Below are 71674 nucleotides of genomic sequence, written 5' to 3'. Positions count from 1 at the left end.
AATCATTGGGAAAGCTAATGTACAAGTCATGTGCATTGAGCCCAAAGAACATGGTTGGATATTGGTTTTGAAAATGTTTTAAAATGCCATTGGAAAACCTTGATGAAGACTATCTTTTGATAGTAATCATCATTGAATAGTTGAGCACAAACTTGGAAGAAAACACTAAACTTTTTACAATTTTCCAAGTTTGTGTCAATCTTTAAAAATAGAATGTATTTTCCTAGAAAAGTATTTTTCCTTGATAGTATATACCCTAAATAATGTCTACAACAAGTTTCACGATTTTTGGAATTTTGTAGATTTTTCTAGGGGTTTCTGGAATTGACTGAAATGGAATTTCATCTTTTTCAGAGCTTCAATCGATCACCCGATCGATTGAAGGGTCTCAATCGATCGGGCGATCGATTGAGAGCAAGCTTCTCACGAACAGAAGCTTCCTGGATCGATCCACCGATCGATCCAGACCTCCTGAATCGATCAGTGGATCGATTCAAGTAGGTTCAATCGATTGGGACCCAACTCCAATCGATTGGGAATGCTGATTTTCGCTAGTAAAGCCTGATTTCAACATTTTGGATCATCTTTAGTCTAGGTAACCATTCCTAACCCCTCAAAATACATTTGTATACATTTAGGGGGAGTTTTCATGAAGAAAACAAGGATGGTTTGGTTAAGGAAGACTAAGTAGAGGTTTATGTTGAGGTTTGGTTTCAATATTGAACTTTTGGACCTCAAAACTTCTAAATTTGGGTTTCCTAAAAGTTTTAGGGATTCCAAGTCATTGTTGGTGCAATGACAGAAGTTACGTACATGTCTTTAGGGGGAATTACTCTTTAAGGACATGAAAATCTAATTTTCATACACTTTGGAAGGTGGTTAACCTTCTGTCGTGAAAATGCTCAAGGTTGGGCATTTGACTACAATGGAGAGTGGATATCTTCATTGTTCAAGTGGTGCATACTCATGGATGAGCATATGATGATAATAAAGGGTATGAGACCTTCATTTGAATCGTATGTGAACACAACAAGTGGCTCTGACACAACAAGTTGTATTCACACAACAAGTGGAATCGTGTGTGAATACAACAAGTAAATATACCAAGTGGTATATGCTCAAGGATGAGCGTTGAGAATAATGAAGGGTATGGGACCTTCATTATTGTGTTGTGAGCAACGAGTGAAGTTGTAAAAAATGAAGGGTAACTCTTCAGGAGGAGAGTTTGCCCAAAGATTGGGAATGAATTTGAAGTGTGCCAATAGGGGGAGAATGAAGGGTTTAAGTTAGGCCTTCATTATCTAAGAGGGAGTTCGCCCTCTTAAGGGGAGAATGTAGGGTTTAACTTACGTCTTCATTACCTAGTGGTATAAAGAAGGTTGAGGCTATGGGATTAGCCTAACTTAAAGAAGGTATTGTCAAACATCCAAAAGGGGGAGATTGTTAGTGCAATATTCCCCAGGTCAAGGTTGACCATGTTGACTGAGCTTGAATTGAGTCAAGCTCGAGTCTTGATGTTGTGGTTTCGATGTTTGACAATACATGAAGATTGCAGGTGCAATTGTTCATGTGTGAAGGAGAGTCAAGTAAGTCAAGATTGACTGGATACTTGACTGGAAATCCTGGTGAGTGAAGCCAGGTGAAAGACCTAGTGAGTGAAGCTAGGTAGAAGGAAATCCTGGTGAGTGAAGCCAAGTGAAAGACCTAGTAAGTGAAGCTAGGCAGAAGGAAATTCTGGTGAGTGAAGCCAGGTGAAAGATCTAGTGAGTGAAGCTAGGCAGAAGGAAATCCTGGTGAGTGAAGCCAGGTGAAAGACCTAGTGAGTGAAGTTAGGCAGAAGGAAGTCCTGGTGAGTGAAGCCAGGCACGAGGAAATCCAGATGGATCAAGGCTGATTGAACATCTGGTGTTGGAAAGACCAAGTAGGTCAAAAGAATTGATCGGATACTTGGCACGAGGAGGAAAGTCCAAGTAGGTCAAAGGGATTGACCGGATACTTGGCACGAGGAGAAAAGTCTAAGTGGGTTAAAGGGATTGACCGAACACTTGGTGAGGGTGTCCTAGCAGGTCAAGGGTGACCAGATGCTAGGCACGATGAACCAACAGGTCATGGTTGACCAGATGTTGGTTTAGGAGGCTTTAGACTTGATTTTAGGGAGAAATCATGAGCTGGATCAATTGGCTCATGCCCAATCGATCGGCCGATCGATTGGGCGAGTCTTCATGACAAACCTCCTCCCAATCGATAAGTGGATCGATTGGGACAAGTGCGCGATCGCACAGAACAGTGCTGGATCGATCGGTCGATCGATCCAGATCCCCCAATCGATCAGTGGATCGATTAGGAGCTGCGATTTCCCACGATAAGCCCTGGATCGATCAGCCGATCGATCCAGGAAATTTCTGAGAGCACAGAGACGCTCTGGATCGATCGTCCGATCGATCCAAAGCCTCCTCAATCGATTGAGAGCAATCCGATCGATTGGGATCCGACCGTTGGCGTCGTATTTAGCTGCTGGCAAGCTGTTCTCTCGGTAGAACTTCCACGGCTTCTTCTCCAGCGAGCACAGATCTTCACAGAGCTTCTCCACAGAGTTCTCACCTCCAGTTCTTGAAGTTCTTGGAGGTTCTTCCAAGTCAAGAGGCGGATCTACAGCAAGAAGAAGAAATCTAGGGTTAGGGTTTTCTTGTGCTAACTTGTAAGCTTTTAGCTTGTATTTTGTTCCCTTTCCCTTTCTTCTTGTAGTGTGAACTTGTAGGGCTTCTCTGCCTTTGGTAGTTACCATAAAGGAGTATTTTTCATAGTGGAGGGTGCGTGAGTGTGTGGATCCTTGGATTAGTCACCTCTTCTTGAGGTGGATACCAAGTAAATCCTTAGTGTTAGCGTTGTGTTTGTTTTCTTTGTATTTTCCACTGTATATCCTTGAAGAAACAAGTAACGAAGAGCACGACGAGCGCACCGAGCTATTCACCCCCCCCTATAGCTACATAATCGGTCCTAACAAACATCACCTTGTGACTACTAATTGTGACTCTTCACAATATGTGACAATGTGTCATTCTATCCTTGACATCTAGGTTTATCAATGTGAGGCATAGACCGTGTCATCCTCTAATCAATCTAAATCTTGAACTCCAAGTAGACTCACTCAATCAAATAAGCTCAACATCTCATATTGACTCATTTGGGCATGGTCATGCACTTAGTGGTCTCAATCTATCAAGAATAATGATGTCACTCCCGTCATATAGGAGGGATAGATCTCATCTGCATCACTCACATCTCTCCGCATAATTTGTTACATACCCAGTAATCGCCTTTATAGTCCATCTTGTTACGGGTGACGTTTGAAGAAGTCAAAGTATGTAACTCATTATGTAAGGAACCATGGTGACTTCAGGTCCAAGGACTAATAGTCATACTAATAGCCACATGAGAAAGTATATGACACTCATATACGATCCATGATACTTTCTCATGGCGGGTCATTCAGTATACATTCCCCAATGCATACTCATGTGTCAACTTGATATCTCTATATCCATGACTTGTGAGATCAAGTCTTCGAGTTGACCTACATGCTAGTCTCGTCGCATTAACATTGTCCCTGAATGTTAATACTTGACTAGGAATGATTAAGAGTAGTGTTCCCTATATCATCTCACTATCGATTCAACCAATCGATTGATATAGGTAAGAATCTTCTACTCAAGGACGCTATTATACTTACTTATTTGGCACAAATACAAGTAAGCATAATAACCATAAACAAAAGCCTTTATATATACATAAGAATATGATACAACAAGTACATACAACAATCATCAAATGATTGGCTCTAGGACTCTAACTAACAACATCACCAACCTAGATTACTAGGACATAGTTTCATTATATAATCAACAACACACCATATAAATAATATCACTTCCCAACTTATCAGGCCTATTGATTTAACGAACTAAATCTTACCCTTTGATAAATTAAAGAAATAAATATTAAATATGCGTGCTTGTTATTATATCATGATTAAGAGTACGCACTTCCATAATAACAGAGGTTTTATTCTTTTATATAGTCAGTATAAAAAGAAATTACCTCAAATGGTCCTGCTCAATACACTCATAGTGTACTAGTGTAATTTTATAGTCAAGATAAACTAATATCAAATTACACTACAACCACGCCAATGGTTTGTCCCATTCCATCTTGGTTGTGAGCTACTATTGATAATTTATAAGGAACTGATAACACGATCTTCTGTGTCACGCCAAACACCATGTTATCTACAATATAAATTAAATTGACAACTACATTTAACTAAATGCCGACATGACCAATGTGATTCTCATTTCAAAATAAATATTTTATATCAAAAGCTAGGCTTTTAGTATGCATCCCAACAGTGGACTCTTGGATGGGAGCAGGGGTCGACGTCTCCACCCATTCGGCGAACCGCACCCCGAAAGTGGCGGAGCGCGATGAAGGCTCTGTCCGGCGCCTCTTGTGCCTGATCAATGGCTCAGCTGAGGAGGCTGAGCCCGAGGCGCCCTCAACTTCAACAACTAGTTGTCGTTCAGAAGGTTGGGAGCCCCCGGTTGCTCCACCACTCACCAGAGCGAGAGCCTTCTCGCTCTCATTCTGTGGCTCGTCTTGTGAGTTGATCGGCTAAAGGTCGCGGCTCCCTAGTTCTTCGACAGTGGCCACGTTGATCACAACATCTGCGAGCTTCGCCTTGCCGTCCAGATGAGTTCGCAGCATAACTTCGGCTGCAAAAGAAGAAGAGGAATCATTTAGAATTAAAAGAGGGATTGAAAGAAGTGGCATACCTAGGCTGGTCAGTAGCCAGGTGCGGATCGGACTCAAGCCAAAGATATACGGGACACCCTCCAGCAGTAGCTTATGGATGTCGTATTTCTGACCGGCCAACGTTGAGGTTGCGTTAAGGTAGTCTGATCGACTCTTATACTTTTTCAGTGGAGGCTGAGGCGCCACTTTAAGCTGTCAGTGAGTCGGGAAGTCTGGCCGCTCAGGAAGGCGCATAAAAAAGAAATATTCTCTCCAATTCTTATTAGAGGACGACATTTTGTCGAAGAAAACCAAGCTCACTCGGGCATGGAAAAGGAAAGTCCTCGGCTCGGACATTTTTTGATAGTAAAAATAGTGGAAGACCCGGAGAGTAAGGGGAATGTCGTGCAGGCGAAAGAGAACCATCACCCCGCACAACAGCCGAAAGGAGTTCGACACTAGTTGGTGGAGGGATATGCGGAAATATTTACAAATAGCAGGGAAGAAGGGATGGATAAGGAACCGTAGACCGACGGTAAACTGATCGCAAAAGAAGGTTATACAGCCGAGTGGCGGAGAATTTGGCCATCGGAAGAAGATGGGAGAAAGACTTAGTAATCAGGAGGAAACTCGAATGTGGCCGTTAAACTCTCAGCGTCACCTGCGTCGAACCGAGACTCGGTAGAAGTGTATCAGGGCTCTGGGATGACGACGGGAGGCTGCGATGAACTTGCCATTGCAAAACAAGAAAAAAAAAAAGAAGGAATAAAGTGGCAGAATGGTCGCTGGAACACTAAGACGCTGAAAAACTCGAGAACGAGGAAGAACAGACGCCGGAAGACGTGAAACCTAGGGGAGACGAGGAGAAAAGCTTACTAGAAAGGTCATCGGAGGAGCGAAAGAGAAGGATGTCGCCGGAGCACAGGAGCGTGGTCGAAGAACGCAAAGACGAAGTGCTCAAATGCGGCGACACGCACGGGCTTATAAGCCTGGGGGTCGGCCAACCAGAGTCGTCCGATCTAGGTCATGGAAACTCAGGCTAAGATCTGGTCGTTGAATTCGAACCGTCAAATGTCACATCACAGTAGATATCCGCCTGTCACGTTAGGTGTGTGGCGGCAATGGGCAGGACACGTGGTGCATCACCACGGGTTGGCATTTAATGATGGCATGGGAGCGCGCTCAGCCTTAGTATGCAGAGATTTGCACGATTTCCCATAAATCTGAGTGACATAAGCCTAGCTCGCACTCTCCCGAGGCAATCCAAGCAAAGATTTTACAAGTACAAATCTTTGTCGTGCCGATCGGATCGAGGGAGTATACCTATAGTCGAACGACAAGCTTCGACAGGCCGACCGGCAGGGAATCTGCTCAAACAATTGTCCAGTCAGTCGGACTTACAGCCTCCTTTGACTATATTTGAGGGGGAGACTTATGGTGCGGTGATGAAAAAGGGCCCCACCCGGCTGCCATGGTGGAGGTCAAAGTCAAGGCGGTCAACGCATAGATGGCATTGGTCGGTCGGACGAAGTATGCCCCCCGACCGGGGAAAAGGCTTCGACCCGCCGTCGCCTTCGACACGGGGAGCAATCAAACAACCGACGCTCAAGGAAGATAATGTCCAGAAGCAAAAGCTGAGCGATCACCCCGCTCGGCCAGACAATAGAGATTAATGTGCAGGGTTCAACTTCAACCGAGCAGCTACCCCGCTCGGCCTGGCAACAGGCTTCGGCCGAGTGGCTACCCCGCTTGGCTTGGCATCAAGCTTCGGCAATAATAAAGTGAACATTTGGTCGAGCAGACACACACTAAGGAATAGCGAGTTCCTGGCCGACCAGATGAGGCGCCAGGGCGGCGGAATTCCGACCGAGGGGCCAACCCGCTCGGCCTAGCAGCACACTCCTGATAATATCTAGTGATATCCTTTTAGGAGTTGTTGTCGCTGACACCGGGCATGGGCTGCCAGAAGATCGTATGGCGGAAGTTTCCACTGTTACTTCAGAGATATGCTCGGTCTGTTAAAGTACTGTGTCAGGGACACTTTACTGACAAGTCTTTTTAGGGAAAGCTTTGAGAAGTGTGCTCGCTTTAGGAAGCATGCATGTGTGCTATTGAAGTTACATATAAAGGGGGTCCAAGCATCAGCGGAGGTATACAATATTCACTATTTGTGCTACAGTCTTCTAGTTGCTCCACTTCATTTCTCATCGTCGGTGATTGACTTAAGCGTCGAAGGACCAACGCCGAGGACCCCTTCCCTAGCTCGGCACTAATGTAGTCTGTGTTGCAGGTCCGCACGGAGTCTCCCAGGAGGTCAGCGTGAGCGCCACATCCCCAGTCTTCCGTCTCTTCGACTTTCGGACAAGATCAATAGGTAATCCTAGTCTCCTCCAAATGGATAGTTAACTAGCGTATAGTAGTATTACTATCACAAGGTTTAGGAGTAAAATTTCAACTAGTAGCTGGATGTCTGTCCTTCTCTATATATTATTTAACTGCCCAATACTATTAGTCAATCCGTGATTTACCTCTTTAGTGTTGGCCTGAGGATAGATTGACGGAGGCATTGGAACGATCGAATCACATTTGCCACCATAGGTCATCCTACCCTCCTCTAGCCAAAGCTTTAGCATCACCCTCCTCTAGCCAAAGCTTTAGCGCAAACGGTGAGCACATGACATCTCTGGCGTAATGGTCAAGGGTCGATTCTCAGGAACTGACGACCTGGGATTTACCCGACCATGCGTCTGATGCCTGTGTACCTACATGTACCTCTTTCCATATCCGTGAGGTCGGCACTAGGAGGGTCATTAATGTAACGAATCTACATGTTTTTTTAGCATCACCCATAGTTTGTAAAATCACACCCTAGCACGATCTTACAATCTGAAAGCACAAATCAATCCTGGATCGTGCATAATCAATTTTTACGGTAGAATCTAAATAGGATCGAAGTAAAATCGATGAAAACTTTGAATGATCATAACTTTCAAGTTGGGTTAAATCATGGGACTTATAAATTATAATATATCAATTTTATAGTTAGTTACGAGGTTTATCTTTAATCGTCGAATTTTAAATTTAAAAAATATCGTTTAAATTTTTTTTTTAACCTGAAAGATTTTTAGTTTTTTTTATCATATTTTCCACCTCTCTCTCTTACACATTTGCTTCTTGCCTTCTTCTTACATCACCGAGTACTATTTAATTTTTTTTTATAAGTAAAATCAAAATCAAATTCAGTCAAAATTCTAATAATAGTTGCAGTCCGTATTGGCAAACACAACTTTACATGCACTCTTTATTGAAAAAAATCTTTGTTTTCACTCCCTTGTCTAATATACTTATCTAATTGCCCATTATATTTTAAGTATAAAAAGTCTAAAAATGAGTATAATTCTTCTTAAATTCAGTACATTAAACTAGAATCTAATATATTTTCTATTAAATTGAGTACGATTCTTTTTCCACCTCAATTGGATGGAAAATATACTAGATTTTCTTTAAATGATACTCAATTTGATGAAAAATATACTAGATTTTCTTTAAATGATGTTAAATTTAGGAAGAATTATATTAAGTAAGAAAAAAGTTGTGCTCAATTTAATAGAAAATATACTTGATTCTAATTTAAAATGTTGAATTTAATAGAATTATACTTGTTTTTAGACTATTTGTACCTAAAAAATATGAGAGTAAATTTTAATAAAAAATATACTCGATTCTAGCAGTATAAAGTGTCGACTTTAAGAGGAATTATACTTATTTTAGTATACTTTCTATCAAATTGAGCACGATTCTTTTTCCACCTCAATTGGATGGAAAATATACTAGATTTTCTTTAAATTGTACTAATTGGATAGAAAATATACTAGATTTTCTTTAAATGGTGTTAAATCGAGGAGGAATTATATTAAAACATGAAAAAAAATTGTGCTCAATATAATAGAAAATATATTTGATTCTAATGTAAAGTGCTGACTTTAAGAGGAATTATACTCATTTTTAAACCTTTTGTACTTAAAAAATTTGAGGGACAATTAGGTAACAATATTTACATGAGAGAGTTGAAACAAATAAAACTTTACATATAGATAGTAGAAATAAAATTTTTTAGGATTGGGATTGTATATAAATTAAAGTTATGATTGAAAATTTTTCTCTATAATTCAAACTTAAATATTAATTATTCGGTTTCATTGTTTGATTCAGTTTAAATTCAAATATTATATGTACTAAATATTATATATCGATATGCATAAATAGTTATCATATAAATTAAAATCTAAAAACAAAGATTCACTACTTTTTAACCAAAACCAATTTTAAAATTTGAAATTTTCTATTTAATTCAATTGTAAATTTGAGAAAAATTACAAACCACAACTTCAACTTTACCTATAATTCACACCTTAAAAAAAAAACTTTAGAGTTTATCAAAAGATATATGTAGATTTTTGAATTTACTAAAAGACATATACTATTATATTATTTATCAAAGGGCGTAACTTTTTACATTATTTTTTTCTATCCTATCTCCTTGAGAAATTTGACTATTTTTTCTGTCATTTCTCTCTCTCCTTTTTCTCATGCAACCTCTATTCTTTTTTCTCTCCTTTTTTTGTCTTTCCTCTCTTTTGCACGTCGATTCTTCTAAAAAAAATTTAGCACTCCCGAAAAGTCAAAATAAATAATGGATAACATATTAAACTCGACCAAAATAAATAATGGATAACATCAGGCCCAACATGGAAATTTTTGACGATTCTTCCTTATTACATTTTAACATCCTTGAGAAACCAAAATAAATAATGGATAGCATAGTTGAACTCCTTGCAACTCCAGAAATCCACAAGAACTGAAATGATGCAATTTAAGATCTCTAGGTCCATTAGTGGATTTTGATCGAAACCCACTAATGGACTTAGAGAGTTCCGATTGCACTCATTTCAGTTCCTGTGGATTTTTGGAGTTGTAAGGAGTTCAAATATGATATCCATTGTTTATTTCAACTTCTTGAGAGCGATAAAATATAATAAGAAAGAATCATCAAAATTCTCCACGTTGGGTCGGATATAGAATCATATCAGAAAGAATTAGTATATTTTCCATCTAATTGAGCATCATTTAAAGAAAATCTAGTTTATTTTTCATCCAATTAAAGTTAAAAAAGAGTCGTGCTCAATTTGAAATGAGTGTAATTCCTCTTAAATTTAGCATCTTAAATTAGAATCGAGTATATTTTCTATCAAATTGAGTACGATTTTTTTCTCGCTTAATATAATTTCTTCTAAATTCAATATCGAAAATCTAGTATATTTTCTATCCAATTGAGTTAAAAAAAAAGAATCAAACTTAATTTAATAGAAAATATATTAAATTTTAATTTAGTGTATTAAATTTAAGATAAAATTATGTAGGGATGACATGTAAAATTTAAATTATAATTGAGGATTACGTACAAATTTGTCCTTAATTCAACTTGGCTTATGAATTTAAAACTAATACCCCTTCCTAATCTATGCACTCGCATCGCCTGATCGATCCGTCCGTTTTCCACGTGCGGACAAGACTTTTTTATTATTATTATTATTATTATTATTATTATTAAAATTAAAAAAATTGAATGAACACTTGCAGTTAAAAAAATTGGCCCCCCTCCGCTACAAAAACGGGCCCATTATTTATGGATCTGGCAGGCTTTTGCCCCCGCTCTGCCGTTGACGGTGTGAGGGATCGAGCGATTAATCATGCATGATCTAAGTAATTTTAAATCAAAAAAGAAACAAAGATGCATTAACTCCGTGTAGTAGTGCAGTGTCTTTCAAAAGTAGACAGACTAAAAGTTGGCAAACTTATCGTTAACGGTAGTTTGTTAATTTGTCAAACACGGTGCCTGTGAACATGAAACCCCTTAGTTTTCTTTTCTCTGGTGTCTTAGGCATATATCGATCATTAGAGTTAATTTAGTGGTGTCCCCGGGGGTGGCTGGCTGGCTGGCTGGTTGATTGATTCTTCTCTTGCCTGCCTAGCTAGCTAGCTAGCGAGTACCAACCTATGTCCTCTAATTATTCAGTGCATTGATCGCCATATTTCAGGCTTCAGAACCAGGCGGGAAAGTGATGGTGATGGGTTTTAATGGCGGTCAGCCTTCGATTTACTATTTCTTGTACGTTTTTTTGTTTCTTCCCCTTGTTTGATATATTATAATTTGTATTCTACAAACATTACTTTCTCTATATATATATACAATATAATATAATATAATATATTCCCTTCCGCGTACGTCGTCTACCTATTTAATTAAACGACGACGGCTTAATTTAATCGCCGTAGTCGTTAGCAAAGTCCGTATAAAAAGGCTGAGAATACGAGAACATATATATACGAACTGGAGTGAATAATTTGATTCGAGGTCCTGGACTGTGAGAATATTGTTTGAATTTGTGGCCGCAGTGAAATGAGTGCGCGCAGATGCAGGAGGTAGCCGGCCATTATAACACTGCATGCGACTATGCATCTCGACTTCAATCCACACATGGTGTCTGCATAACTGCATTTGGATGTACGTGGTGGTGGTGGTGGTTATTATGAGAATTGAATGAGTACGTCGATCGATCGATAATGACGCGAATGATTACACATCATGAAATCATAACCCTACCATTAGTATCTTATCCCGTGGGATACTCAAATGGTTAGAAGGTGATCTATTTATTATAATGGAGCAAAGATTAAATCTTGAAGGGTACATGTGCAGGTGGAAAAATTTTTCCTACCCTTTAACCACTTGAATCAGTTATTATTTACCTTTCTTTTTTTATAACTTGGGATATAAATTGATCTCATAATTTATCTCCCTTTATATAATTTGGAAAGAGTATATATATATACCTACATAATTGATATGCCAAATAAGCTTGGCCCACAAGATTGGGGTTAAAGTCAAGAAAATTGACTGAGTTGACGATCAAAATTAAGGAAGGATCAATACTTGAACTAGCACAATTGTACAGCTCGGGCGAATAGTTCAACCGATCATACCTCTTGTCTGATCTGATCCCGAAGCCTCCCAGCTCAATGGAGGGTCCGAGCCGCGTCCTCTCGGCTCGATTAGACTCCTTGTCCAAGCAAAGGGCGAGTCCTCATACTCAAAGAGATTGAGTCATCGAAATAGTCAGCATTACTCAACCGACCCAATCTCATCCGAGAACAAGGTTTGACCGGACACTATAGAGGACTCGATTAGTTTGCCATCAAAGCATATTAATGGTCCATCAATCCCAACAGTCTAATATTTCTTTTTGACGTATTGTATAATCGTTGTCAGAGCATCAAGAGAATAATCCCTGTGTAATCTATACGATGGAAGTTTCTACTTTACAAAGCACAGAAGTAGTAGGTTTCATTTGGGAAAGACTACAATATGTTAGATTAGCGGGTCCTATTTTAATAATACATTGATGTTAATGCGGAGAGGACAAATAAAACTATATATAAAGGATTTCCTTCCAAAGACACAAATACATTTCACTATCAGAGCTCACTATTAATCATCTGGATCATTCATCCTTTTCTTGAACTCTCTATTTATTTGACTTGAGTATTGAAATACCTATTTATTGAGACCCTTCTTTGATCGGATTACTAACATTTTCTTCTCTCAGTTATTCTTTTTGACACGCAAGATCAATCCAACATCAGATTTCTTCTTCCCAGAGTCTTCGGATCTTACAGTCAATATCGGATCTTACAGTCAACATCGGAGTCAGTTAATCTACACGTCATCTTTTCCGATTTCTAACCTGATCAATAATAATCACCTACCACCGTTACCTTGCCAATTAATGCCAACCCGGCCCACAAGCATTCCGGCACCAATGCTCGAGAAATTAAATACTAGCTGATAGTATCCCCGTCTTGGAAAGGAGGCTTTTTAAGGCGTACATAAATCTTGAAACGAAGCTTAATATACACATATATAAATCTTGTCACCTATTAAAATGGTGGAACCAACCATGATCAGAAGTACTATCATCCTTAATTATAAGCCAATACCAGACTGCTTTGTTACTTGCATATATACATACATACCCCGTACGACTACTCCCCCTTCCTTGCTTCCTTCCTTCCTTCCTTCCTTCCTCTCTATATATCATGCTATGAGCAGCCGCTGCATGCCCCAAACCATCTCTTTTTACAAGCCAAGCTCAAATTCCCTACCCTAGTTGTCTAGCTGTTGTTAGCCATGGCAACAGCCGAAGAGTGTGCAGAGCCTCTCAAGTACCAGGTACTCGTTAATTCCCCTTCCCCACCTAAACTACTTATTTCTATCTAGAATTAAATCCATTCTCTGCTTCTTTGATTTAATTTGTTGGCGCGGGCGTCTTCCAGACTTGGATTCTCAAGGTCTCCATCCACTGCCAAGGCTGCGAGAAAAAGGTCAAGAAGGTCCTCCAAACCATGGAAGGTAATTATATATATATATAATTAAGACTACTGTAACTATTAATACCTAAATAAATCCCCAACGCAATGTCGTGCTGATTGATTCAGGCGTTTACAAGACGACGGTGGATTCGCAGCAGCACAAGGTGGTGGTGACTGGCAACGTGGAAGCGGAGGCGCTCATCAAGCGCCTCCTCATCAAGCTCGGCAAGCACGCCGAGGTGTGGCCGGAGAAGACCCCGCCCGCCGCCGCCGAAGAGAAAGAGACTGTCGTCGACAAAAAGAACAAGAAGAAGCCCGACGGGCATGCATCTCCGGAGACTGGAAGTGCCACTACTGTCGAGAAGAAAGAAATCGTTTCGCCTGCTAATTCCAAGAAATCTGTCGACGACGGTGAATCCGCCGCCAACAAGTGCGGGAAGGGCGAGTCTTCTCAGCCGAAGGAAAACGAGAACAAGGGAGAGAAGAAGGCGACGGTGGCGGCGGCGTCTTCCGGCGGCGGAGGGGGCAAAAATAAGGCGAAGAAGGCGGAAAAGGACAACAGTAGTACTACCGACCACAACGCTAACAACGGCGTCGGTAAGAGCAAGAGCAAGAGCAAAAGTGAATCCGGAGCTGAAGTTATAGCGCCGGCGCAGCAAGAGTACGATAATAAGAAAGAACTCCCTGATGCCGTACTGGTGGCAGCTCTGCCTTTGTCGTCGGCGTTCGACTACCCGCTACAAATGCCGCCGTCGTACGGGGTGAGCTACAGCTCGATGCAACCGAGCATGAGCTACGGCGGGGCGTACTACGCTGCGTTTCCGGTGCTGCAGAGCGGCTACATGTTCTCTCCGCCGCCGCCTCCGCCGCCGGCGGGTTCGTGTTGTTACTACCCCTGCGAGGATTATTACTCCGGCGCTTGCAACATCATGTAACAGAGCAAGCAAGCTCTCTGTTTTGCTTTTTATGATTCGCTAATTTGTAGTTGAAAGCTTCAAACCTTAATTAATAGTTTAGTTAATTGAGTATTAATAAATTTAGCTAATTATAATTAAGCAAATATTATAGTTGAAGTAGAATACTTTTGTAGTGTTTGGTTAAAATTATACATATTTAGTGGGATTAGGTCGGCCATTGGATTTATATTTTTTTAAATATTAATTTACTGTGTTACCATGGGTAGTAGTGCAGTGAAAGCCAAGATTTGCTAAAGAACTCAGGCAGTGTCCTTGAATGGCCATGGAAGTTCAAAAAAATTCTTTGGAGGAATGAAGACAAACATCAAACTGCTCAAAGGCCTTTAAGTCTCGGGTTAAGCGAGGCTTCAACGACGAGTCTTTTCTGTGTACTAGAGATTTAACAGGTATAGGGCCGTAATTTGTTATGTGACAGTGCTTTGTTTAATTTAATGCCCCAGTTCAATAATCTTGTCCTTGTCGACTCTCTTCTTTGACCGAGGATGGCGATTCAAACCACACATAAAAACAAGCTTATATCGTTAATGATGATTTATTATTAAAAGGGCACCACATAAACTATTAATGATCAATATTTATTTATTTTTTCACTTTTACAAATTTAAACTAAAAAAAACAAATCTTTTGAATCGGACATGCGTTCGCCCAGGTCCTTCAGTGCTGCTTCCTCGCGGAGGATAACTCCAATCGCAACCATCCGGCCGTACACGGCCCATGGGCCCCCAACTACATTGGCCGCGGTCACCGCTACGAAATATTCGCGGAATCATTTATCTTTTCAAGAGGTGTCGTGACTCGCGGTGATGGAATTGCCGCAGTGGGTCAGTAGATCTAGACGGGAGACTGGAATACATGTCACCGTATGATGTCCATATCATACCATCTTTTTTGCTTTTTGCCAGTACTATAACATCTGCATCTTTTTTTTTTTGTTTCGGTAACATTTGAATCAAACAATTTTATTGTGTGATGAAGGATCTAGATGAGATTTTGTTATGTTATTATATGCACACCATCAATCATTACAACAATGACAGTAAGTTGAATTTGGATTAGATTCTGTCCTCTGTTCCTTATTTATTATATTTACATTCATCTCTTTCCTCGTTCCCATAGGACATCCCTATCTCCATATTCATGGAGAAGAGGATCGGCTAGTCATATCTATACAAATATCCTATTGACATGTATTATATATATTTTTTAAAATTTAAATTATTTTTATGAAGTTGTGGATGTTTATTAAATTTTTAAGAAAATAAAAAGAAGAAAAATAAGATTAAAAATAAAAATTAGCAAACTAAGAGCTGTAGGTGAAATGAAAGAAAAACAATCAATGAAATTCAAATGGAAAAGGTATCTTTGAGTTTTGAATTTTATTTGGGATTCGAGATTTTTTTAATATATAAATAAATAGAATGTAAGATAGTTTTTTTAAAATATAATTCTTTTTTTGTTAGGATTTAAAGTTTCATATTTAGGTTAAAGGAAGTGATTTTTTTTTAAAAAATAAAGTATGTATTCATGGATTGCCTATAAATGGATGCACAAGGTAATATTTCTATAGAAAACCCATAAACACGTAGTATTAATTTTTAAAATTCTTTTTAGGATTTAGTATTTACACTAAAGGAAGTGAATTTCTTTTTTTTTTTTAAAAAAAAACTTAACACTAGGTGCTCATGTGATATCATAAATGGATGCACAAGATAACAAAACTCATAGATAGAAATGCCACCTTTTAGTATTTAGGTTAAAGGAAGTGATTTTTTTTTAAAGAAATTAACATCGGGTGCTCACGGGTTGCCCATAGATAAGTGTGCAGAATAACAAAACTATCAATAAGCAACCTGGTGCATCTAGTGTAATTTTGTTATTTTTTTTAGGGTTTAGAGTTTATTATTTAGGTTAAAGGAAATAAATTTTTTTAAAAAAATAACACAAGGTGTTCACGAGTTATCCATGTATGAGTGTGCAGATAGCAAAACTATCTATAGGTAATCTGTGAGTACCTAGTGTAATTTTTTTTTAGGATTTAGTGTTTATTATTTAGGCTAAAGGAAATAAAAATTTTAAAAAATTAATACTAGTTGGTTACCCATAGGTGGGTGTGAAGGATAACAAACTCATATGTAGAAATGTTACCATGCATACCTATGGGCAACCCATAAGCACATAGTGTTAATTTTTTAAAAAATATTTTTAGGGTTTTGGTTTAGGATTTAGTATTTAGGTTAAAAGAAGTGAAAAAATTAACATTAGGTGTTCAAGGATTACCCATAGAGAAATATGTAGGATAACAAAACTCATATATAGAAATGTTACCTTATACATCTATCAATAAACAACTCGTGAGCACTTAGTATTTTTTTTTCAATTTTTTTTAGAGTTTATGGTTTAATTATTTAGGCTAAAGGAAGTGATTTTTTTTTAATGAACATTAGGTGTTTATAGATTGCCCATAAATAGATGGGCAGGATAACAAAACTCATATAGAAATGTTACCATACTCATCCATTATTGGCCAACCCGTGTGCACCTAATGTTATTTTAAATTATTTTTTAGGGGTTAGGGTTTAATATTTAATCTAAATAAAATATTTTTTTTTAAAAGAAATTAACAAATAGGTGCTTACGAATTCCCCACAAATGAGTGTGTAGGATAACAAAACTCATATACATAAATGTTACCCTGCACATCCATCTATGGATAATCTGTTAGCACCCAATCCTATTTTTTTTTTTTTTGGTAAGATTTAAAATTTAAGATTTAGTATTTAGACTAAAGGAAATAATATTTTTTTACAAAAAAAATTTTAGGTGCTCATGGACTACCATAGATGAATACATAGGATAACAAAACTTACATAAAATGTTACCTTACACATTTATCTATGTGCAACCTATGAGTACGAGTATTAACTTTTTGTTTTACTTGTTTTTAGAAATTTGGATTTAATATTTAGATCTAAGGAAGTCATTTTTAAAAAAAAATTAAGAATAAATGCTCAAGAGCAAAGGTGAATAGGTTAAAAACTTAATTCAACCACACAAATAAAGAAGAAAAGCATACCCCGGTGGTCTGTTGGAGGTTGCTGTCGCCGAGCTGCCCAGGAGTCATCGCTTTTATGCGACGCCGAGCGTCCTCCCAAGCTTTTGCAAGGGGGCCCGTCAAGGTGATCTGCTGCTCGGGGACCACTGGCCAATCAGCAGCAGCCATGTATTTCTCTGAGGGGAGGCGCAGAACAGTCTTAATTAAATTCGAGCCGCTCGGCTCGCTCTGAGAGGCATCGGCTTTACCGGTGGACGAGGAGGGAAGCTCACCCAAACGCCTGATACGACGCAGAGTTCTAGAAGGGCCGGATGGCGGCACCTCAGAGCTGGCCCTCGGAGAGCCATGTGGGGTCGGAGTACTCTCGAGGGAAACCGTCCCGGACAACATCGGAGCATCCGCGCCCCGCTCGGGCGGTGGCTCATCAAGTGGAGTGGAGGCAGACGCAGATTCCGGTCGGCGGCGCTTCCGAGTGACTAGCGGAACATCGTCGGCCGAGCGGCCCTCCACCTCGGCTTGGGTAGGAGGTTCTGTGTCGCCCGCTGCCTCCTCGTGGGAGGTAGTAGCTGCTACGGCTTCAGGGGCATTCTGAGTCCCCTCACTTGCTTCGCCGGTCGGATCAGCTAGACCAAGGCCCCGCTCGGCGACCTCTTTGTTCGTCACCGCCTCAATCTGAGCGGCTTTCAATTTGAGCTTCTCAGTCGCCTTGGCGCGCCACATGACTTCAGCTGCAGAAGCAAAAAATAAATCAGTTAGAACAAAACAAACGGGAAGATAAGGGAACTTACTCATACTGCAGGGCAGATCGGCTGTGGTAGAGGACAAGCCAAATATGTGCATTACTCCCGGAAGGAGCAGCTTGTCAATATGATAACGTTGACCAACCAGTCGTTCGGCTGCATGAAGGTAGGCCGCGTCGCCTCTAAATTTGCCGAGCTCCGGCTGCGCTGGCATCGTCGTCTGCCATTTGGTACGAAAAGTTGGCCGCTCGGGAAAACGTATATAGAAAAAGTGCTCCTTCCAATGTTTGTTGGAGCTCGGCATGCCGTCGAAGAGGACGAAACCTATCCTAAATTGAAAAACAAAAGTTCCCCACTCGGCCTGCTTGGGATAGTAGAAGTAGTGGAAAATTTTTGGGTCTAAGGGGATGCCGTTCAGTTTGAACAAAACTATTACTCCGCTCAGCAGCCTGATAGAGTTGGGAACTACCTGGCCGAGCGGAATGCGGAAGTAATTGCAGACTTGCAGGAAAAATTTATGGGGTGGGAAGCATAATCCGGCCAGAAATTGGTCTCGGAAAAAAAGAACTGTGTCGATCGGCGGTTCATGAGGCCGATCGGCCGGTGTGCCTAATACTATTTGGTGGTCGGAAGGAATGTCGTAAGCCCGAGCGAGACGCAACGCGTCCTCCTCGTCAAAACAACTTTCCATGGTCGAGTACCATAGACCTGGAGCACCGCCGGTCGACTGCGAGGTGCTAGTCATGGTCGAAAGACAAGAATGCGGGACAAAAGGGGAAGGTTCAAGCAAGGAATGGGTGGAAACCGACTGAAGGAAACGATTAACAGAAAGAAGAAAACGTTGGAAGCGAGAAAAAGGGTCTTACGAGCAAGGAAGATGGTCTGAAGAAGCTGTAGGGTCGCCGGAAAGCCGAAACGCAGGGTCGCCGGCGAAAAGAGAAGCAGCGGGATGTCTGGAAACGAGGAGGTCGAAATGCGGCGAAGAGCAGGGGTCGAGAGCTTTATATGGGCGGCCACCATCAATTTCCACCGTCCGATTTAGGTCACCGATATCAAGGTCGTCATCCAGCCGTTCATTTCAAACGGCGGCTGCCCATCGGAAGTGACGCCACCGCCATACGCTGACAAACGCACGATCGCCACATGTCAGCAGGATACTGGCCGCATTTAATGAACTCCCCTTACCGTGCGCAGCGCACGTGATGGGTAATAGGGGAGAGCATCGGACATGGATGCCAAGAAAACACAAGGCATGGACAAGATACCGCCAAACGGATGAGCATCCTTACGCCTGGCCGAGCGGCCCAATGCAGCAATCATTGCTCAGTCAGATCGGCAGTCCAGTCAGTCGGACTTCGCCTCCTTCGACTAGACTCGAGGGGAAGGCAAGTGATCCGGTGGTAAGAGCCCGGGACCCCCTAACGAGGGGTCAACGCCACGTGGAGGTCAAAGGGCCAGGTGGTCCGTCGAAGAAGGGTGAGCCGACCGGACGCATGAAAAAAGGGCAGGTCGATCGGCCTGCCCGTAAACGTCTGATAGTGAAAGACGCCCTGACAGGGGTCGGGGTTCCGACGCTCAATGAAATAGTAAATAATGACCGAGCGGAAGGCCTAAGAGAAGGCAGGACATAATGGGTGTGCCGGCCGGCTGGCGCAGGGAATTAAGGCCGTACGGACGACGCTCTTCGCGCCGGCCGGCCGGACGGACGTCCCGGCCGGGCGGTGGGTGAAGGATAGGAACATCTTCTGACAGCCGTCAAGTCCTATGGCTAGGCCATATTCTAAGTCTGACAACAAGGTGTTCTGTTGTCCCATCGAAGACGTGATTGGACTGTAGCAGTATGGTGTCAGGTAAGCTCTCTGACAGGTACATACCGAGGTATGGGCTGTGGACACGTATGCGCCTCGGTGGACGTGCATTAGTTTTTCACCGCTCTATATAAAGAGCATCTTACTTCGCCGGAGGTACGCATTCTACAAGCTTTGGAGTCACTTTTTCCACCACTCGCTTACCTGACTTGAGCGTCGGAGGGTCGCCGCCGGGAACCTCTTCCCGGCCCGACTTCTGTGCAGGTTCGTCGGAGATTCGTGCGACCAGACGGAGGCCTACACCATCGACTAGGAGTGCGCCATGTGCCCAGCGTCCTTTGGTTCGGCGATTCGGACATGATCAGTGCGTTTGGTTCGGGGTTATTCTTGATAACCTTGGTTATCCATCCAAGGTTATCAACAAAAACCTTGTTTGGTTTAGGTATTCGATGATTCCCAAGTAATGTTTCATGCCCGACACGTCAGCAAAAGGGTAATGCAGTCCGGAATCGGAAAACCTCAGAAAACTAAGGTTTTTGTTGATTCCGGGGTTAACGAATTTTTTTTACCAAAAATACCCTCCGATAAGAAAAAAACATGAAAAAAAGAGAAAAAATGTAAAAAAAAATTAAAAAATGTAAAAAAATAAAAAAATGTTTTAAAAATTTAAAAATTTATTTTTTTAAAAAAATAAATAATTTAAAAAAAAAAATAAAAATTTTAAAAATAAAAAATAAAAATTTTAAAAATGTTAACAAATTTTAAAATTTTAAAATTTAAAAAATTTAAAATTTTTTAAAAAAAAATTTAAAAAAAATTATAAAAATTTAAAATTTTTAAAAAATTATAAAAATTTAAAAATGTAAAAATTTTAAAAAAATTTAAAAATTTAAAAAATAAAAATAAAATTTAAAATTAAAATTAAAATTTAAAAAATGTAAAAAAATAAAAAAAATATAAATATAAATAATATAAAAAATATAAAAACATTAAAAAAATAAAAAAACGCATAAAAAAGTAAAAAAATATACAGGAAAAAGAAAAGTAAAAAAATATTAAAAAATAAATAATAATAATAATAATATATAATAATAATAATAATAATAATAATAATAATAATATTATTATTATTATTATGTATAGCTGGTTTTGTAACTTAGGGTAATACGGTAAAATATTAAATTAGGTTATTCATTAAAACTTTCAAACAAACAAATTTTTGTTACATTACTTAAGTTGAACCAAACAATATTTGGTTATGTTTTATTCCCTATAACCTTGGTTATGTGATTACCTGGTAATCACATAACCAAAGTTATACATGATGACTTAAACCAAACGAACTCTTATATATAGAAATATTATCCTGCACATCTATCCACCTTACTACTTAATTTTTTTTTTAGAGTTTAGAATTTAATATTTCAGTTAAAAGAAATGATTGTTTTTTTTAAAAAAATAATCTGCTCTCAGATGGCCCATTTGCAGAATTACAAAATGCTAGATTTTATGAATCCGAAAATAAAAATTTCCTTTGGAGGAAATGGTTGGTCCGAAGCAGATCGGAGTCGCTAAAATTGAATCGTAATAAAGAGGTGGTGGAGTAGAACTAGACTTGGACCAGACGTTGAGACTTGAGAGCGTTTATTTGCCGCCGGACGCTCAAAATTCCTAGGGCTCGTTCCTGATCACTTCTTTTTCGCTCTCGTCTCCGCCGTCTTCCGTCGGATGACCGATCCAACGTCTCTCTCTTCCTCCTCGCTGGCCTCGTCGGCATTGGATTCGCGGCTTCTGTCACCAGAAACTCTCCGTCGGCCACCATCTTTTGTGGATTGAAAGTCGAGGACGGCAGCACGCCTTCAGGTATTCTTTCCTCATGATGAATTATACACTGTTGTCGAGTAACAGGGCGAATCGCCTGTTAGGTCGAATCGCCTGGGAATGGAAAAAGAGGTTGTTCCTCACCTCATAAAGCCGATTAGCCAGGAGGTAGTCCACAGAATTTCTTCGGGGCAAGTGATTTTGGACCTTCGTTCAGCAGTTAAGGAGTTGCTGGAGAATAGCTTAGATGCCGGTGCGACCAGTATTGAGATAAATCTGAAAGAATATGGGAAAGAGTGCTTCAAAGTCGTAGACAATGGCTATGGCATCTCGCCAGAAAATTTTCAGGTACCTTTCGACGATCAGTTGACTTTTGGTTCATCATCACCGGAATGAGCACACCCAAAAATCAAATTGCAAATAATGAATGCCTGTTCACTTGCTACTTATAATTCTTGTTCATGCACCTCCTGTATCATAACACAAGAAAAAAATCTCCTTGCCCATGTTTCTTAGAAATGAGGTCTATGTGCTGATACCAAGTGCGTCTGAGCTTGAATATTGTCCAAGACTTCAAGGTCTTCTGGATTCTTTATGAGGGGTAGGACAAGTGAAATGTTAGATAGCTCACACTAGTGGAGGTGGATCAATATTAAGTAGTGTAAAGAAAGCTAGAATTTTTTTTTTCATTATCAACTTTGGGAAAAAGTAATAGAAAAAAGATTAAGGAAGGAGATCACAGTGACAGAAAATCAATTTGGGTTCATGTCTGGAAGGTCGACAATAGAAGCTATACATCTTTTTAGACAATTAATTGAAAAATATCGGGAGCAAAACAAGATTTACACATGGTATTCATTGACTTAGAAAAAGCTTATGATAGAGTTCCAAGAGAAATTATATGGAAAATTTTAGAAAAGAGAGGTGTTAGCGTAACATATATTGAACTAATTAAGGATATGTATGAGGATGTAACGACTAGAGTAAAGACTTCAGGCGAAGTAACTGAAGTATTTCCAATAAAGATAGGGTTACATCAAGGATCAGCTCTAAGTCCCTTTGTTTTTAGACTAATTATGGACGAACTCACGCACATTCAAGACACAGTACCGTGGTGCATGTTGTTTGCAGATGATATTATTTTGGTAGATGAGACACGTGAAGGAGTAAATGCTAAGCTAGAATCTTGGAGGGAAACACTAAAAGGGAAAGGTTTTAAGCTTCGTAGATTAAAGACAAAATATATGGAATTTAAGTTTAGCAATATTAGAAGTAATGAAACAATTATTAAGATAGGAGAGGACGAGTTGCCCGGAACTGAGAGATTTAAATATTTAAGATCATTTTTACAAAATGATGGAGGGATTGAGAGAGATGTCTTACATAGAATACAAGCAGGATGGGTGAAATGGAGGGGGGCGTCGAGTGTTTTACGTGACCGTAAAGTACCTCTTAAACTTAAAGGTAAGTTCTATAAAACCACAGTTAGACCTGCTATGTTATATGAAGCTGAATGTTGGGCTATGACTCGAGCACATGAGCAGAAGATGAGAATTGCAGAGATGAGGATGTTAAGGTGGATGTGTGGACATACGAAGATGGGCAAAATAAGAAATGAGAGCATTAGAGAGAAAGTCGGAGTTGCATCTATTGAGGAAAAACTCCGAGAGACACGTTTAAGATGGTATGGACATGTACTTAGACGATCAATAAATGCTCCAGTTAGGTGATGTGAAATTATGATAAACATGTATATCAAACGAGGAAGAGGAAGACCAAAAAAGACTTGGTTAGTAACAATAAAACAAGATAAAATTTATTTAAATATAGATGATGATATAATAGGAGATAGAGCTCAATGGCGTAAAAGGATTCATACAGCCGACCTCACTTAGTGGGAAAAGGCTTGATTGTTGTATCAAATTTCTCTTCATTTCATAGTATTTCAGTTTTCTCTAGTTCAGGGCATCCATGTACATTTACTCTATTACTTAGGTTGTTTTGATTTATTACTTAGAAATTGCTGTTTTTTGTTTGTTTCAGGTTGTTGCTCTTAAACATCATACGTCTAAGATATCTATTTTTTCTGATCTTCACTGTTTGACAACTTTTGGCTTCAGAGGAGAAGCACTGAACTCTCTTTGTATGTTAGGAGATTTGACTGTTGAGACAAGAACAAAAAATGAGGCACTTGGTACACATTTGGTATTTGACCATTCTGGTTTTCTGACAAATGAGAAGAAAATTGCCCGACAGGTTGGAACTACTGTGATTGTCGAGAAGTTATTCTCCACCTTGCCAGTGCGATGCAAGGAATTTACTCGGAACATACGGCGAGAATTTGGGAAGCTTGTTTCTTTGCTGAATGTGAGATTTAATTCCTGTTAATTGCACATTATTAGTTTTTTTTATTTGTTTACCATAAATATATCCTTGTCTAGTCTGTATTTTTTTAGTTCTTTCTTTAATATGTGTCAGAGTCCTTTTTTTTTTTCTTTTTCTCAGGCATATGCTCTTATTGCTAAGGGCGTTCGGTTGCTTTGCACAAATACAACTGGTAAAAATACAAAGTCTGTTGTATTGAAAACGTCAGGAAGTAGTTCACTGAAAGATAATATTATTAATGTATTTGGCCTGAGTACCTTCCAGTCCTTAGATTCACTGAATTTCAGCTTATCTGAAGATTGCAAGGTTGAAGGTTTTCTCTCGAAGCCTCAAAATGGCAGCGGTCGCACAACAGCATATAAACACTACTTCTTCGTAAATGGAAGACCTGTTGATATGCCAAAGGTCAGCAAACTTGTTAATGAATTATTCAGATCTTCAAGTTCCAAACAATTTCCTATTGTGATCTTGAATTTTACCATACCAGCAACATCATATGATGTTAATGTCACCCCTGATAAGCGAAAAATTTTCTATTCTGATGAGGGTGCACTTATGCTCTCCCTTAGGGCAGAGATTGAGAAGATATATCTCTCTCATGGGCTCAGTTTTGCTGTTAATAGGATTGAAGAGCTTGAGAATGAAAGATGTGATGCTTCTGGTGAAGAGGGCCCTTTGGCATCATCCAAAGGATTATCTTGTGAACATGGTGATCAGGAACTTTCGGAATGTGATCCTCCAAAAAATGTGCAAGTTAAAGAGTTGAATAAGGAAAGAATTTTTCTTTGTGAAAAAAGGTCTATGCCAAAAGAATTGGACAGTAGGTCACATGAAATAGATGAATCTGTAACTCCTCTTTATCACCCCAAGCAGTTAAATGATTTTCACAAGATAAGCTCCAAAATTGATGCTAAATGGAGAAACTGTGCTAAACTTGCGAGGAATGACAAAACTGCTTGTCTAGGTCTCATTCAGTCATCTCTTACAAATTTTCTTTCTCCAAACAAAAGGAAACATGAGGATAGTTGCAGTGTTTTGTCTGAGACACCTTTATTGAGAAATAGATCCTGCCAGGTCAGGAAATGCAGTTTTGGTAATCAGACTATAATGTCAGAATACTCTGAATCTGATCAGTGTATTGGAGACGGTTCACCTAAAAATAGTGAAAAAGTACTGCTAGAGGACCAATCACCACCTGTTCCTTTTGATAGAGAAAAAATCTCCTTTCCCGGTGAATGTAGGTTTCGTGATGGAGGTTCTATTGAGGTATGCTTTGTTGTTGATTTTTTGAAGTTCGTTACCTTGTTAATTCTACAAAATCAACAAGGCATGTACATATTATGGATATTTGTGGTTGGCTATATATCTTATTCCTCTACTGATTTGTATGTTAAACCATATTCCTAGGAGTATCTAAGTCATTTAGATCCTTCTCAATTTTAAATATGTTTAAGTTTATTTTTTTCTTTAGTTCTTGCCGCTCTAGAGTTTGTGAAATTTGTCACAACTTATTACAAAATGTACTCGATATATTGTTATTACAGCAAGTTTCAGGTTTGCAGGATATGCATACATCTCCTGCTGATGTCACTATGAGTTCTTACAAAGATCTAAAAATGAAGGCAGAAAGTATATCAAGCCCAATTGCAACTGAATCATTTGATGAAAGATATGATACTCGAAAGCCTTGTTCTGATTCAAAAACTTGCTCTGTTATGCAATTCAGTATGGATGATCTTAGAAGAAAGACACAATTTAAGTTCAGAGAGCTGCCACAATGGAAAACATTGCATGGACGAATCAGAAAGACAAGGTAGGTTGAGTTTTAACTCTGCCAGTTACTAGAATTTGATCTCATATTTTGGGTTTATCTAAATATTTTTCTCTAATCGTTCTCCTGTTCAGGTGCTATACTGCTGCAGTGATAAAGAATTCTCAACCAGAAGAGGAGAAGGAGAAAGCACAGTGTATGGAAGCAGCTACCAGCGAGTTGGAAAGATATTTCAAGAAAGAATATTTTGGTCAAATGCAGGTAGTGCATAGTTGCCTTTATCAGCTATTACTTGTTATACTCAGGCATACAATTTACTTCATCAACACATTAAAAAAGTTTAGTCCATCCTTGCTGACTAGCCTCTTCAATGGGTGATGATTAAACCAACAGGAACTATAACAGGGAAATAGATGCCAGATAGTTTTTTGGTGTGTAGATAGAGAAACCATTCAATCTTGGTTTTATAATAATCTTTGCACATATTTGATACCTGTCCATGGTTCAGGTGGTTGGGCAATTCAATCTTGGTTTTATAATTGGAAAGATGGATCAAGACTTGTTTATCATCGATCAGGTTAGCACTTCTTCTCTTAAACTTCCAGGGATTTAAGATCCACCGCAATATCCTTGATCTTGCCTTGCGCTAGAGAAACCATTTCTTTGATGGTCTTGATTCTTAAAAATCTTGACTTTAGTATTTATAACTCTGATCATTAAGATAAATATTTGCACAACAAAATATTCTGAGACACTGACCATTGTTTTTTGATCAGCATGCTGCAGATGAAAAATATAATTTTGAGCAGCTCTCACATTCAACCATCTTGAACTTACAGCCACTACTTATGTAAGATTTTTATATCTCATCTGGTGAACCTGGACTCTTGGTTTCTTTTGGATTTTTTTCTTAGTATGTAGATTTTTGAATGATTCTGATTATTATTTATTAGTATCATGTTTTTGTATTGAATTTGATTTATGTAATAACATTGATCTGTTATACAATTATATTACAGTCATGAATTATAGCAATGTGTTTCTTAGTTTATAACCCTTATTCAGTTCAAATCTTAAGTGCTGTATTGTCTCATACAAAGCTAATAGTAATTGATCTCGTTTTTCTTTTCCTGAAATAATTTCTATTATCTCATTGATTCATTTGTACACATCTAGTTTATAACCCTTATTCAGTTCAAATCTTAAGTGTTGTCTTGTCTCATACTATGTTATCAGTAATTAATTTTGTTTTTTTTCCTGAAATAATTTCTATTATCTCATTGATTCATCTGTACACATCTAGGCCACTTAGGTTGGAGTTATCACCGGAGGAGGAAATTGTAGCTTCTATGCATATGCAAACAATTAGGTATGGATTTTTTTTTAATCTCTTTGTTGGATAAAGAAGTGCATTTGTAACTGATACTTGCTCATAGATTAAAAACTTGAGAAACTATGTTGTGTTATGTTTGGATTCCAAGCCATGTTACTTCTAACTATTTGGAGAAGATTTTGTAAATCTTGTCTCGCCTTTTATTATAATTTATAGTTAGTGATATTCTAATCTTTTAAATGAATTACACTAAATATGTTATTTTTAATCTTTGTCTATTCTTTATATCTTCTACACTGATTGATTCAACTCGTAGTATCAAGCTTGCATTTGATGCAACAATGGAATGGGTGTTGTTGTCTCTTTTCCAAAAAAAAAACAAAGAAATTCAACTTGGAAACTATATATAATATATTAGTCATTTATGTACATATCCATACCATTTTAATCTACTTCTCATATTTTATCACTTACTGAAGCTATGCATAAATGCTCACAAATGTAGTATTTTTGAATTTTTCCAGTTGCCTCACACTTACAGTTTGTCATTCACATTTCTATCACACTATATCTCAGTGTTCTTTCATTGTCGTACAATACACAAAGAACCAAAGCATGACTTATTGTATCATAATTATAAGGTTCTTTTTTTTAAGAGGCCACTCTCCACTGTGATCACCAAAGACTCCTTTAGTTTTTCTCCATATCAACCACCCGTTCTTCCTATGAATGATATCTCTATAATATCTCCTTGTTGAATGAGATATTTATGAGGTAATTTGTATGGCTGATAGAAGTCATGGGTTCTTCATGTAAAAATATATAAATGTGTATGTATAGATAGATACTGCCATAAGGTCATTCCAAATTTCCTACTGTTAAGCCCTTTTTGATAAATTATCTTTAAACACATGAACTTCTGAGGTAAATGATCTCTAGTGGGTGGATTATGGCAAAATATGCAGGTTAGTTGAAGACCTACTGTATTTATGGTTGGTAGGATGCATAATTGAGGTTGACTAAATGTCACATGTTATTTGATTGGATCAGAACTGGTTTTCTTGGATGTTTTTTGCTTTGCAGTTGGACAAATTTTGATTGTGATGATGGATTTCACTTAATGTTGGGAAATAAAGCTTGTTGGCGAGCAATTGATCTTAAATTTTGCTTGCATTTACAATTTCTTAATTTTCTCATCGATAAAAGATTTGTGACAGACATTTTCATTTGTCTTTTGTCAGAAAAAGTGGTTTTCGATTGATAGAGGATATACATGCCCCTCCTGGTCGCCGTTTCATGCTTAAAGCTGTTCCTTTTAGTAAAAGCATAGTCTTTGGTGCTGAAGGTACGTCTGCATTTACCCACAAATGTATGCCTAAAGTTGTGTTCAAATATTTTTTCTTTATTCAAATCATGAATTGATGTCCTACAATGTTTTTTTTTTTACTCAGATGTCAAGGAGCTAATTTCTATTCTTGCTGATAGTCAAGGAGAGTTAGGTGTAAGGTGTTCTTACAAAATGGATACTCCTGATTCCATCTGTCCATCAAGTGTTCGTGCTATGTTGGCTTCAAGGGCTTGCCGAACATCTGTAATGATTGGCGATCCATTGACTAAAACTGAAATGCGGAAGGTAACTGAGCGAACCAATGAAAACAAGTCCATGCATCTCTAGTGCTCCAACAGAAACAAGTTTCCTCTTGAAACTATATTTATCAGGATGATATGCTCTAGCAGATTCTTAAAACAGATAACTTCTGTTAATTGATCTAGTGGATGTCTAAACGTTCTTTCTTGTTTTTTTTAGATTCTGAGGAACTTGGTTGATCTTAATTCACCATGGAATTGTCCACATGGTAGGCCAACTATGCGTCATTTGGTAGACTTGACTGCTATTCATCCAAGGTGTGGATCTTATGTTTGTATAGAAAGATTTTTTTTTTCATAATTATCTTGTCTTCCATTGGTTGTTCAATTTCTACTTTCTAGTTATGCTTGAAATACAATGCACTTACAAGTGAACTGATAGTGTAAACAATTTATTGCTGTTTAACATAAGAATGAATATGATATTTGCACCCGGTAGACCCACTACATGAGTCATCTAGTGCAGTATTGCAGCTTTACGAGCATGTCCTTATTTAGATAGCCACATATTTGAGTCCACTTTAGCAACAGATATTATGGACGGTCATGTCTTTCTCAGGAAAACATGTTCGTGAATCTTGTCACAACCGGTGCAATGTATTGTATGAGATTCTGGTTCTAGATGATAGCTATATCAATGCCATCACTCTAATTGTTATTGATTCAGTGTTTAACCAGCACCAATCATTTGCACTAGCTTTTCATTATTTATGCTCCTTTATGTCACTCTTGTCTGACTCCCTTAAGTTTTATTTACTTGTGCTGCACTGGCAGAAGAACGAGTAAAAGGCTATTGTTGCATACTAACCACACATGGTGAGAATTGCTTCGAGTGCCTTACAGACCATAACTAATTTTTATTTCTTCAGCACTTGCGTGTTCTTTAGGGAAAAGAAGTCAGAAAGACCGCCTATCATATTTTCACTGAAATGATGCAAAATGTTGTATAGGTAGTAGGCACAGATAGTAGTTTTCCAAGTAATAAACTCTTTGTTAATAAAGAAGGTAGCAAGTTATCATGCTTACCCTGTCTGATATTCAATGCATTTCCCATTTTCAGATCCTAGAGTGTCTGTCGTTCGTAGCCCTGCAGAAAACTGGTAATTTATCATTCATGAGCATCCTTTACCCCATATTTTCGTTTGCGTTAGTGTCTGTTTTCACTGTTATCGCTTACTAGTGTTAGATGCCCATTATAGATATATGAGATCGAAACTGGAAACCGAAGATGAAATGGTTACCAGAGTTTGCGAATATGCCCCTCGGCATCTCATCCATTGCATTTTGGCAAGGAAGGCACTGCGTGTAATATCGCCCTTGTTTTTGAGACATCGTGGTTGGCCCTGCCTTTGACAATTTCATATATCCGGCTGTCTCGGGATTTTGGTCTTTTGCCCCAGCACAACATGGCTTAAGCTCCTTCCACAAACATTTATATGAATCTTGAAGATATGTATATGCTTCCTGGCTATGACTTTGTTGCTCTTGCCTTATTATTCTGTATCAATGGTCCTGTTGCAAGTGTCTGTAATATATATGCGTGGAGCAATCATGTATGAGTGGAATTTATCATTCATTTTGATTAAAAAATTAGTTTATATACATAGTACTTCCCCTGATCCGCTCCATATCTGCACTATAGCTAAGGATGTGCTTTTGATTTAAATTATCAAATATAGCTTTAGTTATATGATTATTAAGTAATCATATAATTAAAATTATAGAAATAAAATATAATTTAATATTATTAAGTTTAATCTAGATAATATAATAAAAATTTACTTATTTGAAGGTTTTAATTTATAATCTGATTTAATATTTTATTGTATTATCCTCTTTACTAAACTAATTATACATATTAATTTTCTTTCTTTTTTTAATGTTTTTTTTAAAACTTTACGATTTTCTCCTATTTTTTAGGCTTTTTTTTTTTTTTTTTTAGTTTACGTTTATTTATTTATTTTCCTGTTTTTTATTTTTGTTTTTGAAGTTATTTTTATAATTTACGTTTTTGTTTTTTGTTTTTTTTGTTCGTTTTTCCTTTTTTGAGTTTACGTTTTTTTTTGTTTTTTTAATTCTAAATCGAGATTGACATTTATATCGTATTCGAGTTGATGAAAATATAAGATAAAGTTTGATTTGGCATTTAGAAAATAATGACCAACTTCTTTAATTTATTATAAGTAAAAGAATTGAGATTAAGAATCAAGGCTATACTAATCAAACAGTATCCGCCGTCATGTAATATCAGAGAAAATTGACTACCTAAATTTGTTAATATAATTTCCAAAACCTTAAACACAATTAAATGAAACGTAATAATAATTGGTAGGATGGAAATGCCAAATAACGTAACCACGATTCCCACGTGATCCACACGTTTCCGTTCAGATTCGTGCTCCCGACTCTCACAGGACACGAAACATTGGAGATCACGTCGAAGCAACGTTGACCGTTCGATCCTTCTACGTCTCCTTCGTCTGCCGGCCCAGGAAAAGGGGCCGCTTCTTCCTCGCTCCGTTTACTGCAGTCAAACAAGGAGGACTACAGGACCGAGATCCACACCGAGGCCATCCTGTACGCAGACAGAGAGAAGTAGCGTCTGGCGAAGGAAAGTAAGGATTTTTTTTTTTTTTTCTATAGGTTGCGATTCGTTTGTTTACTTGGAGGTTTTTTTAGTTTTCCCGATATTTTTCCAAATCTATCCGGCGATCTTGCTTGCAATTAGGAAATTATATACTCACAGAGAGGTAGCGTCAGGAGAAGAGCGGTAAGGATTGTTTGCTGTAGATTGCAATTCGTTTGCTTTAATAAAGGCTTTTAGTTTCACCGCTGTTGATCTCGTTCCAGATCTCAGAATCCGGCCTGTTCCGGTATCTTTCCGGCGATCTATCTCGTGAACGCCTCGATGCAGAACGCCAATGGATCTACTGCTGGTTCCAGCTCCGCATCGGGTGAAGCATCTGCTCCCCTGAGGAATTCCAAGCGGCCCAAGTGTAATCCATCATAAAAAAATTGTTCTTTTTTTGGTTCTTCGATTCTTCTTCCTCTTCTCCTCCGCTTCCCCCTAATTGAAGTAACGTTTGTAAAGCCTTTTCGTGCTCATTGGTTTTTCTAGGACCTTTTTGTTTCTTCATCTGCTGAGGTTTTATTTGATTCTTAAATTGATCTTTGTTCCCAAATATTGATCATTATTCATGGAAAGCTAATTATTTCTTTTGCAAATGCAGATTCAAGATTTACACAGCAGGAGCTTCCAGCATGCAAACCTATTCTCACACCAAGATGGGTAAAGATTTAATCTTTTCCCTTGTAGATATTAAAGTTGATGCTAACATCAAAATGCAGGCAGAGGCAGACATATTTTACTATTGTCACATCATGTTTTTTAGGTTATCTCCGTGTTTACTCTCATTGGCATCATCTTTGTCCCAATCGGCCTTGCAGCACTAGCGGCTTCCAACAAGGTAAGGTATTGTAAATTCCTTTTATATCAGAATACCGGTTCCATGGATTTGGAAGTATCAATGTCGTAATGGAAATTTTGTCTATGCTCGATCAGGTTGTCGAGATCGTGTATCGTTATGATGATGATTGTGTTCCACCAAACATGGTTAACATGAAGGTTGCATACATTCAGAATGATACGATAGACAAAACTTGCACTAAAACTCTTAAGGTATGGACCAATCCCTTTATTAGATTATAGATTCAAGATACAAATAATCAACAGCGAGGATTTATCTTAACTTATATACTACATATTGTCATTACAGGTGCCAAAGCACATGAGTCAACCTATTTATGTGTATTATCAACTGGACAACTTCTACCAGAACCATAGGAGGTAAGCACCCAGATACCCTCTAAATATAAAGATGCCATGGAACTTTGAAGGAACTGCTAGTTTCTGTCAGTGTCTGTTTGTCTATTTTAATGCATTGCATTATCTATCCAAGCTTTCATGAATCAGGGTATTATCGCAAGCTTGACTTGTTATCTCAACAAGAATGCAGGTATGTGAAGAGCCGAAATGATGCACAATTGCGGAAAGCTAGTGAGGCAAATGAAACCAGTGGTTGTGATCCAGAAAGGACAGCAAACGGTGCGCCAATTGTTCCGTGCGGTCTTATAGCATGGAGTTTGTTCAATGATACGTATAGCTTCGCCATCAGAAACAGAAATTTGACGGTGAACAAGAAGGATATTTCTTGGAAGAGTGATAGGGATCACAAGTTTGGAAAAGACGTCTATCCAAGGAATTTCCAAAACAGCACTCTGAGAGGTGGTGCGAAACTCAACCTAACAAAACCAGTGAGAATCTTCTCTTTGTAGTAATCTTCTCTTTCTACTGTTTGCTCAACTTCAGCTTCCTTCTTCAATAACATAAGCCATCAGTGAGGGGTATAAGAGTGACTTGGTAATGCAATTATGTTGGTCCAGTTGAATAATAAATCTCTCAATTGATTTGTCATCAGCATTTAGTTATATTTTAGTTCTGCTATTCCTCCAAGTTTAGTCAATTCTTGATGCCTATGCAAAGCAAGCACTGTTTGTGTTGGCTTAGCGTGTCACGTTTTGCAAATTGAGAATTGTTTCAACGGACAAACTAATGGGGCCTGTTCATTCATGTGTACAGTTGAGCGAACAGGAAGACCTGATTGTTTGGATGCGTACTGCTGCACTTCCGACATTTCGGAAGTTGTATGGGAGGATTGAGCAGGACCTTGTTATTAACGATGCTATTACCGTTCAACTGCAAAATAACTACAACACTTACAGCTTCAGTGGCAAGAAAACATTGGTGCTATCAACATCAAGTTGGATTGGCGGGAAGAATGACTTTCTTGGCATTGCTTATCTGACTGTTGGAGGCTTATGCTTCTTTTTAGCTGTGGCATTCACCATCGTCTACTTGGTAAAACCAAGGTGAGTTTGGCTGATTGATTACCTAGTAATGCATGGTATACTACCACGACTAAATCAATATATTGCAATCGTTCTAATCTCAAAGCAGAAACTAAAAGAACTAGCTTAACTAAATTTTATCATTGTCAGCCTGTGTGCTGCTGTGTCTGACTTTGGTGTTGATATGAGTGATGCATAAAGCTATTTCTGTGGCAACTAAACATTTGAAGATCTTTCTTAGTAGCAAACTATAAGTAAACTAGTGTTGTATCAAGAGTTATACTTCCATTGTCTTGAAAAATAACTTTATAATGCATTCTTTAATATTATGGTTTTATTTTTTTAAAGTACAAATGGTCCATAGTTTTCTCCTTCATTGAATAGTTTAATATGATTTTTTATTATTCTACACACGCATGCTTGTAATGTTCTAATAGCTTCAACCATTTGGTTAATATCTACTTTGCAGGAAGCTTGGGGACCCTTCGTACTTGTCATGGAATAGAAACCCTGCCGGCCACTAAGTTTTCCCAAGGAATATTTCAATTTCTGCTTGTTCGCATCTATTTCATTCCATTTTCAGAGAAAACGTTATGAATCAGTTGTCTTCGGTTTGTTCATAAGTCAGTCAACAACTTCATCAATTGTTAAAATTGTTTTCTGTCTTTTAATCGTAGAAGTAATATCATTTTGGATGTTGACAAATTAGTATTTATCATAAACAAGTTTCAAGGATTATTTTCTTTGAAAAAGAAAAAGATTATTATAAGGCTATTTGCTTGCACCTGTATCATTTCATCTTTAATTATTGATTTAGAGTGGGCATGGATTATACCCGACCTTAGAACATCCGCATTAGATATTTTATTTAAAAATTTTATCTTAAAATTTAAATAATAGGATAGTTAATAAATTTTTACATCAGTTATCCTATTTATTCTCTAAATTATGTATTTAATGTTTCTAAATTTAAAAAATGAATTTTATTTCTTAAAAAAATATAGATTCGTTATTTTAGTGGTCCTCCTAGTGTCGGTCTTACGGATATGAAGGGAGGTACATGTAGGTACATAGGTCATAGGTACATTGTGGGATAAATCCTAAGTTATCAGTTTCTAAGAATCGATCCTTAATCATTACGCCAGAGATGTCATGTGTCCACCGTCTAGGGGTTGGATTCTATTATCTAAATATTATAGAGGAGAGAGAAAAATAGGAAAGTTGATATAAGGCATATTGAAAGATGGATATCTAAATTTAATAAAGTAATTTTTTATCTTAAATTATATATTTTGGATAGGAAAGTTGGCGTGGATGCTTTTATTTTATATATCCGAATTATTTTCAAAATATTTTATTGGAATTAACTATGTAGTTTCAAATATGAAATTCATTTAAAATAATAATATTGGATTAAAATAATAATATTGGATTAAAATAATTATAGTTTATTATTTTAGTAATGATATGGTAAAAAATTAAGGATGAACAGAATAACAGGCAGTTTTAATTTTGGGATAGTTGAAAATAATAGAATATAAGAATGTATTTGGTTTGCCTTATTTTCATTTTCTGAAAAATACGTGTTTTTCATTTTTTAGAAAATGATTTTTTCGTGTTTTTCGTTTTCTTAAACACTTTCTCATTTTTGTTGGTGCAACCTTAGGTCAAGGTTGACCTGGTTGACCTGACTCGAGTTGACCTGACTCGAGTTATATTTTGATGTTTGACTTAGGAAGATTGTTGGTGCAACCTTAGGTCAAGGTTAACCTAGTTGAGTTGTATTTTGATGGTTGACACTCGTGGAAGAGTTGTATTCTTGATATGGGACAAGAATAGATGTTTGGGAGATTATTAGTGCAACCGTAGGTCAATGTTGACCTGGTTGACCTGATTCGGGAAAGAGTCCAAGTATGGAGACTTGGCAACGGAAAAAGTCCAAGCAGGGAACTTGGCACTGGAAAAGTCCAAGCAGGGAGCTTGGCACGCGAAAAGTCCAAGTGTGGAGACTTGGCACGGGAAAAGTCCAAGTATGGAGACTTGGCACTGGAAAAGTCCAAGAATGGAGACTTGGCACGGAGAAGTCCAAGCAGGGAGTTTGACACGAGGGAAAGTCCTAACTGGGATGTTAGGCAGGAGGAAAGTCCTGGTGAGTGAAGCCAGGCAGTCGGAAAGTCCTAACTGGGATGTTAGGCAGGTGGAAAGTCCTGGTGAGTGAAGCCAGGCAGTGGGAAAGTCCTAACTGGGATGTTAGGTAGTATGGAAAGTCCTGGTGAGTGAAGCCAGGCAGTTTGGAAGTCCTGGTGAGTGAAGCCAGGCAGATTGGAAATCCTGGTGAATGAAGCCAGGTGAAAACCCTAGTGAGTGAAGCTAGGTGGAAGTCCTCGTGAGTGAAGCCGGGCAAGGGAAAATCCAGATGGATCAAGGGTGATCGGACATCTGGTGTTGAGAAGGTCAAGTAGGTCAAGAGAGTGACCGGATACTTGACACGAAGAGAAAAGTCCAAGTGGGTCAAAGGGATTGACCGGACACTTGGTGGGGAGTCTTAGCAGGTCAAGGGAGTGACCGGATGCTAAGCATGATGTACCAACAGGTCAAGGTTGACCGGGTATTGGTTTGGACTTGGTTTGGGCAAAAACCGAGCTCTGGATCGATCAGTGGATCGATCCAGTGATACACTGGGTTATCTGATCGGTCTGGTGACCGATCAGTCACCCTCTTCTGATCGGTCTGCAGACCGATCAGAAAGCGAACAGAAGGCAAAGAGAAAGGAGGGTCCACATGCACCCTGATCGGTCCACAGACCGATCAGGAGACGATCAGAGAACTTGGGCGAGTTCTCTGTGAAGAGGGTTGATCGGTCTGGGGACCGATCAGCACAGGTCCTGATCGGTCCCCAAGACCGATCAGAGAGGATCTGGACCGATCAGGCTTCAGCCTGATCGGTCCACGCACTAGCCGTTGCGACCCAACGGCTAGATTCTGTGTCTTCTTTGTCTTCTTCGCAGGTGCAGGTATAAGACCTCTACAGTAGACGAAAGAGGAGATAACTCTCTTCTTCACGAGACTGTGATTTGAGCTTTGCTGAGCTCTTTGTTTCTGAAGCTTCGTGTGAGCTTCCCTGGCTGGTCAGCTGCTGCTGTTCTTCCGTGAAGTTGCTGCTTCGTCAACGGAAACCAGTCGAAGGCAAGCAAGGTGTTTTACATTCATATTGTCTGTATTTCTTGCTGTATTTCTGTACTTCATTCTTGCTGTTGCAAGAGATATTGTGGTGAGGTTTCTCCACCCAGAAGGAGTTCTTATTAGCCGGTTTTCCGGGGACTCATCCACCGACGGATTGATAGGCTTCGTCCACCTTACGGACACGCCGAGGAGTAGGAGTTTATCTCCGAACCTCGTTACATCGACGAGTTTGAGGTTTGATCTTTCCGCTTTCGTTTCTATTCGTTTTATTTCCGCTGCGCTAACCCTTGTTTGTAGAAACGCGACGATTTGGGGTCGGCTATTTACACCTCCCCTCTCTAGCCTCCGTACGAAGGATCCTAACAAGTGGTATCAGAGCCAGGTTGCTCTTCGACGGATCAACACCCGGGGGAGCACGGGCTAGAGATGGATCTCTATGGAGAAGATGTCACGATTCAACCCTTCTACGAGTCTCACGACAACTTCACATATTGGAAGGTAAGAATGATGTATTTTCTTAGGACTAATATGTTAAATTGGTTTTGTGTACAAGAAGGGTTTTCCCCTCCGATGGATGAGGAAGGAAAACCTATCAAGAAGAAGGAGTGGACGAAAGAGCAAATCCGACAATCCGAAATCAATGATGAGGTAACGAAAATCATTGAATTTTCTTTACCTAATGATATTTTGTGTAAGATAGGAGGATACAATAATGCCAAGGAGTTGTGGAACAACTTGGCCAAACTCCATGAGGAGAGCCCCACTTCAAGCCATGAAGAGGAGCCTAGTGAGCCAAGTAGCTCACATCGTGGAGGTGAGGAATTAGAAGTTGAGGGCTACTCAACATCTAAAGAAGAAGAGGAGGTGAGTTCTTCTTCAAGATCGGAGCACGAAGAAGAAGCTTCTACCTCCAGGAGGGATGAAGAAGAGAGCATCCATCCATCCTCAACCCTAGGTAACTCAAACACTTTAAGTTCAAGTAAATTGCATATAATGTGTTTTGAGTGTAGGGAATTTGGACATTACAAGAGTAAATGTCCAAAGAAGACTAAGAAGACTCCACCGGCGCCAAAGATCAAGGAAGTCGGAGTCCCAAAACGCAAGGGCAAGGAGCACGTGGTGTGCTTCCAATGCAAGCGAAGGGGACATTATCGGAGTCAATGTCCGAGGGGGAGGCAATCTCACAAGGACAAGAGACCGAGCACGTCGATAGGGGGAGTTAAGGCAAACCCTAAGGTAACATTTAAGGCACATTCTTGCAATAATAATAAGACTCATGCTAGTAGTTTTATTGCAATTGTCAAGAATGATAAGCATGATAATCTTAGGAATCGATATATGTGCTTAGGAGCCAAGCATGTTAGCCTAGATAAGAACAATTCTAGAAATGCTAACCCTAGAATTAACTCATCTAAGGCTAAGGAAAATCTAGATAGAAATCTCAAATCATCTAGACACATGCCTAGGAATACCTCAAAGAAAAATGATAAATCAAAACTTGAGGTATTAGAGAAAGAAAATCAAGTCTTGAGGTCAAGACTTGACTCTCTAGAAAAGGCTCTTAAGGATTTGACTCTAGGGTCTAGGGGTCAAAAACCCAAATCCAAGGACAAGAAAGGTTTGGGTCACAAACCTAAGTCCCAATTGGTCAAGCCCACTTATCATAATGTTTCATTCGAGTATGGAACAAAACCTAGGGCTAGGAAGACCATTACCAAGGTCACAAGGGGAGTCACCCCCATAGTTGACCTTGATGAGACCCAAATGACCAAGGCTTTAAAGCCTAAGAGGGTCATTATGAGGGTTGCTAGGGAAGTTATCCCTAGTGAATATTTAGTGAACCCAATGAGCTCTAATAGGTATTGGGTTCCTAGGAGCATCTTCTCTACCTCATAGATGGGTTAGAGAGTGTCAACTCCGATTAGAAGGGTAGTTAACCCAACTTTGAGGAAATTGACACTCAAGGAGCATTTTCAAGGTTTTTGGGAACCTTTGAAAATGAAATGGAACAATCATTAATATTTACTCCTTGGAAGAGATAAATGTGCCTAAAGATTGGAAATTTCATTTTTAATCTCAATTGGCACAATTTGGGAAAATCTAGAGAACTCTCGAAAAAAAAAAAATGAAACATGCCAAGTTTTGAGGATAAATTTGATCTTTAAGTGGCATGAATTAATCTAGAGTTCAAGAAGTGTCAAAATTAAGATTTTGGCATTTTGGGGCAATGTAGGATTAAATTTGAAGTTAGCCAAGTGGTTAAGGATACTTAGATAGGTAATCTAGGTATATTTATTTATGCTAAATCTTGCCATGATTGTTTGCCCTCACATGTCATGACATCATGTTTAGTTTTATTATCATTTGAAATGTCATGATAATGCTTAGGCTAGTTTTTATGTCATGTTTATTTAAGTTTCATACTTTATGCCATGACATCATGACATTGGCACATGTTTTCATTTATGATACCATTTTATGCCATGTCATCATCTCTTGCATTAATAATCAATTGAATTGATTTAAGGATGAAAAACACATTTTGATATTGAGATCAAATTTGTGTTTAGAAAATGCATGAGACCTTAGTCTAAGATACCTAAACCCATATCTCACATCAAAATTGCCATGTATGTGTTTGATACACTTTAGATGTGTGTGAGATATTAGGATCATGAATTAGGATCAAGGTGCATAGTTCTTGTACCTAGATGAGCCTAATTCAAGAAATGGAGGATCATAGGGAAAGCTTGTGTACAAGTCATGTACATTTAGCCCTAAGATTATGGTCCTAAATTAAAAGGGTTTAAAATCATTTCAAAATTGATTTGAAAAACCTTGATGAAGTCATTCTAGTGATAGCATTCATCATTGAACATTGTGATATAAAGTTTACTTAACTTTGAACTATTTCAAAGTCTTTTGAACTTTGTATCAAGATTGAAAAATGGAATCTATTTTCATAGAAAACTATTTTTCCTTGATAGTATATGTTATGAGGAATGTATTCTCAAAATTTCATAATTTTTGAAATTTTCTGGAATTTGTTGTGAGTTTCTGAATTTCGGGAGAAGGAAATCAGAACTCGAATATGTCCAAAGCTGGATCGGTCACTGGACCGATCCAGGGAAGACTGGATCGGTCTGGGGACCGATCCAGAGGGGTCCTGATCGGTCCGGTGACCGATCAGGCGTGCTGAATTTGCTGAATTTTGACTAGTTGTCTGAAATTTTAGCTCGGGAAGGTGGTGTGTTGGATTTCTAAAGGTGTGAAACTCTCCAAGACATTGTTGGTGCAATGGTCAAGGGGGAGTTGACTTTTAGGGGGAGTTTTTACTCCTAAAGACTTGAGTGATATGGGATTATCACTAAGTTGATTGTTGTGTTTAGTATCAAGGGGGAAATTAAGAGTTTCAATGAAAGGTATGGGACTTTCATTAGGAAGAAACTCTTGACCTTGATTCCCTCTTTTTGATGTGTGTCAAAAAGGGGGAGAGATGTCGGGGGAGAAAGGGAGAATGTTCAAGGAAGAACATTGAAGAACATTGGGAAACCTAAGTTAGGTTATCGGATTAACCTAACTTGATTATGGTTTTGTCAAACATCAAAAAGGGGGAGATTGTTGGTGCAACCTTAGGTCAAGGTTGACCTGGTTGACCTGACTCGAGTTGACCTGACTCGAGTTATATTTTGATGTTTGACTTAGGAAGATTGTTGGTGCAACCTTAGGTCAAGGTTGACCTAGTTGAGTTGTATTTTGATGGTTGACACTCGTGGAAGAGTTGTATTCTTGATATGGGACAAGAATAGATGTTTGGGAGATTATTGGTGCAACCGTAGGTCAATGTTGACCTGGTTGACCTGATTCGGGAAAGAGTCCAAGTATGGAGACTTGACAACGGAAAAAGTCCAAGCAGGGAACTTGACACTGGAAAAGTCCAAGCAGGGAGCTTGGCACGCGAAAAGTCCAAGTGTGGAGACTTGGCACGGGAAAAGTCCAAGTATGGAGACTTGGCACTGTATGGAGACTTGGCACGGAGAAGTCCAAGCAGGGAGTTTGGCACGAGGGAAAGTCCTAACTGGGATGTTAGGCAGGAGGAAAGTCCTGGTGAGTGAAGTCAGGCAGTGGGAAAGTCCTAACTGGGATGTTAGGCAGGTGGAAAGTCCTGGTGAGTGAAGCCAGGCAGTGGGAAAGTCCTAACTGGGATGTTAGGTAGTATGGAAAGTCCTGGTGAGTGAAGCCAGGCAGTTTGGAAGTCCTGGTGAGTGAAGCCAGGCAGATTGGAAATCCTGGTGAGTGAAGCCAGGTGAAAACCCTAGTGAGTGAAGCTAGGTGAAAGTCCTCGTGAGTGAAGCCGGGCAAGGAAAAATCCAGATGGATCAAGGGTGATCGGACATCTGGTGTTGAGAAGGTCAAGTAGGTCAAGAGAGTGACCGGATACTTGACACGAAGAGAAAAGTCCAAGTGGGTCAAAGGGATTGACCGGACACTTGGTGGGGAGTCTTAGCAGGTCAAGGGAGTGACCGGATGCTAAGCATGATGTACCAACAGGTCAATGTTGACCGAGTATTGGTTTGGACTTGGTTTGGGCAAAAACCGAGCTCTGGATCTATCAGTGGATCGATCCAGTGATACACTGGGTTATCTGATCGGTCTGGTGACCGATCAGTAACCAAACAGTATGCTACTGTATGTTATCTGATCGGTCCGCACCGATCGGAAGCAAGGCAAAGAGAAAGGAGGATCGGTCGTGGACCGATCCACATCCTCGATCGGTCCACGACCGATCAGAGACGATCGAGAACTTGGGCGAGTTCTGTGAAGAGGTTGATCGGTCCGGGACCGATCAGGACTGACCCTGATCGGTCCCCAAGACCGATCGAGGATCGGACCGATCGGGCACCTGATCGGTCCACGACCAGCCGCGTGAAGCCCGATCGGTCACGCACAGCCGCATGCACCAACGGCTAGATTCTGTCTTCTTTGTCTTCTTCGCAGTGCGTATAAGACCTCTACAGAGACGAAAGAGGAGATAACTCTCTTCTTCACGAGACTGTGATTTGAGCTTTTTGAGCTCTTTGTTTCCGAAGCTTCGTGTGAGCTTCCAGTCGACGGTTCTTCCGTGAAGTTGTTGCTTCGTCAACGGAAACCAGATGAAGGCAAGCAAGGTGTTTTACATTCATATTGTCTGTATTTCTGTACTTCATTTTTGCTGTTGCAAGAGATATTGTGGTGAGGTTTCTCCACCCAGAAGGAGTTCTTATTAGCCGGTTTTCCGGGGACTCATCCACCGACGGATTGATAGGCTTCGTCCACCTTACGGACACGCCGAGGAGAAGGAGTTTATCTCCGAACCTCGTTACATCGACGAGTTTGAGGTTTGATCTTTCCGCTTTCGTTTCTATTCGTTTTATTTCCGCTGCGCTAACCCTAGTTTGTAGAAACGCGACGATTTGGGGTCGGCTATTTACACCTCCCCTCTCTAGCCTCCGTACGAAGGATCCTAACAATTTTCTTAAAAATGAACGTGGAAAACGTAAACTAAACGCGTTTTTCATTTTCTCAGAAAATGAAAACAGAAAATAAGGAAAACATAAATCAAACGTCCCCTAAAATTTTAGAAAAAAAAAATGAGTATAGTATGAACATATTTATTAAAATTAATGATAATAAAGACATTAAAAGCACAATAAAAAGACGATATCTTTCAAGATAGAGAAAAGATTTAATATCTAGTATTTAAAAAATATATCTAGAATTTTCTAGATGAACGTACTTAAAAAATTTATGGTGTTTTTGCTTTTAAGATATAGAACACTTATTATATTATTTATAATTAAAATAGAAAATATTTCCTTATTAAAAAGGTCAATTTGAAGCAACAAAAACAAATTTTTTGATAGATTTTTTTTTTCAGAAAAATAAATGAAAACTTCACGTTAAATTGGATTAAAAAAACCTAGAATTTGAGTCCCGAAAAATGTCCCAACCAGCCCTGTTTTTCAAGTCACAGTTTGTTTTGAACAAAATTTAAATACATTATTTTTGGAGCATTTTAATAAGAATAAATAATACTTTTACTTATAGTAAATACAATTTTGTATGATTTTTAGGACATATTATAAAAATTTATATTATCCTTTATTTTAATATGTGTTGTATTTATTTAATTTGAAAAAATGAAATCTTTGAAATAACATGAAAAGAATGTTTAAAAAAAAGCATAATGCAACAGACACATGTAAATATGGTTTCTTTCATGATTCTATTTGCCTCTCGTTTCTTATCAATCGTTTTAGAAGCTAAACGATTTGAATTCAAACACAGTCTATCTCCATCAAATTGAAATTATTTTAATATAATTTATAAAATATCGTGCATGGAAATTTATAATTCCACGTAATCACACCTATAGAAGATTCACAACGCTAATAGAGACCGGCATATTCTTCTGGCGTCAATACGATGGCGTGAGACGGCGTTCACTATTTACAAAAAAAAAAAAATAGCCACCGGCATATTCTTCTGGCGTGAATACGAAAGAATTATTTTAAAAATATATCGCTAATAAAGATGGATTAATATTTTTCCCATCTTTATTGGTGGCGGATCAGATTATTCAGTCTCTATTAATGACGAATTAAATTATTTTCTATCGCTAATAGAGATAGAATAATTTAGTTTCCATCGTTGATAGCCACGACTTAATTAATTCATCACCATATTCATGTTATGGCTGTAGTGGGCTGAGGGCTCACACAGGCGTTAAAATGAGAATCATTTCCTTACATGGTAGCTTCCTATAACATCAAATCAAATAGAAAAAGTGATACAATATAAATTACGAGGGAAATCATTTAAAAAAAACATCTATCACCATAAATGATCTAAATCATATAGTAATTTTATTACATAAATAATTAAAAAATGTAATATGGATGAATGAATTTACTTGTCGATCGGTATAGTCATCCAGAATAATGAGCTTTCTAATTAATTAATTAATTATGTTCGTCAAATTTGACGTAACATTAATGTGATGTGTTAACATATGAATGGACACAACCAAGTATGCCTACGTGTATGCTGGTGAGTTTGCCACATTTCTCCATCGTATATCTCGGTACCAATATCATATAAGGATTTCACCTAATGTAATGAACTCAATTTTATATAATGAACTCAATTTTATAGATCCAATATATTAAACGAGATTTAGTTAAGAATAAAATGTAAACTCTACTATAGATAATTTTATAATTCAAAGTTTCGTATGCACAATCTCATTAAATAATATCATGTACGAACTATATCTTTAGTTTTTTTTAATTTTTTTTAATACATATAATTTAAGCTTAGTCCATCTCTTATTTCTCGATCCGTCTCTAACTATATCTTTGCATTTAACTGGATTAAAATACAAAACCTCTAATATTTATATTTTACGACATATTATATTTATCCGTCGCTATTAGAGGTATATTATTTTATATCCTATCGCGGTTAGAGACAGAATAATTGATTTTCGTTGCTAAACCTTAGTATTTCAACCAACTAAAAATGTTATTTTATGATGGATTAGCCATCCCTATTAGCGACGGATTAGTTTATTTTTCGTCACTAAATTTGGGATATTAGGTTTTTATGCGAACTCTTCCCTTTACGTGATTGGTGATTTTCGACGAATCTTGTGCTCCTGCGAATCAAGTGCTTCGGCGATCTCTCCTCCCTTCTCCGGCTTCTCCTCCGGTGTTTAGGTACTCATCTTCTCCCTCTTCTCCTCTGTTTCTCCTCCTTCGACACTACTCGTCCAGAGCCGACAGTGATCGGTACTGCGCTTCCTGTGCCTATCGCTACCGACATTGCGCGGCTAGTGCAAGTCATGGCTGACACTGCTAGGCCAGTGTAGGCCGTGATCGACACTACTCGGCCAGTGCAAACCGCAGTCGACACTGCTCGGCCAGTGTTGGTCATGACTAGCACTACTCGGCCAGTGTAAGCCGCAGTTGACACTGCTCGACCAATGTTGGTCGTGACCGACACTGCTTAGCCAGTGCTGGCCATGGCTGGCACTGCGCGGCCAGTGTAAGTCGCGACCGACACTTCACGGCTAGTGCCGATTGCGACTGACACTGCTTGACTGCGACCGATTCTAATCGGGCATCGCTAATATTGGATGATATCATATTTGCATAGTTTGATAACTTGATAAATAATTTGCATAATTTCATGAGACATAAATGATTACGATTTAATCATGCTTAGTTTGACATGATTAACTATGTTAGAAATTTTATTTCATTAGAATACAATGTATATGGACAAAGTTTGGATGTACAATTAGTTAGACAATAAATTTATCGACCAAAATTTTTTTTTACTAGGGTTGAAGAGTTTGTGAACTTCGTCAAGTCTTATCCAAAATGTTTGAATGTTGCTGAGTTAAATCGTCCATGTAATCCGCGTAGATGTAGAAATATAACTTTATGTGATGAGAATACAGTGAAAACCCATATATGTAGGTATGAGTTTGTTCTAAATGATTACAATTGATATTATCATGGAGAGTCGTATATATTTGACCAAATTGAACCTTCCATTGTATCGTTATCCTACTTGATTGCTCCAGAGGAATCATCGAGGCATGAGAATGCAACACAATCAATAGTTTATGATACAATGAATGTATATGATCAATCAAATATAGAGGAAACACCTATGCCCGAAGTTTAGAAAATGTATGATACGTTGAAGGATAGTGAAACATAATTGTGGGAAGATATTCCTTCTGACCATTTTCAACTATCAATTACTACATGATTACTGAACATGAAGGCAAAATATCATTTCTCTGAATGATGTTATGATGAAATGTGTCAATTGATATAAGAGTTGCTCCTCGCTGATAACTATATGACAGATATCTTCTATAATACAAAGAAATTGATTAGATTTGAGTTTATCAGTAGAGAAGATTCATTATTTTATCAATAATTGTATGATTTTTTAGAATGAAGATAATAAACTGATGGAATGAAGAATGTGTAATCAGTTGTGTTATAAGCAAACTAGTGGCATGCCTAGGAAGAAGAAGAAAAATATTCTGATAAAAGTCATGTATCACTTTCCGTTAACTGCTAGGCTCCGAGGCTTGTATGTATCTGCCACAACAGCAAGCCACATGAGGTGGCATCAAACCATGTACACGAAGGAGATATAATGTATCATCCTTGTGGCTCACCTGTGTGGAAACATCTTGATACAATATTTTTCTCCTTTGCGATAGAACCGCATAATGTGAGACTTGGACTTTCTGTAGATGGATTTCAGCCTTTTGAAACTTATGGACAACAATATTCATCTTGGCCAGTTATATTAACACCATATAACTTACCTCCATGGATGTGCATGAAAGATGAATTCATATTTCTTATTGTACTTATTCCATGTCTTCAGAATTCAAAAGGACAAATATATATTTTTTTATAATATTTGATTGGTAAACTAAATCATTTATGGAATATAGGGTCTGAAACTTATGACATTGCATGTAAATCAAATTTTACAATGCATGCTACTTTGTTATAGACGATTAGTAATTTTTCAACATACTTAATGTTGTCAAGATAGAGCATGACTGACAAGTTAGCATGTCAACATTGATTGAGTAAATCTGATGCCTTTTCATTGTCTTGCATTGGAAAGATATCCTGGTTTGATAATCATAAATTTTTTTTACTAGTTGACCTATTCAGACGAAATAAGAAAAATTTCAAAAGGAATGAAATAGTTAGAAACTTCCTCCAGTATCAAAGTTAGGTGAAGAAGTTCTTGATGAATTTGACAGTTATGGATTTCTCCCAGTATATCCAGATAGTTCTGATTATATAGACAAGTACATTATTAGAGTGAACAAGTGTGGTTAGAGGGAAAAAAATATATCTTAGGAGCTGTCATATTGGAATTATTTACTCATTCAGCATAATTTAGATATAATGCATGTTGAGAAAAATTTCTTTGGTAATATTTTCAATACTGCGATGAATGTTCATGGGAAAACTAATGATCTAACAAAATCATGTGAGGAATTAAGATAATTAGTAAACATACCTGAGTTGCATCAGAATGAAATAACTGATAAATATCCGAAAGCATGTTATACATTAGACGAAGAAGGCAAACAAGTATTATGTACTTGGTTGAAAGCAATCAAATTTCCTAATGAATATGCCTCGAATATGTCTTGTTTTGTTGATACAAACAGATTAAAAATGTTTGGAATGAAGAGTCACGATTGTCACGTATTCATGAAAAGACTAATTCTAATATCATTCCATCACCTACTTCCTAACAATGTTTGGCAAACATTTATAGAATTGAGTCTCGTTTTTTAGAGATTTGACTTCAAGGGTTGTTTTGACACTAGATATACTTTGGCTTCAGATAGACATTCGAATGATACTCAGTAAGCTTGAATGAATATTCCCATCTAGTTTTTTTTTTGATTCTATGGAATATCTACCTGTTTATTTACCTTATGAGGCATAACTAGGAACCCATTTTGTATCAATAATTAATTTTTCTTTGGACCTAGTAACTAAATCCCAAACTTAACTTCTCTCATATTGAGATAATTTATCTTGTATTGCTAAAATTCAATCCGGATCAATCAAGGCATCATCAATAGTTTTTGATTTAATTTGAGAAATTAAAGCTACTTGACTTCCTTCATTTCTAAAGTAAGATCGAGTTCTCACCCCTTTTGTGATATCTCCTACTACTTGATCTAAGGCATGATTAACATGGATCCTAGTATGTCTTGATTCTTTATTTGTTGTAAATTTTGGGTTCAAGTAGTAGAGTTTCAATTTTCTCACTATCACTCTCTTGGTTCTCACCCTTGATCATTTTTCTCACTTAATGTTATTCTCTCTAATCCAAATTGTAACTCTTCATCATTTGCTTTAGTAGGATTTGAGAGAGGATTTTCTTTAAACACAATATTTAATGATTCTTCAACTAATTTAGATGTTTTATTGTAAATTCAATATACTTTGCTATGACTTGAGTAACTTATAAGAATACCCTCATCCGTCTTAGTGGAGAAATTTTTTAATTGATCTTTGGTGTTTAGGATGTAAATCTTACATCCAAATACTCTAAGATATTTAATTGTAGTTGATTTACCATCATGAGGTGTTTTTTCTTAAAAATCTATGTATTAATGTTTGATTTTATACATAACAAGTCGTATTAATTGCTTCAGCCCATAAGTAGCTATGAAGTGAATATTCATTCAACATGCTCCTAGCGGCCTTTTGCAAGACCTTATTTTTCTTTTCAACAACTCCATTTTGTTGAGGAGTCCTAGGGGTGGAAAATTCATGTTTATAACCTTTTTCCATACAAAAACAAATGAACCTATCTTTTTCAAATTTCACCTTCATGATCACTTCTTATTTTGTTTATCTTGTGATTCCTTTCATTTTCTATCCTTTTACAAAAAGTAATCAAGGTATCTAAAGTTTGATCCTTATGTTTTAAGAAAAATACCCATGTATATCTAACGCAATCATTTACAATCACAAAACAATACCTACTATCATTTAAATAAACATATATACTATTATCAAATAAATCCATGTGAATGAGATCTAATGCATTTGAAGTACTTATAACATTTTTACCTTTATGAGTAGCTTTAGTTTGCTTACCCATTTGACATGCATAACACATTTTGTCCTTTTGAAACTTCAACTTTGATAATCCTTGCACCAACTCTTTCTTTGAAAATCTTTTGATGTTCCTCATGTTGGTGTGAGCAAGTCTCTAGTGCCCAAGCCAAGTCACCTCTTTTTTAGATATGAAATACTTAGCAAACACATTAATATCACCAAATAATTTAACTTGATAAATATTTTCTTTTCTATGACCTATGAGTATAATAGTATTTAGTTCACTATACTTGATTGACATTGAAATGAGTTAAACTCAACTCTATAACCCGAATCACATAGTTGACTAATACTTAGAAGATTAAAGACCATGCCTTTTACTAATAAAATATTTTTTATCATAAATTTTTCAGAAATTTTAATATCTCCTATTCTTATGACTTTTAATTCACCACTATTATATAAAAAAAAACGGTAGTTTTACCTTGTGTCTAAATGATAAAAATTTTGATGAGTCTCCCGTCATGTGCCTAGAGCATCCACTATCTATAAACCATGTTGTTGGATGCTCCCCCTCAGCGCATGCCTTGTCATCACTAGATGATGACTCACTTGAAGATTCCACATCCTCCCCATGATTATCTTTACTTTCCCTATCTTCCACATGACCTAAGGCATGAGTGTTATGTATCTTGAGCTCTTTCTTTCATCTTCTTCTGATGAGCTCGAAGATGATTCATCCCATGTGGCTTTCAAGACCTTCTTTTTCTTCTTAATCTTTTTTTTACCATTCCTTCAATTTTGGACACTCTATTTTATAGTATCCCTTTTTCTTGTATTCATAGCAAATTATATCAATTTTAGACTATGAATCTATTAGAGATTTACCTTTTCTTTTATCATCATTGAAGATCTTTTTGACATCCTTCTTGTTAAACTTCCTTGAGCAAATCATTATTTTCTGAACAAAATTTGACATTTCACTTGATGATAGCTCCTCATCACTATCACTATCTTGCTTGGATTTGGAAGATGACTTTTCCTTCTTTTCCTTCTTCTTTACTTTGTACTTCTTCTTGCTCTTTTCACCTGCAATCAATACTATACCTCGCTTTTTATAGCTTACGTTTGCTTGCTCATGCAATTTAAGTTCATAAAATAATTCATTTAACTTTACCATCGACAAGTCCCTTGAAACCTTATATGCATCCATCATTTATGACCATAATAAATTTTTTAGGAAGGATTTTAGTCTATACCTTATGAGATCTAGGTTCTCTACACTTTCTCCAATTGAATGGAGACCATATAGGAGTTCCTTGAATCTCCTATGTAATGAACTTACCGTTTGTGCATCCTTCATTGTGAATTCTACAGTTGGTTTATTAGAAGATCAATCTTCGCAATTCTTGAATCCTTGGTACCTTCATTTAGCTCAATAAACTTGTCCCATAAATCTTTGGCACTCTTAAAATATCCAATCTTGTTAAGTTATTTTGAACTCAATCCACATTGAAGAGTCATGATCGCGTTGACATTAACTTGAGTCTTCATTTTTTGTTCAACAGTTCATCTTGAGGATTCAAGATTTTTTCCATCCTCGACTAACACCATGAATCCTTCCATGATTGAGAATCATATATCAATTTAGGTCATGAGATAGTGCTCCATCCGACTCTTTCAGTAAGTAAAGTTGTTGCCTTCGAAGAATGGTGGTCGAGAAGTATTATGCCCCTCTTTTAATGACATCTTGTAGCTCAAAATGTGTGCTTCCTTGAATGTGAGTCCTCAAAAGCTACAAAGATCTGATACCACTTATTAGAACCGATTAAGCTAGAGGGGGGAATAAATAGCTCGCTTCGATTTCTTGATCTTCTTGGTCGTGCAACAGAAACTTAGAAGCAATGCTAACTCCTTGTATTTACTTAGTATCTATCTCCTTGAGGTGACTAATCTAAGAATCCACACCACGATCACAACATCCACTATGAAACTTCTCCTTCTCGGAACAACACCGAAGGTGGATAAACGTTACACAATTTACAACTCTCTCTTTTAAATGAAATAGCTCACAAGGAAGAAGAGAAGAGATTACAGTTTTGGTCCAGCTTCTTTTTCTTTGAGTGGCTTGAGGATGTTGTTCCGTGAAGGAGAAGTTTTGTGACCGGTAATCGCTTAAGATTGCCTTTTGAAAATAAGCCATTTTTCTTGTCGTTTTGTGATCGGTAATCACTTAAGATTTTTCTTTTGATCGCTTAAGAATTTTTGATTTATCCGTTGAACGATCACTTACCCAAATTAACAGTAGAGATTCATTATTTGAATCTTAAGCGATTCAAGAGAAGAGCTCAATCACCTACAGACCTTAAGTGATTAGAGTAATCAATTTGGTGTGTTTTTGCTCGAATGCGACTTCTCTAAATCACTTACCCTAATCGATTCGGAAACCTTCTATTTCGAATCAAAGGTTCCATAAGTGATTGCTCTAATTACTTATGGTCTCCAAATTGATTATAGCAATCGATTTATAAACTTTCTATTTTGAACAGAAGGTTCCGTAAACGATTGCTCTAATAGCTTATGGTCTCCAAATCGAGTACAACAATTGATTTAGAAACCTTTTGTTTTGAACAAAAGGTTTCGTAAGCGATTACTCTAATTGCTTACTGTCTCCAAATCGATTACAACATTCTATTTGAAAACCTTATGTTTCGAATAGAAGGTTTCTTGAGCGATTGCATGCATAATCGCTTAATACTCCCTTAAGCGATTAAGGATTTTGGTAAATCGATTGGCACACTGTAGTGCTGTGCCATTTAGCATTTGTATTGATACCAAGTATCTAATGTCAGACGAACCTCCTATTCTCTAGATTTTGTGCCCGGAGGTTTCTCATCTCCGGGTCTTCAACTACTCAGAATCCGATCTCAGGAATATCTGCTCAGATTTTATCGTTGCCAAGAAGCCAATCCTCAATTCCTTGGACTTCTATTACCTTATATTTGGTCTTCCAATCTATAAGAATTTCTCTTACCAAGAATCCGATCTCCAAAATCAAACACATCTATCCCCATCAAATTGAAATTATTTTAATAAAATTTATAAAATATAGTGCATGGAAATTTATAATTCCACGTAATCACCTATAAAAGACTCACAACCTTTGTTGGACGGCGTTATTCTTACTCAGGGCATTTTCAACGATTAAAATTGTATATGAGCTTTTTTTAGTCTCATATGCCACTTAATGCCACGCTTAAGACACAAACATTTCTCAAGCAAAAAAAAAAACATCTTTATTTTTTAACCCGTACCTTATATTCTTAAACTCAAATTTCATCTTATCTTTTATTATAATTAAATTATAAATTTCAAATTTTGTACGATTAAAATTTTTACCTTTTATTTCAAACTCGTATCTCGTTATAGTAAAAAGTAATTATGATATCAATTTAGAAGGTGTGAGAAATTAATATTTTTTTCAAAAATGTAAGCTCACCGAAAATTAATCTGTCCATTATAAACAAAGCTACCACACTGACCAATTCGACGGCAAGTGGGAACGGTCTTTAAAACTTCCTCTCGTTGTAGATGCAGCAGAAGGCCGAAATCCGAACCGGCAAGAACCTTCTAATAATTATGATGTTTCCTGATTTGCATACGACAGAGAATTCGAATACCTACCATTAACGTCGCAATAAATGAGTTTTCGAATGGCGCGGTAGGATGCGCCGGAGGCGCAAGTTTAGCAAAAGAGTTCATGAATGATCCGCAGTTTAATTTTTATCGACGCGAATCGTAAAGCAGATGGGTGTGGTTAAGAGGCTGTGCTCTAGTTAACGATACCGTTACGGAGTTCTATTTAAAACCCTCTGCGTCTATGGCAGATGGTGGCAGCTGCTCGTCGCACGAATATCGATCTCCGCATCACTCGGATCGGAAGAAGGCAATGGCAGAGCTGGGAAACGGGAAGAAGCAAGCGTCCCCAGAGGAGGTGCATCCTCGGAAGGCTTTCGGGTGGGCGGCCAAGGACAAATCCGGCGTCCTCTCTCCCTTCGCCTTCTCGCGGAGGTGAATGATCTGTCTATTGATCTCTCGATCTCGATTCACTTTTTTCTTGAGTTTTTGACAATCTATCCTTGAATGTGGTATCGGAATATTAGCTTTTGAATCATGAGATTTTTTTTTTTTCTCTCTCTCTGCTTGGATCGCCTTTTTTTTTTAATATGGGTTTATCGTATATCTTTTGTTGTAATGTTACTTTGCTTTTTCTACCAATAATCTTTTTTTGCTTCTTTCACTTCAGATCCGAGCCTCTGAGGTTCTTATTCAGTATCGATATTCGCTATGTTTCCAATTTGTTCGTTTATTTAGTTATTTTTCTGCAAATGGTCGACGTGCTTTCTGTGGTGTACACATTCCTCTGTTTGCGACAAGTCAGGTAGAAATCGTGTTCTGTTTGCGACGAGGGGCTCGAGTTTTTCCAATTGTATACTTCGTTGAATCTATTTTTTTTTCATATAGCAGTGCTGTTTACGATTGCTTCTAATAACATCTCTGCCTAAGCTCCAGCATTTGGGTGGACAAGATATCTGATACCCATTAGAAAAATTGATCAGTATGTTCACTGTTGTGTTTAGTTTATTGTGTAGACAAAGACAGCTTTTGTGACTTTATCTCTCTGATGCCCATTATAAAGGATATTGATCAGGATGCTCATTCTGGTGGATAGTTTACTTTGTAAACAACATTTGTGAATGAATACTATTGATGTGGGTTTATTTTGTATAGCTACCTCGCTGTTCCTACATGGAATGTGCATCGCAGCTAACTAACAGCAAGAAAAGCTTGATTAAGCTGGGATGTTTACAATTTTCTCTTTACTATCAACGAGTTTTCCCCTCAAATATATTTTTGAAGTTTTTTTTCTTTTCTCTGATGGTTAAGCAGAAGAAAGAAACTGATAAAGCTTTTGTTAGAAATAATGTCGTACCCTTTAAAATACAACTGAAATAAATATGAGTGTTCTGCTATAAATAAGGTTGTTGCAGGACAGGTGTAATCATTAAATACAAGCTCATGACAGTAAAGCTTAAGCATTGGATATGAATTATTGGATAAGTGATTGGATCTGGGTTTTTTGGAAGGTGGTGATTGGTCATAAATTCTAAATATCAGTGAGTGATAAAATTTTGATCATTGAATGCTGTATGCTATCTATTAGATGAAACCATGTTGGTGTTCATACTAAATGGTTTTGGCTTTTAATGCATTGCTGTGAACAATTGCTTGATGATAGTTGTATACTTTTGAGAGTTAACTATAATCCGTAGTTAATTAGATCATTAACCTATGCATATTATTGATTGCATCAAATATCGTTTTGTTAATTCCATATTATTTCTGCAGGAATACCGGTGCTGATGATGTCACTATAAAAATTTTGTATTGTGGAATCTGCCACTCTGACCTTCACACAGCCAAGAACGAATGGTCAAATGCCATTTACCCAATGGTTCCTGGGTAAGTTTCTTTTCTTTAACCATCTAAGTTATATCTGTCTTTTAATTCTCAAGTTGTCCTAGTTGGGCAATGCCGACTTGTTCGAGAGGCCATATTTATACTCTTCAAATTAACATGTTTGTGATCATGGTGTAAATGTCTAATGCTTCACCAATTAAAACACATGAACCTCAGATGACAAAACTTCTTAAGGTTTTGTTTCACATAAAATGCTTGGTATGTTTAATAAGGTTTTTGAGGAAATTTTTTTTTGAAGGGAATTGAATATTTCTCAGTGTTTGGCTGGGTAAAAGGAAAATATTCCTAATCTCAATCTTGCTCACACCCTCCTCAACCAGCTCGAGCTCTGTCTTGTATCCTAATTCCTACTCTGCCTAATAGAACTCTTCTAGCTTAATTGTTGTCTCTTCTGCCCAATCGAGCTTCATCTCAATCCCTGCCTCCCTTTATCTCAATCTTGAAATCAAGCTCCTCCATGATGCTTGTTGACCATCTCTGAGGAAGAGCAATCGAAACCAAATGAACCCCCCATAATCAGTTATGTTTACTTAAAATGATCAGTGCAGATTGATAAATAACCAAGTAGTCATTGCATTCATATGCAAGTTATCAGAAGAGCATTGATGCATGCTTACTAGTCACATATCATTTCTTACCCTGTTGATTTCTTTCAGGCACGAGATCGTGGGTGTCGTAACTGAAGTGGGTCAAAACGTCCAAAACTTCAAGGTAGGAGAAAAAGTAGGCGTGGGATGCATCGTCAACTCCTGTCTCTCCTGCCAAAACTGCAATCGGGACTATGAGAACTACTGCCCTCGCATCATCCTCACCTACAACTCCCTGGACGTCGATGGAACAATGACTTATGGAGGCTACTCCAACATGGTCGTCGTCAACCAACATTTTGTCATCCGCTTCCCTGAGAACCTGCCCCTTGACAAGGGTGCCCCACTGCTATGTGCTGGCATCACAGTCTACAGCCCCCTGAAGGAACACGGCCTCGACGTGCCTGGAAAGCATCTCGGAGTCGTTGGCCTTGGTGGTCTCGGCCATGTAGCTGTTAAATTCGGCAAGGCTTTCGGGATGAAGGTCACTGTTATAAGTACTTCTCTTAAGAAGGAGAAGGAAGCCATTGAGCGTTTGGGAGCTGATGCTTTCTTGGTCAGCAGCAACGCTGAACAAATGCAGGTAAGTTTTAGCATTAATTTAAAATCAAACAAATGCTTCCGTCCTATGAAGAGAATATCAGCAACTACGGGTTTGTTACTCAATAAAAACTTTCTCAGAACTAATTTTTTGCTGATTTTATATTAACATAAATTTGTTCTCAAATTACGAATTCAAATTGAACTAAACTAAAATTTCATTCTCTTAGAATCTGAATCATAGCACCCACCCCATCACTAACCTGCCCGTGTTTTCTTGTGTACTCTGCAGGCTGCGATGGGCACCATGGATGGTATTATTAACACGGTTTCAGCTGATCATTCCATCGCGCCGTTGGCGTTTCTGTTGAAAACTCATGGGAAAATGATCATGGTGGGAGCACCCGAGAAGCCACTGCAGCTTCCAATCTTCTCCTTGATTTTAGGTAGGCAATTTAAACACTTCAAATATTACTAGCCATATAGTCTGGTTGGCTCCCCATGTCACAATCTGGTTTATTTTTCCTTTTATCAGGTGGGAAAACCTTGGCAGGGAGTTGCATTGGAGGAATCAAGGCGACACAGGAGATGATAGACTTTGCGGCCAAGAATAACATAACTGCGGACATAGAGCTCATTCCCATCAGCTACTTGAACGAGGCGATGGAGCGGCTCACGAAGGCTGATGTGAGATATCGTTTCGTTATTGATATTGGCAATTCCTTGACTGAAGCGTAAGAGAGTTGGAATATGATCTCAAGTAGTATAACAGAAATGTTGTTGCTCTTCGTTTCTTCTTTGTCAAATAAAGAATTTTGATGTCTTGCAATCAGCAGTATTATTCATCTTAGCAGTGTTTTCTGTGTGACTCTGTTACCTTTAGGTGTCTTTGTTTCGAGATTAATGCTGATAACCCTAGTTATCTATGATAGTTTTTGTAAAAACCTAAGCCACATGAATTCTAGATAATCAAAATAAGAATTCGAATAAGAAAATCAAGAACATATGGGCATGGATCTTCGTTTCATCGAGAACATGACATAAGAAAGTAAATACTGTAATTACAAAGAACTTGAATGCAGCGGAATTATCATTGTTTTTCGTGTAGAACTTGTTGGTCCAACAATCCTGCGGAAGAAGGAAAAGAAGGTTGGCCTTCCGGAGAAGTTAGGGTTGACGACGCTGAATCCTCTTCGTCAATGGGGAACGAAGAGACGTCTCTAAGATGTCCTAATTCTCTAGGGACCAACCCATTATATAGTGCACATCTATTATTAGTCTATTAATAATAATAGATGTGAGACTATAAGTCCATATGCATACTGAACATCTATTATCAACAAATAGATGATAATAGATGCGGGACTATAGGTTCTACACATATGAGATCCACATCCAATTACCCGAAATTCACTAGACATAAGTTAGATCACTTTAAAGGGTTCGAATCGTATTCACATACGTAACTTACAAATAAGTTCACCTAATAGGGATAATTATGTCCAACAATCTCCCACTTGGGCTATATGTGAGTTGTATGTGAAATATAAGTAAAACTTTAGTTGATATCAAACTTTATTGGTACAAAATACCCCTGTAAACAATCTGTTCCAATTACTTCATTGGTATAGGACTAAAGATGTTATAACTACTATATATGATAGTAACAAGTCCCAACAGTAATCATAATATCAATGTCATTAATGACATTGATCAAGATGTGAATGTGTAGAGTGGAAATTATATGAAATGTGATCAATATATGTCAATTTCTAACTGGTCCTAAGATGACTTTAAAAGAAGTCAGATCATATTTGCAAAATACTTTATACTAAACTGCAATAGCAAATCATGGTCAACTTTATGATTCCAAAAAGAATCTTTATCATATTTAGAAACATCAAATGCTAAATAGCAGTAGTAAATGATGATATCACAGTCAGAGTGTCAAACAAACATATAAATTCCCATTAAGGTTTTGAGCTTTAAGTACTTACAATAATCAAAATAAATGTTTGTCTTTATTAATCAATATAGAGTAATAAAAATAAATACAGACTACTACTAGACAAGTTCTTCTTCCATAAGAGGAATTCCCATATCCACAACATGCGAATGAAACACCTTAGGCACCAAACCTTTGATGAGTGGATCGACCAACATGAAATCTATTCTGATGTGCTCTACCATACTCTGACAACTCTGAACTCTTTCTTTAACCGCTAGAAACTTGATGTCGATGTATTTGGACTTTGACGAACTACGGTTGTTCTTGGCATAAAGTTATGCGGCTTTATTATCACGGTAGATCCTCAGTGTCCTGTCAATACCATCAACAATCTGTAATGCTGTGATGAAGTTCCACAGCCAGATCCCGTGATTGGATGCTTCGTAGCATGCTACTAATTCTGCATCTATAGTAGAAGTGGCTACTAGCGTATGCTTAATGCTCTTCCAAGATATAGTCCCTCCAGCAAGCATGAAGATATAGCCTGAAGTGGATCTCCTGCTATCCAAGTATCCAACAAAATCAGAGTCTGAATATCCAATCACCTCCAAGTGATCTGATCTCCGATACATGAGCATATGTCCTTTAGGTCTTTGCAAATACCACATCATTCTCTTTACCGCTTTTCAGTGTGACGGTCCTGAGTTACTAATATATCTGCCTAACATCCCCACTATAAATGTTATATATGGTCGAGTATAAACTTGTGCATATATGAGACTTCCCACTGCTGACGCATATGAGAATTATTCCATCTCTTTTATTTCAAGTTCAAGCCGTGGACACTGCTGCAAGTTGAACTTGTCACCTCTTGACATATGTGTGTCACCGGATGTACAGTTCTGCATACCATACCTTATAAGCACCTTTTCAATATAAGCCTGCTGTGAAAGTCCAAGAATGTCTCTTGAACAATCATGATAGATCTGTATGCCTAAAACAAAGGATGCTTAACCAAGATCTTTCATTTCAAAATTACCAGATAGAAATGACTTAGTTTGAAATAGCAGGTCCTTATTATTGCTCATAAACAATATATCATCCACATACAAAACAAATATAACAAACTTGCTCCCACTGAACTCGACATATATGTACTGATCAACGGGGTTCTCTTTAAATCCAAATGAGGTAACCACTTGATCAAATTTCCGATACCACTGATGGGATGCCTGCTTTAAACCATAAGTTGACTTCTTTAATCTACATACTAGGTGCTTTGAGTCTTTAGACTCAAAGTTCTCTGGTTGCACCATATATATATACTCCTCTATGTCTCCATTGAGGAATGCAGTCTTTACGTCCATTTGATGTTGCTCTAAATCATAATGAGCTACAAGTGCCATGATTACCCTAAGAGAGTCTTTCATCGACACAGGGGAGAAAGTCTCCTTATAATCAATGTCTTCTTTCTGAGTGAATCTCTTGGTAACAAGACGAGCCTTATATTTTTCGACATTGCCCCTTGAATCCCGCTTGGTTTTAAATATCCATTTACAACCAACGGGCTTCTTTCCTTCAGGCAATTCGACAAGTTCCCAAACGTCATTGTCCGTCATAGACTTCAACTCTTCTTGCATGACGTTAATCCACCTTTCAGGGTTAGAATATTGTTTGACTTCTTGGAAAGATGTAGGATCACTCTCTAACCCTATGTCAAAATCATGTTCTTGGAGATAAACATAATCACGAGAATTCATGATTCTCCGTTCCCTTATGGATCGCCTTAAAAGAACTTGTGTTTGAGGTGATTTAGGTACTTGCTCATCAATATGAGGCAATACTTCAATTTCAGTGGCAGGTTCCTCTAATTGCATTGGAGATATCATGGGAATATCTTAGTTCACTACGCTCACTGGATGTGTGATACCTATAATATGCGGTATGGTAACCATATCGCTACTGATCGCACTAGTAGTAATCATAGGAGGATCGTCAATGCTTTCCTCAAAAGATACTTCCCTGATTTTATTACTCACACTGTCCTCAATGAACTTGGCATTTCCCGTTTCGAAGAAGGATCTATTAGAGGGATCATAAAATTTATACCCTCTTGACTTCTCAGAGTATCCTATAAAATTACAGCTAACCATTTTTAAGTCCAGTTTCCTTTCATCAGGCTTGTAAGGCCTAGCTTCAGCTGGACAACCCCAGACGTGTAAGTGCCTAATGCTAGGCTTTTTACCCGTCCACATCTCGAATGAGATTTTAGTTACTGCCTTACTAGATACTCTATTGAGTAGGTAAACTACAGTCTTGAGTGCTTCACCCCACAAGGACTCTAGTAGAGAAGTGAAAGTCATCATACTTCTTACCATGTCTTTTAGGGTTCGATTGCGATGCTCAGCTACACCATTCTGACTGGGTGTACCAGGCATGATATACTGAGGCACAATTCCACACTCGGCAAGGTAATTTGCAAAAGGTCCTAGACGTTGTTCACCTGATTCATCATATCGATCGTAATATTCACCTCCACGGTCGGATCAGACAATTTTAATTTTCTTACCTAGTTGAAGTTCAACTTCGGCTTTAAAAATTTTGAACATGTTTAAATATTACGATTTCTCATGAATAAGGTATAGATAGCCAAATCTGGAATAATCGTCTATGAAGCTAATAAAATATGTGTGCCCATTCCAAGATTCTTAGGGAATAGTCCATAAATATCCATATGTATTAGCTCCAAAACATCACTACAACGGCTAGACCCCGTATTCATTTTGTTAGTGGTCTTCCCCTTTAGACACTCTATGCAGGCATCAAAGTCTGACATGTCAAGGGAATCGAGAATTCCATGTGACATTAACCTTTCTAGGCGTTGTTTTTATATATGTCCTAAACGCCTATGCCACAACATGGAAGAATTCTCGTTAATCAATTTACGTTTTGTACCTATACTATATATTATTACGTTGTCAACTGTAGGAGTAAATGTGTTCAATTTATAAACCTTATCAACCAAAGAACCATTGCCAACTAACACTGAATTAAAGAAAACACTAAAAATTCCATTTCTAAATGAACAAGAATAACTTGATTTGTCCAAACAAGAAATTGAAATTAAATTCCGTCGAAAAGATGATACAATAAATGTATTTTTTAAATCCTAAAAAATATTGGTTTCTAAACAGAGCCTAAAAACACTAATCGACTCGACTTTAGCCTTCTTTCCATTTCCTGTTGATCCGACAGTAAGGTCGGGGGACCCCCTCTGGAGGGGAGTCAACACCACGTAGAGGTCAAAAGTCAAAAGGGTCAGCATGAGGTTCGGCCGATCGGAGAAGGGGTGGGTCGACCGGCCGAACGGGTCCGGGCGGAATCAAAGACAACCCGACGGGGAGTCGGGTTTCCGACGCTCATGGTGAACAGGGTCGCCAGGCCAAGCGGGTGGCCCGCTCGGCCGAGGCGTAAAGCATCAATGCTGTGAAGGAACAGTCTCAGCCGAACGCCCGGTCGGATCGATGCCTGCCGAGCGGACGGACGGATGCTCGGCTTGGGGAAAAAGGAGACAAGGACAAGGGGACATTGGGGAACATCATCTTCTGACAGCAGGCATATTCAACGACCAGGCCATACGCAGAATCGTACGATGGAAGGTTCTGCTGTCCCATCAGAGAGGTGCTCAGACTGTAGCAGTATGGTGTCAGGCATGCTCCTTTGGCAAGCTCATGCTAAGGTATGGTACAGGACACGTGTACGCCTCGGTAGGTGTACACAAGCCTCTCCACAACTTTATATAAGAGCCCTCAGACTTCGCCGGAGGTACGCGATCTCTGATCTTTGGAGCTACTTCATCATTTTCCTCTTGCCTGACTTGAGCATCGGAGGGTCGTCGCCGGGAACCCCTTCCCGGCCCGACTTCTTTGTAAGTTCGCCGGAGATCCATACGGTCGGTCAGAGATCTACGTCATCATCTGGAAGAGCGCCACGTGCCCAGCGTCCATCAACTCAGCGTTCGAACAGGATCAAATTGGCGCCGTCTGTGGGAACGCACCTGTATCCGAGCGGAAGAGATGGACGAAACTGGACGACAGCACACCGTGATGCTCTCCCAGGAGGAGCTCGACGCTCTAATCGAAGCAAGAGCAGCTAAGCTCGTGGAGCAACAGAAACAGAAGGCGCAAGCCGAGTGGCTGGAGCAACAAGCGACGTCAGCGTCAGGAGGCCGAGCAGAAGCACCGCCTGCCACGGTTCCATTTCATCGGGCCCTATTCCGTACGCCTCCTAAAGTCACAACAGTTAACCATGATCGAGGATCTTCATCCGACGAGGCGCCCAGGCGAGACAACAGAAAAGGCAAGGATCCCCGTGTTAGGACCAAAAGTAGCTAGAGGGGGGGGGTGAATAGCTCGTCGCGTTCGCTCGGTGCTTGGCGTTGCTCGGCGTTGCTTGGCGTTGATTGTTTCTTCAAGAATATGCAGCGGAAAATACAGAAACAAATACACCCACGCTTATACTAGGATTTTACTTGGTATCCACCTCCAAAGGAGGTGACTAATCCAAGGATCCACACCACGCACGCACCCTCCACTATGAAACACTCCTTTTCGGTAACTACCGAGGGCGGAGAAGCCCTACAAGACTCTCGGTACAAGAAGAAGGAAAGGGAAACAAAATACAAGCACAAAGCTTACAATGAGTGCAGAAAACCCTAACCCTAGCTTCTCTTCTTGCCTTTGATCCGCCTCTTGACTCGGAGAGCTTCCAAGAACCTTCAAGAACTGGCGATCACGAGCTTTGAGAGTGCTGTGGAGGAGCTGGCGAAGATCTGAGATGAAACCGTGAAGAAGTTGCCGAAGGAATCGTGCGCCTGCGGCCTTTATCGATGCCAACGGTCGGATCCCGATCGATTCGAATGTTCCCAATCGATCGGGGAGGCTTTGGATCGATCCACGGATCGATCCAGAGCGCCTCTGTGCTCTGGGAAAACGCCTGGATCGATCCACGGATCGATCCAGCGCTTATCGCGCGAAGCAGCCGCGTCCCAATCGATCCACTGATCGATTGGGACCTCTGGATCGATTCACGGATCGATCCAGAGGCTCTCTGTTCGCTGGGACAGGTCTGGATCGATCCACTGATCGATCCAGCACTTGATTTTTGTCCAAAACCAAGTCCCAAACCTCCCAAACCAACATCCGGTCAACCTTGACCTATTGGTATGTCATGCCTAGCATCTAGTTACCCTTGACTGCTAGGACTCCCTTACCAAGTGTCCGGTCAATCCCTTTGACCCACTTGGACTTTCTCCATATGTCCGGTCAACCTTGACCTACCTGGACTTTTCTTTCATGCCAAGTATCCGGTCAATCCTTTGACCTACTTGGACTTCCCAACACCGGATGTCCAATCATCCTTGATCCATCCGGATTTTCCTTGCCCGGCTTCACTCACCGGGACTTCTCACTAGCTTCACTCACTAGGGTTTTCCATCCGCCTAGCTTCACTCACTAGGACTTTCACCTAGCTTCACTCACTAGGATTTTCATCGCCTAGCTTCACTCACTAGGACTTTCACCTGGCTTCACTCACCAGGATTTTCCATCCGCCTAGCTTCACTCACTAGGACTTTCACCTGGCTTCACTCATCAGGACTTTCCTTCTGCCTGCTTCACTCACCAGGACTTTTACCTGGCTTCACTCACCAGGACTTTCATCTACCCAGCTTCACTCACTAGGGCTTTCTCTCAGTGTCTTCACTGACCCATCTGGACTTTCCTACCGCCCGGCTTCACTCACCGGGACTTTCATCGCCTAGCTTCACTCACTAGGTCTTTCATTTTGCCTAACATCCCAGTTAGGACTTCGCAAGTATCGGTCAACCTTGACCTACTTGACTCTTCTTCAATCAATATCTTATTGTCAAACATCTAAACCCAAACCAAGACTCAGCTTGGTTACCCAGGTCAGATATTGCACCAACAATCTCCCCTTTTGATGTTTGACAATACCACAATAACACTTACAAACCCATATGTAAGTTAGGCTAATCCCATAGCCTCCTTCTTCATGCCACTAGGTAATGAAAGCATAAATTAAGCTCTTCATTCTCCCCAAGAGGGCAAACTCCCTCTAGGTAATGAAAGCCTAACTTACTCCTTTTCATGAGTCCTTTCATTCTCCCCCTATGACCTTCCCATAGGTAATGAAGGCCTAAGCTTAACCATACATTCTCCCCCTATTGGCACACATCAACCCATCGTTGGACACACATCAACCTATGCTCCAATTCTGGGCACACTTCAACAAATCCATTTGTTGAAGACTCTCCCCCTGAAGAGTTGCTCATCGTGATCACAACTTCACTCATTGTGATCACCCGATAAAGAAGGTCCCATACCCTTCATTTATCCTTAACTTCTCCCTCAATGTAGACAAATACCCAACCTTGAGCATTATCTAACCACTTGAGTTCCCACTTGAAATAATGAGGATATCCACTCCCCATTTCTCCCCATTTCAAGTTTAAATGCTCAACCTTGAGCAAGTTCACAACAGAAGGTTAACCACCTTCCAAGGTTCATGAAAAGTAATTTTTCATGTCTTTAAAGAGTCCCTCCCCCTAAAGACATGGTGGTAACTTCTGTCATTGCACCAACAATGACTTGGAATCCCTAAAACATTTAGGAAACCCAAATTTTAGAAGTTTTGAGGTTTAAATGTTCAATATTTGAAACAACCTTAACCTAAACTTCTACTTAGTCTTCGTTAACCAATCCATCCTTGTTTTCAACATGAAAACACCCTTTGTATGTATACAAATGTATTTTAGGGGTTTGGAATGGTTACCTAGACTCAAAGAGGTTCAAAGATGCTGAAATCAAGCCTTCCCAGCCAAAATCAGCAACTTGGATCGATTGGAGTTGGGTTCCAATCGATTGAACCTTTCTGAATCGATCCACTGATCGATTCAGACTACCTGGATCAATCGGCTGATCGATCCAGCGAGCTTCTACTCGCGGGAGACTTGCCTTCTGAATCGATCCACGGATCGATTCGGGCACTCCAATCGATCCATGGATCGATCGGAGCTCTGATAGTTGCTGAAATTCCATTTCAGTCAACTTCAGAAACCCCTAGAAAATTCTACAAAAATCCAAAAATCATGAAATTTCGTGTAGACATTATTTAGGGCATATACTATCAAAGAAAAATAGTTTTCTATGAAAATACATCATATTTTCAAAGATTGACACAAACTTGAAAACTTGCAAAACTTTAGTGTTTTTCTTCAAGTTTGTGTCTAACTATTCAATGGTGATTACTATCAAAAGATAGCCTTCACCAAGGTTTTCCAAAAATATTTTAAAAACATTTTCAAAACCAATATCCCATCACATTCCTTGGGCTTAATGCACATGACTTGTACATTAGCTTTCCCAATGATGGGAAAACGCATAACTATGTGTTTTGATGAACCTAAAACTCAAAAGAATGCACTAAATCAACATCTTGAGTTTTGTTCATCTTCCTAACATCTCACTTGTATCTATTGTGGACAAAACACATACAAGTCATCTTAGAGGTCTTTGTGAGATGTAAAATTTGGTTTTGCCCTATTCTAGGGATCATGCATATCTATCTAGGCATTTTAGAGATATTAGACATCCACCCAGGATGTCACTTGTCAATAAGTGTCGTTAAATGCCATTCGTCCTTAATTACAAGGAATTAAACTTAATGCATGATTATGTTATGGCATACATCAAAAGAAAATAATTTTCAAAAGAAAATATCCTATTACTACATGATGTATGAATGTCATGACATGGTATTTTTGGATTTTTCATAATAAAACATGAATGCAAAACTAGACATGATGTCATGGCATATGATGGGCAAACAATCATGGCAAGATTTAGCATAAATAAAATATACCTAGATTAACTATCTAAGTATCCTTAAAGTCTTAGCTAAACTTACAACTTAAACCTAGATTGCCCTAAAGTGCTACAAGAGAATGCCAAAGCCTAAATTTGGCATTTCTAATTTCCTTGATTTAATGTATACCAATTGAAAATAAACATGTCCTCAAATGTTGGCATATTCCATTTTTCCTCAAGAGTAGCACTTTTAAATTAAGGCCCGGATTGCCTTAAATTGCCTAAGAACATACCAAAATCCCAACTTGATAGTTCTTATGAATTTCCCAATATGTGCCATTTAAGATTAAAATCAATTCTTCCACCATTAGGCACATTTTACTCTTTCAATGAGTAAACAATAATTCCATTTCATTTTCAAAGGTTAACTAAAACCTTGAAAATGCTCCTTGAGTGTCAATTTCCTCAAAGTTGGGTTAACTACCCTTCTAATCGGAGTTGACACTCTCTAACCCATCTATGGGGTAGAGAAGATGCTCCTAGGAACCCAACACCTATTGGTGCTCCTTGGATGCTCTAGGTACTCACTAGGGATAACTTCCCTAGATACCTTCCTAGTGACCTTGTTGGGCTTCTTAGAAGCCTTGGTCATATTTTCTAGGTCAACTCTAGGAATAACCTCCCTTGTGACCTTGTTTGTGACTTTCTTAGACTTCTTAGAAGTCTTAGTCACATTTATTGCAAAAATACTCTTAGGGATGACTTCCCTAGTATTTTTGGCTTGACCACTAGACCTAGGGTTTGTTCCATAACTATATGGAACTCTATGGTAAGAGGGCACATCCTTCTTAGCCTTTGGTTTGTATCCCAAACCTCTATGGCCATTGGATGGCTTTTGTACCCCTAAACCTAGGTTATGCTCATTTTGCCCTAATAGGATATTTTCCATCATTTTTAGGGTCTTTTCCATTTTATCAAGTCTTGACCTCAAGACTTGATTTTCTATCACTAAGTCCTTAGTTTTAGATTTTTCATTTGATTCATGAGCATATTTGTTCTTGGGCTTGTATCTAAAATCTATAGAGTTATTGCCCAAGTGTCTATCTACCTTCCTAACCTTAGGTTGGGTAGTTTTGGCATGTAGGGCCACATGTTTTTCCTTAAAGCCCTCATGCTTTCTATTCTTATGGTAAATTGCATTAAAATGATAAAAGTTAGAACTATCATGCTTTTTACCATAATGTAAAGGGGTAGGCTCAATAAATGTTACCTTCTTCTTTACCTTGGAGGCTCCCCCTTGACGAATGCCTCCTTGAGCCTTGACCATCTTCTTCCCCTTGGGGCATTGACTTCGGTAATGCCCTTTTTGATTGCAAGAGAAGCACACAATGTGCTCCTTGCTCTTCTTTGTTCCGGGGATGGTCTCCTTGGGCTTCGCCTTGCCCTTTTGTGCCACTTGGCCCTTCTTCTTGGCCAATTTAGGGCACTTGCTCTTATAGTGCCCATGTTCCCTACATTCAAAGCATATAATATGATTTTTATTATTAATTGAAATATTTATACCTTTGCTTGTAGGGATGACATCTTCTCCTTTGGATCCGGAGGTAGAAGCTTCCTCTAGATCAGACCTTGATTTTCCTCCATTTGATTTTTCTTGACTTGTGGAGGTAGAGGCTTCTTCCTCCTCTTCTTTTCTCGACCCGGATGTAGAAGCTTCTCCTTCTTCTTGATCCGGCGTCACCAAGGATTGCTCCCCCTCAATCCTAGAGGTGGAGGCTTCATCATCTTGAATATGAAACAAGGAGTATGCTCCCTCCTTGTTCCCTTCGTTGCATTCCCTTGAGGATGAAGCTTCTTGGATTTCTTCTTCTTCGGAGGTTGAGCATCTCTCAACCTTGGAGTCCTCCTCTTGATCTTGCTCCAAAGAGTCACCCTCTCCGGATTCTTCATGATCTTGTACAGTGGAGGGGATCTCTTCATGAAGCTTGGCCAATTTGCTCCATAGTTCCTTTGCATCTTTAAATTCTCCAATTTTGCAAAGGATGGTGCTTGGCAATAAATTGACCAAAAGCTTGGTCACTTTGTCATTTGCCTCGCACCTTTGGACTTGGTCTTTGCTCCACTTGCTCCTTTTGAGTACTTTGCCCTTGGAATTTGTGGGAGCTTCAAAACCTTCCATGAGAGCAAACCATTGCTCTATCTCCATCATAAGAAAATTTTCGATTCTTGATTTCCAAGAATCGAAGCTTGTAGATGAATATGGTGGAGCCACCCTTGTGTCAAATCCAAGTCCATCTTGGAATTGCATCTTGAAGTTGAGCTTGATAAAATCTTGAACTTGAAGAATTTGCTCCAACTTCTTCACCCCACTAGCTTTTCTTGTTATGCTTGACCCTTCCGGCGATGATTCCGGTGAAGAGCGGCCTTGCTCTGATACCACTTGTTAGAACCAAAAGTAGCTAGAGGGGGGGGGGTGAATAGCTCGTCGCGTTCGCTCGGTGCTTGGCGTTGCTCGGCGTTGCTTGGCGTTGATTGTTTCTTCAAGAATATGCAGCGGAAAATACAGAAACAAATACACTCACGCTAACACTAGGATTTTACTTGGTATCCACCTCCAAAGGAGGTGACTAATCCAAGGATCCACACCACGCACGCACCCTCCACTATGAAACACTCCTTTTCGGTAACTACCGAGGGCGGAGAAGCCCTACAAGACTCTCGGTACAAGAAGAAGGAAAGGGAAACAAAATACAAGCACAAAGCTTACAATGAGTGCAGAAAACCCTAATCCTAGCTTCTCTTCTTGCCTTTGATCCGCCTCTTGACTCGGAGAGCTTCCAAGAACCTTCAAGAACTGGCGATCACGAGCTTTGAGAGTGCTGTGGAGGAGCTGGCGAAGATCTGAGATGAAACCGTGAAGAAGTTGCCGAAGGAATCGTGCGCCTGCGGCCTTTATCGATGCCAACGGTCGGATCCCGATCGATTCGAATGTTCCCAATCGATCGGGGAGGCTTTGGATCGATCCACGGATCGATCCAGAGCGCCTCTGTGCTCTGGGAAAACGCCTGGATCGATCCACGGATCGATCCAGCGCTTATCGCGCGAAGCAGCCGCGTCCCAATCGATCCACTGATCGATTGGGACCTCTGGATCGATCCACGGATCGATCCAGAGGCTCTCTGTTCGCTGGGACAGGTCTGGATCGATCCACTGATCGATCCAGCACTTGATTTTTGTCCAAAACCAAGTCCCAAACCTCCCAAACCAACATCCGGTCAACCTTGACCTGTTGGTATGTCATGCCTAGCATCTAGTCACTCCCTTGACCTGTTAGGACTCCCTTACCAAGTGTCCGGTCAATCCCTTTGACCCACTTGGACTTTTCTCTGTGCCAAGTATCCGGTCAATCCCTTTGACCTACTTGGACTTTTCTTTCATGCCAAGTATCCAGTCAATCCTTTGACCTACTTGGACTTCCCAACACCAGATGTCCAATCATCCTTGATCCATCTGGATTTTCCCTTGCCTGGCTTCACTCACCAGGACTTTCACCTAGCTTCACTCACTAGGGTTTTCCATCTGCCTAGCTTCACTCACTAGGACTTTCACCTGGCTTCACTCACCAAGATTTCCATCTGCCTAGCTTCACTCACTAGGACTTCCTTCTGCCTGGCTTCACTCACCAGGATTTTCCATCTGCCTAGCTTCACTCACTAGGACTTCCTTCTGCCTGGCTTCACTCACCAGGACTTTTCTTCTGCCTGGCTTCACTTACCAGGACTTTCCTTCTGCCTGGCTTCACTCACCAGGACTTTCATACTGCCTAGCTTCACTCACTAGGTCTTCCTTCTGCCTGGCTTCACTCACCAGGACTTTTCTTCTGCCTGGCTTCACTTACCAGGACTTTCCTTCTGCCTGGCTTCACTCACCAGGACTTTCATACTGCCTAGCTTCACTCACTAGGTCTTTCATTTTGCCTAACATCCCAGTTAGGACTTCCCAGTCAAGTATCCGGTCAACCTTGACCTACTTGACTCTTCTTCAATCAATATCTTATTGTCAAACATCTAAACCCAAACCAAGACTCAGCTTGGTTACCCAGGTCAACCTTGACCTGAGGGATATTGCACCAATAATATTGCACCAAGACTCAGCACCGCCTGCCACGGTTCCATTTCATCGGGCCCTATTCCGTACGCCTCCTAAATTCGCAACAGTTAACCGTGATCGAGGATCTTCATCCGACGAGGAGCCCAGGCGAGACAACAGAAAAGGCAAGGATCCCCGAACGGACGCCTCCCCCGAGCGGATCAACCGACAGTTTTCAGAGGCCAACCTGTGGGACCCTCTGCCAAAGTATTATGTGCTCCCGGCGATCGGGGAATACAACGGAATCACCGACCCGGACGACCATCTAGGTAAGTTCGACAACACAGCTACACTACATCAATACACAGATGGAGTGAAATGCTGGGTGTTCCTTACCACCCTCTCGGGATCGGCGCAACGATGGTTCTGGAGGCTGCCGGACGGATCCATCACCAGTTTTAAAGAGTTTCGCATCGCTTTTCTCCATCATTTTGTGAGCAGTCGGCGTTACCAGAAGACCAGTGTTAGTCTATTTGCCATCAAGCAAGAGCCCAGGGAGCCGCTCCGAGCTTATATCCAACGATTCAATTGGGTGGCCATGGATATTCCAACGACCACCTCAGAAATAATGATGAATGCGTTCACGCAAGGCCTTGTGGACGGTGACTTCTTCCGTTCACTTATTTGAAAGTCACCCCGAGACTATGATCACATGTTACACCGGGCCAATGAGTACATTAATGTGGAGGAAGCCCAGGCGGCCCGAAGAAAAGAAGCTCCAACTGAGCGGCCAACTCCTACCGAGCGGAAGCCGCTCACTGGCCACCAGCCGCCTAGAGGACCCCGAGCCGAAGCAGTCCGCCCTCACCACGCAAGGTCCCACGCCGTTCAAGAGGTAGCTGCCGAGCGGCCCAAACCAAAAAAGAAGGTATGGACCCCCATGTTTTGCTCGTTCCACCGGACCGACATGCATAACACACGAGATTGTCGAAGCCTTCCCCTGATCGCCCACCCCGCTCCTCGGAGTGGCCGTCGTCGATCGCCATCATCCGACAGGCGACAGCGACACCATGACGCCGATCGGAGTATATCCAGAAAGTCTCCCGAGCGGTATCATCCTTAGGGGCACGAGGACAATCCCAGGGTATCCAAGGAGTGGCCTAGGCCGTCCGCACGGGAGGAAGAAAATAGAAGCAACACGTCCCGAGGCGAAATCAACATTATCACTGGCGGACTGACCGGAGGTGACTCTAACAGAGCAAGGAAGGCGAGTGTTAGGCAGCTCCAGATTCATGCGGTCGGCTGCAGTCAAGAACGGACGAGTAGGCCCGAAATCAGTTTCGGCCCCAGGGACTTTGATGGAGTCGAAGTGCCACATGACGACGCCTTCCTCATCAAAGCGGTAATAGCTAACTATACTATTCACTGCATTTTCATCGATACAGGCAGCTCGGTCAACATTATATTTAAAAAGGCTTTCGACCAACTGTAAATTGATCGAGCTGAGTTGCTGCCCATGACAACCCCCCCTCTATGGGTTTATGGGCAATGAAGTTCTGCCGGTCGGATAGGTCCGACTGGCTATCTCACTGGGAGAAGAGCCGCTCCGAAGGACGCGGGCTACCAACTTCGTCATGGTCGACTCTCCCTCAACATACAATGTTATCCTGGGGTGACCAGTGCTCAATGAGTTCCGAGCGACCGTCTCCACCTTCTATCAGAAAATTAAGTTCCTGGTTGAAGATAAAGTCAGAGAAGTGCGAGGAGACCAGTTGGCGGCTCGGCGATGCTACGTCGAAATGGTCCGAGCCGAAGCTAATTCCACGCGGAAAACACCACGGATTGAGGTGAACGCCATAACCGAAAAACCATCCTCTTTGGTTTATGAAGAAAAAGAGGAGGTGCAGATCCACCCGACCCGATCGGAGGCCACACATTCATTGCGGTCGATCTGGAGGCAAGCCAGAAAAAGGAGGTGATCAAGTGTCTCCAGAGAAACTGTGACGTCTTCGTTTGGTCGATGCATGAGCTGCCGGGAATTTCGCTAAGTATAGCACAGCATGAGCTTCACGTCCGACCGGACGCTCGGCCGGTGAAGCAAAGGAAGAGGGACTTTAGCGCCGAACAAAACGCCATCATCTGAGCGGAGGTCGAGAAGCTCCTGGAGGTTGGCCATATAAGGGAGGTCCAGTTCCCGAGCTGGCTCGCAAATGTAGTGCTAGTCTCCAAGCCGGGCAACAAGTGGAGGGTTTGCATCGATTTTCGGGATCTCAACAAAGCATACCCAAAGGATTTTTACCCTCTGCCCTGGATTGATCAACTGGTGGACTCCACAGCCGGGTTTACCCTATCAGGGCTACCATCAGGTGCCGCTCGCTCGAGAAGACCAAGAGAAAGTCAGCTTCGTCACAGCCGACGACACTTATTGTTACAATGTAATGCCGTTCGGATTGAAGAACACGGGAGCAACTTACCAGCGCTTAATGAACAAGGTATTCAAGGAGCAGATCGGACGCAATTTAGAAGTGTACGTGGATGATATTCTCATCAAGTCTGTCCGAGCGG

At 39.4% G+C, this 71674-nt stretch overlaps 4 protein-coding genes across 6 annotated transcripts; all 4 read left to right on the top strand.

Moving 5' to 3' along the window:
- Window positions 1–12917: 12917 nt before the first annotated feature.
- Window positions 12918–14250, top strand: LOC121996189 (heavy metal-associated isoprenylated plant protein 35-like). Its single transcript, XM_042550051.1, has 3 exons — window positions 12918–13078; window positions 13183–13258; window positions 13345–14250. The coding sequence occupies exons 1-3, from the start codon at window positions 13037–13039 to the stop codon at window positions 14151–14153; spliced, it is 927 nt and encodes a 308-aa protein (XP_042405985.1). The 5' UTR covers window positions 12918–13036; the 3' UTR covers window positions 14154–14250.
- Window positions 14251–21398: 7148 nt separating this feature from the next.
- LOC121996188 (DNA mismatch repair protein PMS1-like) lies at window positions 21399–30373 on the top strand. Of its 2 annotated transcripts, none has more exons than XM_042550048.1 (14): window positions 21399–21658; window positions 21721–21964; window positions 23660–23983; window positions 24122–25267; window positions 25564–25814; window positions 25907–26033; window positions 26281–26349; window positions 26549–26622; window positions 27076–27141; window positions 28347–28450; window positions 28557–28738; window positions 28913–29010; window positions 29813–29852; window positions 29952–30373. In XM_042550048.1, exons 2-13 carry the CDS (start codon window positions 21737–21739, stop codon window positions 29817–29819), a joined length of 2676 nt encoding a protein of 891 aa, XP_042405982.1. In that variant the 5' UTR covers window positions 21399–21658; window positions 21721–21736; the 3' UTR covers window positions 29820–29852; window positions 29952–30373. The 2 variants fall into 2 exon arrangements, with proteins under 2 accessions (XP_042405982.1, XP_042405984.1); XM_042550050.1 differs by having other exon boundaries at window positions 21704–21964.
- An 834-nt stretch (window positions 30374–31207) lies between these two features.
- Window positions 31208–34400, top strand: LOC121996187 (ALA-interacting subunit 3-like). 2 transcript variants are annotated; one of them, XM_042550047.1, is made up of 10 exons: window positions 31208–31367; window positions 31432–31522; window positions 31603–31748; window positions 31983–32041; window positions 32145–32219; window positions 32315–32431; window positions 32529–32599; window positions 32769–33066; window positions 33392–33681; window positions 34130–34400. In XM_042550047.1, exons 3-10 carry the CDS (start codon window positions 31661–31663, stop codon window positions 34182–34184), a joined length of 1053 nt encoding a protein of 350 aa, XP_042405981.1. In that variant the 5' UTR covers window positions 31208–31367; window positions 31432–31522; window positions 31603–31660; the 3' UTR covers window positions 34185–34400. The 2 variants fall into 2 exon arrangements, with proteins under 2 accessions (XP_042405981.1, XP_042405980.1); XM_042550046.1 differs by having other exon boundaries at window positions 31213–31367; window positions 31481–31522.
- Window positions 34401–52383: 17983 nt separating this feature from the next.
- LOC121996186 (probable mannitol dehydrogenase) lies at window positions 52384–56031 on the top strand. The gene is made up of 5 exons (XM_042550045.1): window positions 52384–52589; window positions 53928–54041; window positions 54716–55229; window positions 55479–55632; window positions 55722–56031. The coding sequence occupies exons 1-5, from the start codon at window positions 52399–52401 to the stop codon at window positions 55922–55924; spliced, it is 1176 nt and encodes a 391-aa protein (XP_042405979.1). The 5' UTR covers window positions 52384–52398; the 3' UTR covers window positions 55925–56031.
- Window positions 56032–71674: the final 15643 nt, after the last annotated feature.

The sequence above is a fragment of the Zingiber officinale genome, chromosome 6A (assembly GCF_018446385.1).
Source record: "Zingiber officinale cultivar Zhangliang chromosome 6A, Zo_v1.1, whole genome shotgun sequence".
Lineage (NCBI taxonomy): Eukaryota > Viridiplantae > Streptophyta > Magnoliopsida > Zingiberales > Zingiberaceae > Zingiber > Zingiber officinale.
Note: the sequence above shows the minus strand (reverse complement) of the source record. Positions and strands in the feature narration are given on the sequence as shown.

Excerpts from the sequence above, each read along its gene's own strand:
- LOC121996189 (XM_042550051.1), top strand. The coding sequence starts at position 13,037 with ATGGCAACAGCCGAAGAGTGTGCAGAGCCTCTCAAGTACCAG. Across the intron at positions 13,079-13,182 it reads CAGAGCCTCTCAAGTACCAG|ACTTGGATTCTCAAGGTCTC; the intron begins GTACTCGTTAAT and ends GGCGTCTTCCAG. Across the intron at positions 13,259-13,344 it reads GGTCCTCCAAACCATGGAAG|GCGTTTACAAGACGACGGTG; the intron begins GTAATTATATAT and ends TGATTGATTCAG.
- LOC121996188 (XM_042550048.1), top strand. The coding sequence starts at position 21,737 with ATGGAAAAAGAGGTTGTTCCTCACCTCATAAAGCCGATTAGCCAGGAG. Across the intron at positions 25,268-25,563 it reads GTGATGGAGGTTCTATTGAG|GATATGCATACATCTCCTGC; the intron begins GTATGCTTTGTT and ends TCAGGTTTGCAG. Across the intron at positions 28,451-28,556 it reads CATAGTCTTTGGTGCTGAAG|ATGTCAAGGAGCTAATTTCT; the intron begins GTACGTCTGCAT and ends TTTTTTACTCAG.
- LOC121996187 (XM_042550047.1), top strand. The coding sequence starts at position 31,661 with ATGCAGAACGCCAATGGATCTACTGCTGGTTCCAGCTCCGCATCGGGT. Across the intron at positions 32,042-32,144 it reads CTATTCTCACACCAAGATGG|GTTATCTCCGTGTTTACTCT; the intron begins GTAAAGATTTAA and ends CATGTTTTTTAG. Across the intron at positions 33,067-33,391 it reads AACTCAACCTAACAAAACCA|TTGAGCGAACAGGAAGACCT; the intron begins GTGAGAATCTTC and ends TCATGTGTACAG.
- LOC121996186 (XM_042550045.1), top strand. The coding sequence starts at position 52,399 with ATGGCAGATGGTGGCAGCTGCTCGTCGCACGAATATCGATCTCCGCAT. Across the intron at positions 55,230-55,478 it reads GCAACGCTGAACAAATGCAG|GCTGCGATGGGCACCATGGA; the intron begins GTAAGTTTTAGC and ends TGTACTCTGCAG. Across the intron at positions 55,633-55,721 it reads AATCTTCTCCTTGATTTTAG|GTGGGAAAACCTTGGCAGGG; the intron begins GTAGGCAATTTA and ends TCCTTTTATCAG.